Below are 67,309 nucleotides of genomic sequence, written 5' to 3'. Positions count from 1 at the left end.
TATGTGGAGTGATCTTTAGTTTCGTCGGCATTAATGCTTGGCAAATCATATAAATCAACTAAGCTACGTTCGAGCCGCTATTGATGCGGAAACATCGGTGGAGCTACTTCTGTGTCTGACCTCATTAAATGAGAAATACCAAACGAGTTCTAAATGTTTCCGACCATGAGGACAGAAGGAAAGCTCTCGCACTCCACCACCCTTGGTCCCCCATTCAAAACAGTGATGTCATGAACGGAAACCTTCACCCAACAAAGGCAACGTAGCATGAAAAAAGAAGCCATGAAGGCTAATGAAGTTACTATGCACAGTTTCACGCATCATGCAAATTTTCATTAAAATGATAAGAGATCTATCAAAACATTTGCAACTTGTATGCTTGTTTAACCATTCAAATATGCCTTCCTCCTTGGTCAAACTATATCAACCATAATTTATTTATTTTTTTATTGTTGCTATCTTATAAGTCACAACTTATATTATAATATAGGTAGGAGAGCATTATTAGTCCCACATTGGTTGTAAATCAAGAAGAACTCTGACTTATATGGGATGGAATTTTTTTTTCCATATGAGGTACTTTTTAAAAAGCAAAATTGTGAGACACCGTATTATAGTGACAGAAATTGAAGTGGACAATACTTTATAATGTGGGAGCAAAGACCGTCCCACCTGAACTATGAGTTTTACTGCAACAATCTTTGGTCCATTAGCTTTGATTTATGGAGCTGGCATGACCAAGATGAACAGAATAAATGGTCTGACCTAGTTCAATGAGTGAAGACCATCAAGGTCAAGCGGTTAAAAAAATAAAGGATAAATTATAGAAACACCCTCTCTACTTTAGCTCAATTTCACTTACACCCCTTATACTTTAAAAAGTGTCAAACTAGCTCTTCTAGTTATCGATATATTTCGATGTAATCCAGCCATCTATCTTCATTAATAAAATTTTTTAAAATGATAAAAATATCCATCTCTTTCCTCCTCTATGGTCGATGTCCCTCTTTCTTCCTGTTGGTGCAAAAAATCCGCCTGCGTCGGAGAAGCTGGAGTCGAGGGAGTCGCGGTCGCCACCGGAACCTACAAAAGAAGTCTAAACCGGAGGTGGGGTTGCTCCGGCAAGACCCTCCGACGCTCAAGTCAGTTCTCTGCCTCAACAAGAATGGAGTGCTCGAACGAAAATTTTAGCAGAGTTTTGAGATAGAATTTTGAGCTTAGAGAATAACGTATCTAGGGTTCCCCTTTTATAGACGGGGGGAGCAAAGGATTGATAGCGACTGTTTATGATCGCCTCGTCGTGGGCCGTACGGAGCCAGGAGGAATTTATCATGAAGAGTAATGGGGTGGAGTTGTGGCTGTCACCGTGGCTCGCCACGTGGAATCAGTTGCGGAGAGTGGAGCGGCATCCGTTGTCGCGACTCGCCAGAGAGTGATGGAACTGCACAGGATCCATCGCAGGAAGTGGAGCAGAATCGTGGCCGTTACTGCGGCCTGCCAGGGAGTGATGGAGCCGCGTAGGATCCGCCGCAGGGAGTGGAGCAGAGTCGTGGCCGTTACTGCGGCCTACCAGGGAGTGATGGAGCCGCGTAGGATCTGCCGCAGGGAGTGGAGCAGAGTCGTGGCCGTTACTGCGGGCCTGCCAGAGGGTCCAGACTTGTCGGTCGAAGTTCGGTAGAAGTCTGATTTCTGCAGAAGCCCGGATGGGATCATTGTCGAGGAATCTCGGTCGAGGCCTTCAGCAGGAGTTCAGGGCGGAAGTCTAGCTCCTGTGGGAGCCCGGACAAAGCCTACCTGTAGCTGGAGTTGGAGGCGAAGTCCGGCTCCCGTATGAGCTCGGATGAAGTCTTCCTGCAGTCGAAGTTGGAGACGGAGTCCGGCTCCCGTAGGAATCCGAACAAGGTCTGCCTGTAGTTGGAGTCGGAGATGAAGTCCGCTCCCCGTAGGAGTCCGGACGAAGTCTTCCTGCAGTCCGAAGTTGGAGACGGAGTCCGGCTCCCGTAGGAGTCCAGACTAAGCCTACCTGTGATTGAAGTTGTGGGCGGAGTCCGGCTCCCGTAGGAGTCCGGACGAGGTCTGCCTGTAGTTGGAGTCGGAGACGAAGTCCAGCTCCCATAGGAGTCCAGACGAAGTCTTCCTGCTGCTGAAGTCGGGACGGAGTCCGGCTCCCGTAGGAGTCCCGGACGAAGCCTTCCTGCAGTCAAAGTTGGAGACGGAGTCCGGCTCCCGTAGGAGTCGGACTAAGCCTACCTATGATTGAAGTTGTGGACGGAGTCCGGCTCCCGTAGGAGACCGGACGAGGTCTGCCTGTAGTTGGAGTCGGAGACGAAGTCCGGCTCCCGTAGGAGTCCGGACGAAGTCTTACCGCTGCTGAAGTCGGGGACAGAGTCCAGCTCCCGTAGGAGTCCGGACGAAGCCTTCCTGTAGTTGGAGCCGGAAATGAAGTCCGGCTCCTGTAGGAGTCGAACGAAGTCTTCCCGCTGCTGAAGTCAGGGATGGAGTCCGGCTCCCGTAGGAGTCCGGACGAAGCCTTCCTGTAGTTGGAGTCGGAGACGAAGTCCGGCTCCCGTAGGAGCCCGGACGAAGTCTTCCTGTAGTTGGAGTCGGAGTCGGGGACGGAGTCCGGCTCCCGTAGGAGTCCGGACGAGGTCTTCCTACCGCTGAAGTCGGGGACGGAGTCCGGCTCCCGTAGGAGTCCGGACGAGGTCTTCCTGCTGCTGAAGTCGGGGATGGAGTCCGGCTCCCGTAGGAGTCCCGGACGAGATCTTCCTGCTGCTGAAGTCGGGGATGGAGTCCGGCTCCCATAGGAGTCCAGACGAAGCCTTCCTGTAGTTGGAGTCGGAGACGAAGTCCGGCTCCCATAGGAGTCCGGACGAAGTCTTCCTGTAGTTGGAGTCGGAGTCGGGGACAGAGTCTGGCTCCCGTAGGAGTCCGGACGAGATCTTCCTGCCGCTGAAGTCGGGGACGGAGTCTGGCTCCCGTAGGAGTCCGGACTAGGTCTTCCTGCTGCTGAAGTCGGGGACGGAGTCCAGCTCCCGTAGGAGTCCAGACGAGGTCTTCCTGCTGCAGAAGTCGGGGACAGAGTCCGGCTCCCGTAGGAGTCCGGACGAGGTCTTCCTGCTGCTAAAGTCGGGGATGGAGTCTGGCTCCCGTAGGAGTCCGGACGAAGCCTTCCTGTAGTTGGAGTCGGAGACGAAGTCCGGCTCTCCGTAGGAGTCCGGACGAAGTCTCCCTGCCACCGTGGTCGGACGCCGTAGAATCCCCGAGGGGTCACTCCTGACACGAATTTCGACTGGGGTTTTACCCCCAACACCAGTCCCCCTACTTCCGAGTTCGAGTTTCGATCGAAGAAGTACAGAAAATTTTCACAGCCGAAGTCGTTTCTTGAATTCTGCACGACCGCCCCAAAATCTTGGCATTTAATGCGCATGTGCTGGAGCTTTTTTTTGATTAGGGCGATCCGAAGAGTCTTTCGGAACTCCCCAGGGCGTGATCCTAGCGTCACGCATAATGGTATGCGAACGGTCAGCCCTATGCTGCGGTGAGTGGGGACACATGGCGAGCACTGGTTGTCTAGGGATATCTGCCACCATAACTGCGCCAGGCCCGTTGCTTATTTAAACCCCCGTCTTTCCTCAGGGGCTTCACTTCGCCTGAGGGTCGATACCTTTCTTCCGCTGAGAGTTTACCACTCAGCCACTCCATCGGTGCCCTTTTTGACTCCGAGCGCCCTTCGCACCAGTCTTTGCCATCCCCGCGGCTCCCCCCGTTTTCAGTCCCCCGAGCTCTCCGAGGGGTTCTCCCACCGGGCCCCCGCCCGGAGGCCAATCTTGAGAGGATGCCATGGACCAAGAGGAGTGTGAGGAGGAAAACAGCGCCTGCGAGTTCTCCGGCTGTCAATCTGCCACTGAGGATTTCCGTCGCCTTAAAGGGGGCTCGAGGGAGAATTCCTTCAACAACAGGGGTTTAATAACGGGGACAACCGGTGAGGGCGTTCCCCCGAGAATTTCGGAGTAGCTGAACGGGGCGACACCGGTCAAGGAGGCAGAGTTGTTGTCACAAGCTGTGGCGGAATTCTTGATGTCGTCGGGGCCGAAGGACCAGAAGCGGTCGGTGCCAACGGTGGGGCAGTAGAATTTGTTGCGGGGACGGTGGAAGTAGCGCATGCCGACCTTGCCGGAGTACCTAGGACGGTGGTTGTCGTGGAGCACACGGTGGTGGCACATGCCTCCGGCTCATCGCGGCCTCCGGGGTACCTCCGATTCTTCTTGATGCAGGTCGTCGTCGCCGCTGCCGTTGCCTTTGCTGGCCCCTGAATTCTATCCCATCCTTTTCCCCCTAGGATTGGAGTTTCGGCGATGGAGCGGAACGAGGCGGGGGGCGAGAGCTGAGAGGTTTATCACACGCACTGAAAAATACTGCTGAGAAGGACGAAACCGGGAAGAGAAGTCGACAGCTTGAAGTGGTCTCCGATGTATTCCTTTCGAGTCTTGTAGTAATGTCTTCTTTTTTGGCCCTCCGGGTCTTGTAACGTACATCTTGTTAATCGAAAAATAAGAAGGAGATTTTGTTACTTCATCCGCACTTTACGTCGAATTGCTGCCTATCGAACTTCTTTCCTTTACCATTGTTATTGTTGTATTCCTTCTCTTCTTTCTTCTTTCTTTTTTTTTTTTTTGACATCAGTCTGGAGGTTACTGGTTGTTGCCACGTCAGCTCGCCTTTTCAGTTATCCTTCTTCTTCAGTCTTAATTGCTCTATAATGCATATTTAATAAATAATATGAGAAAAATTTTCTGCTACCTCTTTTACTCATGTGTTGAATTGTCGCTTGCCGAGCTTCTTTCGGCCTTTGCATCGTTCGGAGGTACCCGATTGCCGTCGCATCAACCTGTCCTTTCGTCCATGGCCGCAGATTTGCTGGAGCCGCTCGGGTTTGGCCCCCCCTAGGGCTCGAAGCTCGAGGTCTGAGCTTCTCGTCACCCTGAGGAAGTCGTCTTATCTCGGACTCATTGAGAGAAAGCTGGGTTTTGAAAGAACCCCAATCCTGCTGAGACAGGTTCTCTGATCTTTGATCTGTTTGTTTTCCATTCATCGCTGACGTAGTCCATCGCTTTCCTTTTTAACTCCTCTCCCCTTTCCCCTTTTTCTTTTTCGAGTGGGATTTTTTCCCTCTGCTCTTGGTGGGGTTGCGGGAGTCGGCTCCCGTAGGAGTCCGGGCAGAGTCTTCCTGCAATGGAGTTGGGGCGAAGTCCGGCTCCCGTAGGAGTCCGAGAAGTCTTCTTGCGAAGGGGCCGCTGGGAAAGGTCCCCTTTTTCTCATCTGTCTTGAATGACATGTCCTTAATTGGTGTCGGAGACGAGGTTACTTCCCTATTTCTGTCGTAACAGGTTTCAGCTCTGGTTAGGACGAGGTTCTCCTCCTGTCCTAACGCGCTGTAGGGGCACATATGGGCGCTGCTGGGCCTTTCCCCCATCCGGTCTAGGTGTAACGGGCCTTCGACTTTGCTCATTTAGGACGAGGTTCTCCTCCTGTTCCTAACATGCGTGGGGCACATATGGCATTGCAGGGCCTTCCCCCATCCGGTCTAAGAGAACGGGCCTCGACTTTGCTCAAGTAGGGCGAGGTTCTCCTCTTCCCTAACAGAGGCTTGGGGCACATAGGGTGTGCTGGCCTCTCCCCCATCCGTCTAAAGAGAACTGGGCCTTCGACTTTGCTCAAGTTAGGGCGAGGTTCTCTCCTGTCCCTACAGGGCTGTGGGGGACAGGGTTGCGGCCTCCCCCCATCCGGTTAAGGAGAACGGGCCTTGACTTTGCTCAATTAGGGGAGTTCTCCTCCTGTCCCAACAGGGCTGTGGGGCATATGGGCGTTGCGGCCTCTCCCCCATCCGGTCTAAGAGAACCGGGCCTTCGACTTTGTCGAGATGAAGTTCTCCTCCCACTTCCGACACGGTTTTTTTGACTGTCCTGTCGATATAGGCTTGTGCCAAGAGGAGACATGTAGATATGCAACTTTATTTAAAATAAAGTTATCGGTAATATATTGTAAGTTTTTCGAGCTCCATGGTCGCGGGAGGTCTCTCCTCCGAGCTCCTTGAGGTAATAAGTTTCGGGCCGGACTACTTCTTTGACTTCATACGGACCTTCCCAGTTTGGGGGCGAGCTTCCCTCGATCCTGAGGTTGCGAGACAGCGGCTCGTCGAAGCACTAGATCTCTGCTCTAAAGATTTATTCTTGACCCAGAATTGTAATAGCGGGCGACTTTCTGTCTGTAGCTGCATCCGAACTTGAGCTACCTCCGCTTTTCTTCCAGTAAGTCAGAGGTTGGCTTTAAGACCTTGCGAATTGTGATGTTCGTTGAATGCCACGACTCGCGCGATGGGAGTTTAAGCTCAATTGGGATAACAGCCTCCGTTCGAAGGCTAAGCAAAGGGGTCTCCCCGTGGGCAGTCTTTGGGTAGTTCGATACGCCACAGCACTGATAAAGTTCGTCTGCCCAAGTTCCTTCGCCTTTTCGAGCCTTGTCTTGATCCTTGCAGCAGGGTTCTGTTGGTCACTTCAGTTTGCCGTTCGCTGAGGATGGCTACTGATGTGAAGTTATGGGAGATGTTTAGATCTTCACAGAATTCGACGAATCTTGCTCCCCGAACTGCGCCATTATCAGTGATTAGGGTTCTTGGCAGACCGAACCTGTAACGATTGACTTCCAGATGAAATCTTGACTTTAGTTCTGTGATTTTGTCAGTGGTTCGGCTTCGACCCACTTGGTGAAGTAGTCAATTGCTACAGGAGAAACTTCCTCTGCCCGATGCCACGGGAAAGGGTCCAAGGATGTCCATCCCCCATTGCGCAAAAGGCCATGGGCACTCAAGGGTGTAAGCTCGGTGGCGGGCTGTCTCTGGATGTTGGCATATCTCTGACATCGGTCACACTTTCTGACGTATTCAATCGAGTCATGATGCATCGTCGGCAGTAATATCCTTGGTGGAGCAACTTGTGGGATAAAGATCTAGCCCCAGATGGCTTCCGCAGATTCCTTCATGCACCTCCACAAGGCGTAGTCAGCTTCCGAAGGCCGGAGATATTTTAAAAGGGGCAAAGAGTATGATCTCTTGTACAACTTGCCTCATAAAGGATGTATCGGGAGGCTTGATTTCTGAGCTTCCGAGCTTCTTTTGCATCCTGGGGGAGAACCCGTCTCTGAGATATGTTATCAGTGGGTCGATCCAGCTGGGCTCGTGGTCAATTTCCATCACGGGCCGCGATTCTTCCGTACTCGGCACTTTAGAACTTCAAAGAGAACACCCTTGGGCAATTCGGCCGGAGCCAGCGTTGCCAGCTTGGAGAGAAGGTCGGCCCTGGTATTTTCCATCCTCGAATCTGCTGATGTTGAAGCTACTGAAGGCGGGGACGAGCTCCTTTACCTTTTCAAGATACTTAGCCATGCTGTCCTCCCGTGCTTCGTAGTTTCTGTTGACTTGTCCCACTACTAGTTGGGAGTCGCTATGGACTTGGAGCCGATCTACTCCCAGCTCTTTGGCGATCTTCAGTCCTGCGATCAGAGCTTCATATTCTGCTCCATTGTTTGTTGCGGGAAACTCGAAGGCAGAGCGTACTCCGCGACGATTCCCTCTGGACTGATCAAGATCAGGCCCGCTGCCTGACATGTTGGAAGACCCGTCCACGTAGAGGGCCCAAAAGCAACCAGAGGGATCTGCTTCTTCTTTGGGGGAGTTCGGTCGGGACTCCAGGCCGTCAATTTCACCTGTTCAGGTTCGGCCTCCTCGGGATAGTACACTCCACTATGAAATCTGCCAATATTGGCCTTCACTGCTGGCCTGGGTTGATAGTTGATGTCGAATTCTGTGAGCTCGATCGCCATTTGCCATCCTCCCGGAGGCATCCGCCGGTGTAGAATCGCCTTGATCGGTTGGTCGGTGAGCAGCGTTACGGTGTGCCTTGAAAGTAGGGTCGGAGCCTCCGGGACTGCAATCAACAGGGCGTAAGTCAGTTTTTCTAATTTAGTATATCTGGTCTCGACGTCTCTAACGTGCGACTGACGTAGTAGATCGGCCGTTGGACTTTTGCTTCTTCCTTGACAAGGACTGCGCGAGAGCCATGGAGAGACCACAGGTATAAAAATAGTTCCTCTCCAGGCTCTGGCTTCGCCAACAGCGGAGGTGAGCCGAGGTAGCTCCTTAGTTCTTCGAACGCCTGTTGGCACTCAGGGGTCCAACAGAAGTTCTTCGGCCGCTTGAGGGTTTGGAAGAAGGGTAAGCACCATTCGGCCGACCTCGCGACGAAGCGATTCAGGGCTGCTACCCTCCCTGTAAGGCGCTGAACCTCTTTTATCGATTTCGGAGCGGCCATCCCTGGATGGCGTGAATTTTCTCTGGTTGGCTTCGATTCCACATTCCGATACCATAAAGCCCAGGAACTTCCCGAGGTCACTTCGAAAGCACATTTAGTGGGTTCAGCTTCATCTTATATTTTCGGAGGGCGCCGAAGGTCTCCTCGAGGTCGGCGACGTGGTTCATGGAAGATTTGCTTTTCACGAGCATGTCGTCCACGTAGACCTCCATATTGCGGCCGATCTGCTCCTTGAAGATTTTGTTCACCAGCGTTGGTAGGTTGCACCTGCATTTTTGAGGTCGAAAGGCATGACCCTGTAACAGTAAAGCCACGGTTAGTAATGAAAGCAGTCTTTTCTTCATCTTCGAGCCATCCTGATTTGATTATAGCCGGAGAATGCATCCATAAAGGTGAGGAGCTCATGGCCCGAGGTCGCATCCACCAGTTGATCAATTCTGGACAGAGGTAGCTGTCCTTTGGGCAGGCTTTATTCAGCTTTTTGAAGTCTATGCACATCCTCCACTTGCTCGTTTGCCTTTTTGACTAGGACAACGTTGGAAATCCAGTCAGGATAATTGACTTTCCTAATGAATCCGGCTTTCAGGAGTTTGTCCACTTCCTCGGCTATCGCTTTCTGCCTCTCTGGTGCATGACCTCGATTTTCTTTCGTCGGTCGATGCTTGGGATCGACGGTCAGGCGGTGCTCCATGACTTCGTGTCAATCCCCGGCATGTCTGCTGGAACCCAAGCGAAAACGTCCGCATTCTTTCGTAGAAAATCGATGAGATGCATCGCACCTCTTCCCCTAGGTTGGAGCCGATCTTCACCACATGCTCCGCATTCCGTCGTTCAAAGGGATCGAAACCAGATCTTCGATTGGGCCGCCCCTCTCCTCAGTGAGGTCGTCGGGGCATCCAGCCCATCAACTGGACAGGGGTCGATTGGTCGCTTCTTGCAAGGCTATGTTGTAGCAGTGTCTGGCCAGGGCTTGGTCTCCCTGACCTCTCCGATCCCTGGTTGGTAGGGAATTTCAACTTCAAATGGTAGGTTGACACGACGCTCGGAGAGCATTGAGGCCAGGCTGGCCGAGGATCGCGTTGTAGGCTGACGGCGCCTTCACACCAGGAAATTTACCAGAGCCTGGATTGTCTTGGATATCGACCGCAGCTACAGTCAAAGTTATCACTCCCTCACCGGGACAGTGTCGCGGTAAATCCCACAAAGGGGAGCTAATCGGCCTCAAATGGCCGTCAAGGATGGACATTCTTGAGAAGGCATCGTAGAATAAAATATCGGCCGAACTTTCATTGTCGACAAGAATGCGGCGGACGTCGTAATTAGCTATGTTCAAGGAAACTACAACCGGTCGTTATGAGGAAATTGAACTCCCTGAGCATCTTCTTCGGTGAAAGTTATGGATTCCTCGATCTTTTGCACTTGGGAAGTCCGCCAATACGCCGGTCGCTCCCGCGGGATTCTTCCGAGATGGCTTGGCGAAATCCTCGGAGGCCGATTGTCCGACCGCTCCATGCCGGCGGCCGTTGCGGAGGATGTGGGGCCTGAAAATTGGAGGAGAGGCCGGAGCCTGAGAACTGGCCGCGGAGGCCGTGGGTCACCGTGTGGATGCTTCGTGAGAAGGCATCGGGCGGGATCTAGTGGGGAAGGAGGAGGAGACGTCGGAAAAGATGACCGGAGGCGGTCCCGTTGAGCGCTCTTTAAGAACAAGGGTACTGCGAAGACACAGCCTTCCTCTAGCGCCAATCATGTTGGTGCAAAAATCCACCTGCGTCGGAGAAGCTAGAGTCGAGGGAGTCGTGGTCGCCGTCGGGACCTGCAAAAGAAGTCTAAATCGGAGGTGGGGTTGCTCCGGCAAGACCTCCGCACTCAAGTCAGTTCTCTGCTCAACAAGAATGGAGTGCTCGAACAAAAATTTTAGCAGAGTTTTGGATAGAATTTGAGCTTAGAGAATAACGTATCTGGGGTTCCCCTTTTATAGACGGGGGAGCAAAGGATTGATAGCGACTGTTATGATCGCCTCGTCGTGGGCCGTACGGGGTCAGGAGAATTTATCATAAGAGTAATGGGGTGGAGTCGTGGCTGTCACCATGGCTCGCCACGTGGAATCAGTTGCGGGGAGTGGAGCAGCGTCGTTGTCGCGACTCGCCAGAGAGTGGTGAAACTGCACAGGATCCATTGCAGGAAGTGGAGCAGAATCGTGGCCGTTACTGCGGCCTGCCAGGGAGTTATGGAGCCGCGTAGGATCCGCGCAGGGAGTGAGCAGAGTCGTGGCCGTTACTGCGGCCTGCCAGGGAGTGATGGAGCCACGTAGATCCGCCGCAGGGAGTAGAGCAGAGTCGTGGCCATTACTGCGGCTTGCCAGAGGGTCCAGACTTGTCGGCCGAAGTTCGGTAGAAGTCTGATTTCCGCAGAAGCCCAGATGGGGATCATTTATCGAGAATCTCGGCCGAGGCCTTCAGCAGGAGTTCAGGACGGAAGTCCGGCTCCCGTGGGAGCCCGGACAAAGCCTACTGTAGCTGGAGTTGGAGGCGAAGTCCGGCTCCCGTATGAGCTCGGACGAAGTCTTCCTGCAGTCGAAGTTAGAGACAGAGTCCGACTCCCGTAGGAGTCCGGACGAGGTCTGCCTGTAGTTGGAGTCGGAGACAAAGTCGGCTCCCGTAGGAGTCTGGACGAAGTCTTCTTGCAGTCGAAGTTGGAGACGGAATCCGGCTCCCGTAGGAGTCCGGACTAAGCCTACCTGTGATTGAAGTTGTGGGCGGAGTCTGGCTCCCGTAGGAGTCCGGACGAGGTCTGCCTGTAGTTGGAGTCGGAGACGAAGTCCGGCTCCCGTAGGAGTCCGGACGAAGTCTTCCCACTGCTGAAGTCGGGGATGGAGTCTGGCTCCCGTAGGAATCCAGACGAAGCCTTCCTGCAGTTGAAGTTGGAGACGGAGTCCGGCTCCCATAGGAGTCCGGACTAAGCCTACCTGTGATTGAAGTTGTGGGCGGAGTCCGGCTCCCGTAGGAGTCCGGACGAGGTCTGCCTGTAGTTGGAGTCGGAGACGAAGTCCGGCTCCCGTAGGAGTCCGGACGAAGTTTCCCGCTGCTGAAGTCGAGGATGGAGTCCGGCTCCCGTAGGAGTCCGAACGAAGCCTTCCTGTAGTTGGAGCCGGAGATGAAGTCCGGCTCCCGTAGGAGTCTGGACGAAGTCTTCCCGCTGCTGAAGTTGGGGACGGAGTCCGGCTCCCATAGGAGTCCGGATGAAGCCTTCCTGTAGTTGGAGTCGGAGACGAAGTCCGGCTCCCGTAGTAGCCTAGACGAAGTCTTCCTGTAGTTGGAGTCGGAGTCGAGGACGGAGTCTGGCTCCCGTAGGAGTCCGGACGAGGTCTTCCTGCCGCTGAAGTCGGGGACGGAGTCCGGCTCCCGTAGGAGTCCGGACGAGGTCTTCCTGCTGCTGAAGTCGGGGACGGAGTCCGGCTCCCGTAGGAGTCCGGACGACGCCTTCCTGTAGTTGGAGTCGGAGACGAAGTCCGGCTCCCGTAGGAGTCCGGACGAAGTCTTCCTATAGTTGGAGTCGGAGTCGGGGACGGAGTCTGGCTCCCGTAGGAGTCTGGACGATGTTTCCTGCGCTGAAGTCAGGGACGGAGTCCGGCTCCTGTAGGAGTCCGGACGAGGTCTTCCTGCTGCTGAAGTCAGGGACGGAGTCTGGCTCCCGTAGGAGTCCGGATGAGGTCTTCCTGCGCTGAAGTCGGGGATGGAGTCCGGCTCCCGTAGGAGTTCGGACGAGGTCTTCCTGCTGCTGAAGTCGGGGACGGAGTCCGGCTCCCGTAGGAGTCCGGACGAGGTCTTCCTACTACTGAAGTCAGGGACGGAGTCCGGCTCCCGTAGGAGTCCGGACGAAGCCTTCTTGTAGTTGGAGTCGGAGACGAAGTTTGGCTCTCGTAGGAGTCCGGACGAAGTTCCCTGCCGCCGTGGGTTGGACGCCGGTAGAATCCCCGAGGGGTCACTCCTGACACGAACTTCGGCTGGGGGGGTTTTACCCCCGACACTTCCTATTCCTTCTTTCTCTCTTTTCTCTTCCTCCCTTTCCTTTTCACCCATTTCTCCTCCTCTCTTTCTTCCTCTTTCTCTCTCATCTCCTTTCTCCACCCATTCTCCTCCCTTTTCTCCATCCATTCTCCTCTCTTTTCTTCTTCCCTTCCTTCTCATCCACTTCTCTTCCGCATCATTTTCCTCCAAGCTGCCCATAAACCATTCTACACGATGGCCTCCTCTACCTTCATCCATTCTTGTCTTTTCCATCTTCTTCCTTCCCATCCTTTTCTCCTCCCTTCCTCCTCCTCCATCCTATTTCTTGCCGACAACCCTTCTCCCCTCCTCTCCTTCCTTCTCATTCTCTTTGTCTTCATCTTATTTCTCCTCTAAACCAACCCATAAGCTTTATCCCTTTAGATGGCCCTCTCTACATTATCCTTTCTCAGCGGCAAAAATTTCTTTCCCCGTTCTTTTCTCTTCATTTATTTTTTCTTGTCCATAATAGCTCCTCCACCTCCTTACTTTCTTTTTTATCCATTTCACCTTCTCATCCTTCTTTTTCTCCAAACCGCCTATAAACCATGCTCTTCATAGCAGCTTTTTCCACCTCCATCCCTTTCCATTGGTAATCCATTTTTTCTCCTCTTTTTCCTCTCCATCTTCTTCTTCTTCTTTTCTTTTCTATTCTATTCCTTATCTTTGTTCCTCCTTCAAATCCATCTATGAACAAGGAATATTTATGTTCAATGAAAAAAATATCTAACATCATTTATTGATAAAATGAATGATTAAATTATATTAAAATATATCATTAATTAAAATAATTAATTTGATATTTTTTAAATATAAAAATAAAAATAAAAATGGGTTAAAATTATAGAGATGCTCCGGTAATTTATCCGGAAAATAAAAGCTGCTTGGAAAGCCGTCCAACTCATCCACGTCGCCATCCTTCCCTCGTCACGTCCCCCGCGCTGAGCAACCCCTGTCCTCCTTCACCACTCGTAAACCTGAGCCACACGCTTCAACAGTCGTGCCTACCGGCAGATCCTCCATGTACTTCTACATCAAACGGCCAAAGTAGGACAAGCATGTTAAACAAAGACTTCTCGGGCGCACTGGAGCACAAACCGCACTCTAAAGCCGTTTCGTCCGTAAAGAAATCCATTTCTCGTCTTCTTGTACTCCCAGGCTCTACTCTCTCTCATGCTCTCTTTCTCTGGGCTCAAAGAGATGAAAGAGTTGAGATCTCCGCTCTCCGCCTCGCTGGATCGCGGCGACGGATCTCAGGCCGGTGACCGGCGGCTCCCCCGGCTGAACCGATCCATCCGCTTCGCCGCCGACTGCCCACGCTCCCCCTCCCGCCCCTCCTCCTCCGCCGTGCCCTTCTCCTGGGAGCAGCGCCCGGGGATCCCCAAATTCCATGGTAACCCTAAGTCTCGTCCAACCGATCCCCTCCTCCCCTCCCGCCCCCCTCCGATCCTCCTCCTCCGAGAGCTTCCGGAAGAAGCGATCCCACGCCCGGCCCGCCGCCGACCCATTCGCGGCGGCCCTCGCGGAGTGCGCCAAGGAGCCCCCGCTGCCGTCCGATGGAGCGGCCGAGATGGGGATGAGCAGGAAGGGCGCGGACCGGCGGCGGGGAGCTGCGGCGGCGGCGGTCTGGTCGATCTCCGACCGGTTCGGCATCCTCGGCTTGGTCGGGTCGTGCAAGAGTGGGAGGGGTTCCGTTGCAGACTCCACGGTTTGCGTCCCCCGGTCCAGCCTCCGGAACGGCAACGCCTACAGGCTCTTGAACCGTCGGGCGGCCTGACCGAGCTACCCGGTCCAAAGAAAGGTTGCTGGTTGCATACTTAATACTATATAATAAATCCAGTTAATGGATATATTTGTCTACGTTTGTGACAGTAATGATGGTTATTTGCTTTAGTTTCTTCCCTCCGTACGATTAGAAAAATTAAGTTGGACACGAGCCCTGAGTTGGCCCTCCACAATCGGCAATGCGGAATTATGAAGTGGGATTGGAATCATTAGGTGGCTATTATTACTAGGTTGGCTTTATTTTCTCCATTTTGTTGGTAAAGTTATCACCTCCTCCATCTACTCCTGAGTCGGTGGTATCTACCACCCATGGGCCAGTGATTACTGCTGTAGATGATAACACATAAGAGGGAGAGAGTAATATCAATTTAATGCACTTTTTGATGAATTAGGTAGTTGTAATTCATCAAGCTTGTTTTCTAAAATTGATAATAAGTATATGTTGTTGCGATTTCTTGACTACGGGATCGGCGTGGTTGAAGTGGATGGCGATGGCAGAATGATAGTGATTGGATCTGCAAAAAAAAATTTCTAGTCGAAGTTAGTTCCGATGAGAATCTTCTGACAGTAACTCACAAAAAGATAAAAAAAGAATGCAAGAGAGAGATTGTATATCTAGAGATTCTCTGTTAACTTCTATTATAGGTAGAGAAAAAAATCGTGAGGAAGCAGGAGTGCAAGGGATTATCTCGGTCTTCTCGGATGCATCATTCGTTGCATTCCTGATATGATTTTTCAAGATTTGTTGGTTATCCATTATCTTATTTACTTCATTGTCAGCTATTTTCGGTTGCAGTAGAATTTAAAAACTCGTTGGGGAGCTCGAGGTCTAATCTTTTCAAACATAGGGAGCCTTCTAAATACATGGAGCTCAGCCCACTAAATCTCTCAGGTTGGCAGAGGTTAGGTCGGCAGAAATTGCGTCTACCGAAGATGGATTGGCAAGAGATGTGAGTCAACAGCAGTCGAGGCTTGTTCAAATCCTCGGCTTGGATGTAGATGAAATTTTCTATCCATAACAGTATGCATATTTCCAGTACAATATAGCAAAGATCACAGACTATCCTCGTAGAGCTTGAACATATAACATGACGGGTTTAATCATCGAGCAAGATTCGGTGTATCTATAGTGTTGTAGAGATGGCCGCCATCACGAGATGGACAGCTGTCAAATAACTCAATCAATGGTGCATGCTGTATGATAGATGGTGCATGTTTTACAGAGTCTTGTGAATCAGTTTGCATGCAGTAGAGTGGCCGGTACAAGCTGGGCGTGAGGTAGAATTTTCTGGACGCATGCAAGGTCGGTGAGGGTTGGTGGGAGTGGGTCCAATGTACTTTTGTTTGGACTCGTGCAATGGTCTCTGGCCCTCCAAAAGAAACAAATCTCTATCAAAAAAAAAAAAAATTGAAATCACGGAAATCACGAGTAACTTACACCGTGGAGAGAGAAAATATACTGTAGATGAAGTGCGTCAAAGGTAAAGCTTATGTCCAATGATGCATGGGGAACGTATGATTGCATCCTTGGGGCACATCAGAACTACAAAGATACTCATCCCAAGTTCGTATCCCGACACAATCTACTCCTATAATCATGATCGACACGGTGAAGGGGGGACGATACTTATGGTTGCAGTGCGGATGTAATGTAGCATGAATTGTATGCTGTTTGTGTTCATACCGGCAGCGACGAGGCATGGTAGATCAATCACGAAAAAATATTCATTGCAATGATGATGTTATATCAAATTTATAATAAATTAATAAAAAATTTATATTTTATTGATTGTCATATATTATATTGATTTTTATAGATAATATCCCATACTATCTCTGTATATTTCATCCATTTCTAATTTTTCATTGGTTTATTACAACGGTGACATGGTATCACCATTGGAACGAATATTTTCTCACCAATCACGCAGATGGCTCTTGCATACAGACACTTATGTCACTGAAGCTTGCTCTTCGGGTGGACTTTTTACCATACTTTGTCTTTAATACAGAAAAAATTTTCTAATTAAAATATTTTTTTAAAAAAATTAATTTTTAGAAACATAATATTTGAAAAAATAATTTCAGTATGTTTGATACATTTTAGAGTATCTTATATTTGATTGAGCATCTATTTTAATGAAAAAATTATATAAAATACCTATTATATCTTTAATAAAATAAAATTCGAGTCTATTTTATTTATGACTTTAAAGATATTTTTGAAAAAAAATCTCTTAATTTTCTTCTTATGAGAAAACCAAAGACCTATATTCTATATGAGTTTTTCTTTTCCATGAAATACAGGAAGTTTGTCGATAGGAATACCATTTTTCAATCTCTAACTCTTTAAAAACTCTCATCAATTAAGAGGAGTTTTTTTATTTTCTTGTTGATTGTACTTTCTCCTTTCCTATTCCCTTCAACTAAAAGAATCTTTGGAGCCCACAAATTTACTTGGAAGGGTATCCCCCGTGCAAGTGTATCATGGGGGACCACTCATAGATTGGGGCCTTCCATCAAAGTATGCATGACCAATTTGTGAGATTGCCTCCAAGCAGTCTATTCCATGCTGCGCATTTTACCTTTTCTATTTGAGAAAGTCTTTGTGCATCATGTGTGATGTAATAAAATTGATGTAGAGTACGCCACCAAATTATATTGGACCATGTAGCATACTTAATAATGAGACCACCATCTAATACCGCTCAACTTTTTTTTCTCTAATTTTTAATAATAAAAATACTCTTCTCTCCACAGAAAAAAAAGAACAATATTATTACTTTCTGATGACTTGCACGATTTTTTGTGAATATATATGACATTTTGAACAATATATATAACTTCTTGTGTCTTTATGATATTCTAAATAATATATATAATTTTTTTGTTGACTTCTTATGAATATATATGATATTTTGAATAATATATATAATTTTTTTGTGAATATATATGATATCCTGAATAATATATATGACTTTCTAACATCTTATATGACTTCTTGTGAATATATATGACATCCTAAATAATATATATGACTGTGAATATATATGACATCTGAATAATATATATGATATCTTAAATAATATATATGATTTTTAATATCTTATATGACTTCCTATTAATATATATAATATCTTGAATAACATATATAGCTTCTTGATGTCTTATTTGACTTTCTATCAATATATATGATATTTTGAACAATATATATATGTCTTTCTGATACCTTATATGACTTTCAGTTAGTTATAATAATTAATAAAAACTTATATATGACTTTCAGTTAGTTATAATAACTAATAAAAAGTTATATAAGGTATCACGAAGTCATATATATTATTCAAGATGTCATATATATTGATAGGAAGTTACATATATTATTTTGTATGTCATATATTGATAGGAAGTCATATAAGGCATTAGAAAATCATATATATTGTTCAGGATATCATATATATTCACAGTAAGTCATATATATTATTCAGAATATCATATATTTTCACAGAAAGTTATATAAAATATTAGAAAGTCATATATATTATTCAGGATATCATATATATTTATAGAAAGTTATATATATTGTTAAAGATGTCATATATATTTACAGAAAGTCATATAAGGCATTAGAAAATTATATATATTGTTTAGAATATCATAAAGATATAGAAAATTATATATATTATTCAAGATATTATATATATTCACAGAAAGTTATATAAAATATCAGAATGTAAAAATACTATTATTTTTTTGTTCTACGGAATGAAAAATATTTTTATCACAAAAAATCTGACGGAAAAAAAGTTGAGCAGCATTTAATGTCTATCCATTATTAATTATACTACATAGTTTTATATGATTCGATGGTATGTTCTATGTTAATTTTGCTGCACTGCACATGGTGCACAAAGAATTACTCTTTCGTATTTTAACCGTCTATTATTAGATGGGCCTTTCTAAAGAACCATGCGCCATGAAACATGGGAACATCGTTATTGTATTGATAGTGAAGATTCCTTGATCCGTATGGCCCATTATTTGTAAGAGCAGCTAACAGTTGTCCAGTAACACAGTTTCTACCTTATTGCTTTTAGAGACAGAAAAAGAGATCCACCAAAATTACATCTAGGTTCCAATACCAGGGAAGCACCATCCAAGGTTCGAATTTAAAACTTTTGATTAATAGACTTCTGATTAATAAGCAGAGAGATATGACTACGGAGACACGTCTCAATTTATAATATTTTAGTGTGAAACTTAACCTTTTTTTTTTTTGCACAAAAGATGATAACTAAAAAAATAAAATGAATTTCTTTCACAAAATTTAAATTGCATATCACTTGTCCAACTATTATTTGATGAGATATCTATATTTAGTAATATGTTAGGACTATATACTGTTTCTTTTCTTCTTTTTTTTTTGGATTAAATCTGGTTCATTCTCCTTCAAATAGGGTTTTCCATGCCTCTAATTTGGGAGCTTATGCTCTTGGTTCACATGTGAGAATTTTGTGCAAAATAGAGGAGCAAAGGATCCCAAAGGAGACATCTTCCGGCCAATCTTTTTCGGTCAAAGAACAATGCGATCATAAAGACTTTACAAGTCAATTTGGTCTGTAATTAGACATCCAACAATGCCCAACTAATTCCTACTTTGAAGTTCTAATTATACTGGATATAGAGTACAATTAATTGATCAAATAACCTACTTTGTTTTTAGTTAGCTATCTTGCTTGAGGGTATCTCTTAATTAAGGATTCTTAATGTTAGTCTAATCAGGGGCACGAATGATCAACAAATAAAAGACGTTTGTGTCGCTAATTTTAAATTTTTGGATTTTTCATGCATATACCCTTATAAATACAGATTACTATATATTTATTCCTACAAAACAATATTTACCTATATCTTTGAAATATTTATGTAAAAATATAATTCTTTGTAATACAAATTAAATGTTAAAATTTTTAGAGGTGGTAATGCAAATATTGTTAGCTAAAAATTTAATAAGAGTATTGTTGCAAAAAGTAAGTGTTACTGAGAGTCTTCAATTCTCGGTGTGGCTGGGCTCGGTCTCATATCGAAATGGAGGTTGGCCACCTACCGATGTGGAGAAAGTGTTCGCTAGAAGTGGAATGCTCTTTCTTTATGAAAATTTGTGAAAAAATCTATTTATCAGAAATTTTTCAATGGGAGACTTTCTGATACTTAAGTCAGCTAGAGCTTCAGCAAACATAAGGGTAGAGAATAGAGAAAATGACAGAGTTTGGGCTTTACTTTTTGTGGGGTATGAATTACTTATCTAAGCATCTCCTTTGCCTCCTTTATATAGAGGAGGAGTAGTTGTGCGTGACAATTGAGTTTGGTAACAGCTCCAGAAAATCTATTCCTATTAGAGATAGCAGGATGCTTGTTATGTGCATTAGATATAGGTGAGAGTTAGGCACATTTATCCATGAGAATTATGTTCCACAGTAAAGCCCGTATGCACGTGTTCAAAGAAAACAACCTCGAGATCTTTGGATATATGATCAACTTCAGTCATTTATCGAGTAAATCAGTTATCATCACTCTCCGAGATCAATCAATTGATATCGTTGATTGAGCTAGTTCTTCACTACGGCACCATACTTTGTCTAGGCGGATCCGAATCTCCATTGTTGGATAACCTATCACGCAAATCGCAAACTATCCAAACCTATCATTCATCTACTTGCATAGATCTCAAAGCTACTTGTTGATCATCCAATGGTGGATTTATATAAGAAACCTTCTTTTGCATAAAAAATACCACACATTCCCTTTGGAGAATGCCTTCGGATTGATATTTTCTTGACACTTTGGCATAACGAATGCTAGAAATTTTGGGAGAGCAAAAATAGATCAGATCCAAGAACTTGAACTGCATTCAAGTTCAAGATTTTTTAGCTGTCCTAGGTATAAATCAATTTTTCCTGATTTGAATTTTAATCGCCAAATACAAATTAAAGTTTTGATATCATTCAAGTCCAAAGCCGATCGGGAACTAGCCCTTGGGCCTAAAATATAATCATTGTTAGTTAGAATTCAGTTCCTACTTGTTTAAAATTTGACATTTTCTATCCCTAAGCCTGCCCATGATCAACTTTACTCGAGTCGTGTGGAAAGAGCTGCTTTTGGATTACAATATTTTAGATTAGATCAAGTTTGGGTCAAGAATTTTTTCCTAATAATTAAACATCTTTTAATACTACTTAATTTATCTTGTTAATAGATTGTAATTGCAAAAAATTAGATTAAAACTAAACAAATTAGATTCAATACATAAACAATCGATTCCCACAATATAGATGAGGCTAGAGGTCAAATAAATCATACCAAATCATAACTATTGACCTGTGGCTATGATAAGTTGAGTGGCATTGGTTGGATTAGATATAAGTCAAGAGTTTTTATATCGTTGCCCTAATGTTACCTAAGTCCGACCCTACAGGCACTTATAGTTAGAACCATCGGTCATCGTCTCCTTAAGCTATAAGCATTTTATTTTACTATTATTATAATATTTAGATTGAATCAAGTATCAGGCGCGTGTTGTATCATCAGTTACAGTAATCCATTAAACTATTTGATCACAACCATCCCCGAGTACTTCCAAAGACTTCTAAGTTAGCAAGTAAGCGTCCTCTCATGGTCACGTGCAAGGCACGTGCCAAATGGTAGTTCCAGAGAAGTCCTCCCAATCGCGAGGCGACCAAAGTATAAAGAGAGGCAGCGATAGCCGACAGGGCTCGGAGTCAGCGAGCGAGAGAGGCCTTTGGATCGAGGGACGAGAGTGAGAGAGAGAGAGAGAGAGAGAGAGAGAGAGATGGGGAAGACGCCTGTGCGGATGAAGGCGGTGGTGTACGCGCTGTCGCCGTTCCAGCAGAAGGTGATGCCGGGGCTGTGGAAAGATCTCCCCGGGAAGATCCACCAAAAGGTTTCCGAGAACTGGTTCAGCGCCACCCTCTTACTGGCTCCCCTCGTCGGCACCTACTCGTATGCCCTCTCTTTCTTCCTCTTCTTCTTTTTTCCGATTAATCGCTGATCTGTTCCTTTATCCGATAATTGATTTCTCGAGATTAGCCTTCGGTGGCGTCCATAGAGATCTCTTTTTGTTTAATCATTAAATCAATCAGTGTCGTATTTGCTTTGCTGTTTTGTTTTCATCTAGCTAGTTTATAGATTCGAGCGCTTCAGATTTCGCGGTATCTATGCCTGTTTCGGGAATTTTTTGTTTTTGAAGAACAGATTGATCGATATTAGAGATGTTTTCTGTATAGGATTTTTCTTTTCAGATCACGTCAATGTTGATCCGCGAGGTTTCCCCTGTATAGAGTGAAGAATCAAATTAAAATTCTAAATCAAACCCTAAGTACAGGTCTCTCCTACTTTGAACAGAATTATCCTGGTCTGTTATTTCATAGTGTATAGCCTCTAAGGTTTCTTGTTCCTCAAGCATATATAGGATTTTCATATGCCAAATGTTATTGTTGTGGTGTAGAGTGGACATCTTTGGTCCTACATCGGTTATGAGTTTATAAGGATTAGAACCTTCTCTCCCATGCGAGGTATTTTTTAAAAGGCAAAACCGTGAGGCTCTAAATGATCAAGACTCGCTGAAGTCTGACGCCCACTGAAGCTTCAAGATGATCATGAGTCAAAGTGGATAATATCTCATGTATGCGGGTGTGGAGTTAATCCAACCATCCGAGCCATTCGACCCTTTGACCCATGACTGCAACAAAGGCGCCATCTATGGGAACACCTTTTGCTTGCACATACTTTCTCTTAGCTGGTGGGCTGTGTTGTGATGTAGAGAGGGCATGTTTAATCCCACATCGGTTATGAGTTAAGGAGTATGGCTTATATGGATTGGAATCTTTTTTTCTACATGAGGCATTTTTTAAAGGACAAAATCGTGAGGCTCTAAATGATCAAGGGCCATTGAAGCCTAAGATCCACTGAAGCCTAATGATGGTTGTTGGGTATAAAATACCCACAGCCGGAACCCACGGCGGAACCGACATCAGCACAGCTCCGCCCGGACTCCTACGGGAGCCGGGCTCCACCGCCGACATCAGCACAGCTCCGCCCGGACTCCTACGGGAGCCGGGCTCCACCGCCGCCGTCAGCGCTGCTCCGCCCGGACTCCTACGGGAGCCGAGCTCCAGCGACATCAGCAAGCGCTGCTCCGCCCGGACTCCTACGGGAGCCGGGCTCCGCCGCCGACATCAAAACAGCTCCGCCCGGACTCCTACGGGAGCCGGGCTCCGCTCTCAATATCAATTGCTGGTAAGCTCAGTCCGGACTCCTACGAGAGCCGGACTTCACCCTTGACTTTGTTTGCAGCGCAGCTCCGCCCGGACTCCTACGGGAGCCGGGCTCCACCGACGACATCAGCAAGTGCAGCTCCGCCCGGACTCCTACGGGAGCCGGGCTCCACCGCCATCAGCGCAGCTCCGCCCGGACTCCTACGGGAGCCGGGCTCCACCGCCATCAGCAAGCGCTGCTCCGCCCGGACTCCTACAGGAGCCGGGCTCCGCCGCCGACATCAAAACAGCTCCGCCCGGACTCCTACGGGAGCCGGGCTCCATTCTCAATATCAATTGCTGGTAAGCTCAGTCCGGACTCCTACGAGAGCCGGACTTCACCCTTGACTTTGTTTGCAGAGCAGCTCCGCCCGGACTCCTACGGGAGCCGGGCTCCACCGACGACATCAGCAAGTGCAGCTCCGCCCGGACTCCTACGGGAGCCGGGCCCCACCGCCATCAGCGCAGCTCCGCCCGGACTCCTACGGGAGCCGGACTCCGCCGCCGACATCAGAACAGCTCCGCCCGGACTCCTACGGGAGCCGAGCTCCGCTCACGACGGCTCCGACCATTGCCGAGCTTCAATCGACAGATCCACGCCCCCTGACAGGCCCTCAAAACGGCCGCGACCCTGCTCCACCTCCTGTGGCGGACTCCACGCAGTATCATCATTCCCTGACAAGCCGCAGCAGCCATAGCCGCCCTGCTCCACTTCCTGTGGCGGACTCCGCACAGCTCCATTATCCCCCTGGCAGGCCACAGTAACGGCCACGAACCTGCCCCACCTCCTGCGACGGATATCATGCGATTCTCCTGACGACGGACGCTGCTCCACCCCTCATAACGGATTCCACGTGGCAAGTCGAGGTGATACCCACATGTCTGCTCCATTATCTTTCGCAATCAATTCCCCTGACCATGGGCGGCCCACTACCAAGCGGTTACAAACGTCGCCATCAGTCCGTTGCCTCCCCGCCTATAAAAGGGGGACTCAGATACGTTATTTCTTAAGCTCATTTTTCTTATCTCAAAACTCTGCTAAATTCTCCGTTCGAGCACTCCATTCTTGTTGAGGCAGAGAACTGACTTGAGCGTCGGAGAGTCTTGCCGGAGCAACCCCACCTCCGGTTTAGACTTCCCTTGCAGGTCCCGGCGGCGACCGCGGCCTCCTCAACTCCAGCTTCTCCGGCGCAGGTGGATTTTTGCACCAACAATGGTCATGAACCAAAGCGGACAATACCTCATGTATGCGGATACGGAGTTAATCCAACCATCTGAGCTATTTGACCCCTTGACTCATGGCCGCAGCAATTATAATTGTCACCATTCAGCTTTTCATCTTTATTCAGGTCAACAATAATATTTTTTGATGTCATGAAAAATTTAGTACAAAGGCATACATGTATAATGTCAATACCCAAACATAGTACACATTTGATTTTGCCAATAATGCATAATAAATCTATGATAATTTAACACAAGATATAGAGTCGAAAATTTACTATGTTTCAATCATCATCCGTTATCTTAATATTCAATTATCATAAACTTAGTTTTTATTATGGCAAAATATCCATTCTAGATGAAAAACATTACAAGTATTCAAGTCATCTAGAACTCCTACTTGAAATAAGTATATACCAAAATTAATAATAAATACAACATATGTGTTCAAATTTAAGGTTGCATGCCAATGAAATTTCATATATGAAAAACAACATCCATCTATTTACGTATCAAATATGCATTACAATAGTAGATAAAATATTACATTTAGAGAATTCAGGTTAGGCATTGAAGTGTATTTGAATTTAAGTTTGTATAGTGTTTCTTTTAGAAAATGATATATACTCTAAGAAAAGAGTAAACATCGTAGCATATGATTCACACCACATGTGCTATGCGACTAATAAGGAAAGTGAGAAAATGGATCCTTGCTTCCTTACAGTGTGAGACTGTTGAGGTTTGATAGCCTCTATTATTATCCTTAAGGACTTTCGATTGTTTCTTGAAATTTTATTTTAGTGTTTATTACTTTAGTGTCTTCAATAGCCATGTGTGATTTGGTTCGACGGGACATGTCTAAAAAAGTAGCTGAATTGAAATGGAAAGATTCGAGTAGGAAAGAAAGACTATATTTTTATTCTACATCCATATTTGTATTAACCGATCGATCAGTTATATCATCCATGAGAGAGAAGAACATAATTATGAATATATGATAGTGAAAAAGGTCAGACATACTCCCTATTGTTAATGGAGGGATCGAAAATATTACGATTGATATAACAAAATTATTCTGGGATATGGCAAGTATGCTGATCTCTTAGCAATGAGCTGTATCCCTAATAGGTATATGATAAATAAGCTCTTGAATACTTATTGGTTGCACGATCTATTTGCCTAATATGAATGGATGAGAGATATGGATAGAGATGAGTCGAGTCCATCATGTGTGAGTGGGAGATGTTGGTGTATGGGACTTAATTTGCCCTTGATGTAATGGCAGTTTTGGGTGGTTACTTTTAGCAACCACCTAACCCCCTTTAAAAGAAAAAATTTGCAAGGGAAGGAAAGATATATTTTGAAGAAAAAACAGAACAAAGAGAACTCTCCTCCTTTTCTATAATTCAAGAGACTCTCTCGATTCCTCTATTGTTTCTCGGAGGTTTTTAGACTGTGAAAAATTAGTGTTTTCACGTTGATTACATTATAGACTAGTCGGTAAAGCAACCAGAGATCCGTTTGGACTAGACACCTATAAGTTAGGGTTTCATTTAGCATTTTAATTTCATTTTTCATTGGTATTAGAACACCAAAGGTCAGGTAGAGTAGCTCGTAATGTTGAGAATCTTTGGTCCTCATTCATAACATATCCTATAAATATAATGTTTTGTTTCTTTTCATTGATTGTCTTGTCATGCTCAATCATGTAAACATTGGGTTCCATGCTCAACATGACTACATTTTAGCTGAGTGGTCAAAGGCATTGGTTTTAGGCTCCGATCCTGGAGGGCGTGGGTTCAAATCCCACGAAGAGCCTTCCCAACGAGGGTTTTCTTCTTTGATTTGATTTTTTTTTTATTAAGTTGGAAGAGCCACCAACTTTTTTTTTTATTCAGTGGGAAGAGTCTTCCCACCGTGGGTTTTCTTCCATGGCCCACCGTCACATGTGATGGGTAGCACAATGGCTGTCTTTTTGAACCTCAGAAAATCTCCAATGTTTTTCAGATTTTATTCATTTTAGATCCTGATTTTCAATCTTTAATATCTCCTTCTACCAATGTCCAAAAATTTCGAATTATATATGGATTTAAAGCTCTTTACATGCTCTTTCCAACCATATAAATTTCGAAATCTGAAACTGAACTGATTTTTAATTATGCCCTTTTAAAGTTATGGTTTCAAAAATTTGAAACATCAATTTCTCTCAGACGGCTTGTTCGATTACTATGAAATTTTGCAAGCATAAACCACACATCATATACTGTTTCCATACAAAAATCCATGTCCTAATTTATAATGTACAATAAGATATGAATTTTTCAATATAGTACAAAAATATGTGCAAACAATCAATTAATCACAAAAATTATTTAATAATCAGTTATTAACATATTAAATCATGCTAGAAAATAACCTAATCTGGCTCTGATACCAATGAAGAATGAAATTAAAATTCTAAATCAAACCCTAACTTACAGATTTTTGGTTGAAACGGATCTCTGGTTGTTTTACCGGCTATTCCATAGTGTGATCAGCATGAAGACACCAATTTTTCACAATCTAAGAGCCTTTGAGAAATAATGGAGTAATGAAGAGTCTCTTGACTTCTAGGAAAGGAGGAGAGTTCTCTTTGTTCTTTTTTTTCTTCAGAATGTATCTTTTTATCCCTTGCAGTTTTTTTTTTTCTTTTTAAAATGGGGTTGAGTGGTTACTTTTAGTAACCACCCAAAACTGCCATTGCATCAGGGGCGGACCAGGTACTATATACCAACATAGAGAACAAGGAAAGAGTTGATATGTTTTGGAAGGCATGTGATGTTGTATTTGTGTGTTAGCGCTTTGGAATAGTTAGAGAATGAGAAATAAATGGTTGCCGGGGCTTAAAATTGGGTTGATCTTTCTATTCTTGAAAGCTGTCTATGTAACTCTTCTGAAGAATGGAAAGATTATTTACTGATAATGAAGCTTTGTCGAACAATATGTACAATTTCCTCTCACATTCAGATATGAGATATGGTTGTTGTTACTGTTTCATTGCTGAATATTTAGGTTGTCACGCGTGTTGAGATTTTGGGAAGAAACATTTCTACTTAATGCTGCAACAATCTCGGACATGGGCAAGGTTGCACGAATGATATCATAAACTAATTTTTTGGATAAAACTAGATGTTTAGATACCTTCAGGTGCTGAATGTAAGCCAACAAACCATGATTGATGAGATCATTGTTTAACTTTTGTCTATTTGATTGCAAGAACTTTTGGCATTATGTTGAGGCATCAGTTAGAAATAGATATAGTTAAAATATCATTGATAATAGGAATATAAATGGAAAATAAAAAGAGATGTCTAAAATAAGGTGATTTCTTTTGCATCACTGATATATTCGACATTATTTTTATTTTCTAAAATTCTTGTTCTAGTAGAATACTTGAGTGGGTAAGGTGGATTGATATAAAAACAATTTATGCAGATAAGTTGAAAGGCTAACCTTGATTGTCAAGATAACAATGAAAATCCTTGAGCATTAGTTGTAGTTTGTGCTTTGTGACTCAATGGTCAAGAGATTGTGTCAAGATGTATTCATGTTTTTTTATCTTCTTGTTGGGGTTGGAGTTGGGACATTGAAGTTTCGAGGAAATGTACATGATATCTGCTCCACTTTAAAGAAAATATTTTCAAATTCAAATATCACTTTAAATTTTTAATAAGTTGGAGACCAATGAATAGACATCTGAAACTCACAGTTCACATAGACAAGCTTTATAGTCGGCCACCATTTCCATTGAGGAAGATATGCAATCTCATATGAGGAAGAGAAATATATTGAGTGTATCCGAGAAGTATCCATAGTCTTTTTCTATATTTTAAAAATAGGATACTTAACATGTGTATCCAACATGTTTTTAAGAAGTATCCAATGTGTACTGTTATTTGATACATTGTTGATATGGATATGATATGCAGTTTAAAATATCCATGATTCCTAATGTGGATTTATTGTTTAACAATATCTTTTGTAGCCTCATAATTCGGACTGTGTTTTCCAGGATATAAATATCAGTGTTTTAAAATGCCGCATGTGCTTATGCGGTCCCACACAACATTGCACTTATATGGTATAGTATGCGGTTATATCGCATATGGACCAAAAAGATAGACAATTTAGCATATGTTGTCTGCTTAAGATCATATTACTACATTTGTGAGCCCACTTAGCATTTTGGAGTTACATATACACCCACTTTTATGGGGGCGCATGTAGGTGAAGTGGGTTCAAGCTGGTGGTAGCTTTGATGTCAGTCTATATGGTAAGCCTGATACGGATATTGATCGCACTAAAACGTTGATTATATTATAGTTATTGCTGTTGGATGTTAGATACTAAGTGTTAGTTGTTATCAGTATTGCTATTATCCATCCATAAAAGTTTACTTTCATTATTGTTATTTTTAGTGTACTTAATATATTTTATTTTTTTAAATATCTAACAAACAGTAATTGCATATGCATCTGCATATGTTGCCAGTTTGCGGTCCTTTGATCACTCGCATACTGCAACTGTTATATCATACTACAAATATTTTTAGTAGCTTGTGGGCTCGTTTGTTTAGCATATCATGGATTATTATGTATATATATAAGGTTTATATGGAAAAAGTAGGCAAAATGGTGTAGTTGGACTAAGAAATAAATTTATGGGGATGATAGGAATTAAAGTGCAAATTTCGCTGGATACATGGTGCATATTACTTTTTTTTATTTTTCATTTATAGATTCTTTAGTAGTTGCTCTGGTAGCGAGTAAGGCTGGGAGCAAGAGGACCCAAGTTATCTCTTTCTGGTTATTTTTGTTCCTAATGTGTTTAGTGAGAGATCTCAGAAGGTGGTGATGGAAAATGCTTCAGCCACTCACACAAGCACTCAGGTGATGTGAGGAAACCCTAGAGTGCCTTCTTGGTCAGAAGCATGACATGTTTGCTGAGGCTACGCCGAAGCCAATGTTCAAGACAATGAGAGGCTTTGAGGCATCCCCCTCTCCAATGTCGATCATTATTTTTTCTATCTCTCTTTTGCTTATTTTTTAGAGTTTTGTAAGCTTTATTTTCCGGGTTATTTGGTCTGTTAGAGTCTCTTATAAATAAAGGGCTAGTCTTAGATGTTCACTGATTCACTGTTTTGTGTTATGCATGGTCTAGAAACATCAACCATATTTTTTGAAGTGGTATTTTGCTGTCCTGTTTGAATCCTGAAGCTAGTTCAGGATGTCCAGTGGTTTATTTTTGCGCACTTTTGTTTAAAAACATATTATCAGAAGTGGTACTTTGATACAATATGGTGAAAGATGTTGAACATGAGACTTGATGTTCGAGGTGATTCTGAAAAGGATGTTGGGACTTGAATGATTAATCTTTTGATGTTCGTATTGTTTTTAATAATGTTTTTTAAATACAAATAATATTTATTTCTAATGCTTTTTTTTTTTTTTTGAACTTTGTCAAGGCAAGATCTATTTGGTATCCAGTGCCGTGGGTGACATGGGTGTTCTATTGCCCTAAGGGTGCTGTTTTACTCTTGACAATCTTGAGGTTGTAATGAGTCATAAATTATAAAGTGGGTTAGATTGGATCAGCTCTTGGGTTGGATTGCATATGATGAGTTATTGAGTTTATTTTTTATGTTGTAAAACTAATTTATAAAAGAAATGTTAAAATATGTGTCAAATACAAAGTAGATGAATGGGGAAAAAAAGCTATACATACAAGAAAGGTGGTTTCCACCATCATAAACTCATTTTTAGCTTTTCTAATGAAATAAACATCATGTTTGGTATTTATACATTACCTATTAATTTAATTATCCTATTAGCTCAATTGTTTTAAGGAAAATGACAATTTTTTTTAAAATTGGTTGCAAAAATATGAAAATCTGCCTTATATTTTCAATTCTATGATCTTGAACAACAGTCTTCTTGATTTTGCTACTCGAGAGTCAAGACTTGTGGATGATAAGTAATTTTGAAATCCATATAGTCAGATAAATTATCAAAATGAAAGTCTGCATGATTTAACATATAAATAGCAGGATCAAGTTGGATCTTATGATTCAAAGGACCGTATCATCGAGATGATATGGTTCTGGATCCTGTCATTCTAGTTGATTCCAATCAAGGAGAAGATCCTTTTGGTTTTATTTCCATTTTAATCTGGATTGCGAGATTTGGATTGTGAATCATATGATTTAACAACAAAGAAATTGATGGACTGTAGTATGAGGATTTGTTGTTGTTGTTGTTGTTGATGATGATGATGATGATGTTAAGCGGTGGTGGTCTTTAGAAGTAAAATGGAATTATTGATGTTTAAGATTGCATGTGAAAGAGCTTCTTTGCTTGGTTTTTGGTAGGATGAGCGAAGGTGGTGATCAGGAGGCTGGATGATCAGTTGTAAGTGCCTGCGAAAAAAAAAGAAAAAGAAAAAAAAATGGGGTTTAACTGAGAATTTTACTGATGATTGCTTTTTGATTGTGTGAACATTGGATGGGTGCTTTATAGATGGAATTGCCTTTTGAGTAGGGTGATGTGATTTCTATTGAGAGCACATGCAGTAGTCTGGAGAGTTACATGATGTTTCTGTTGATGGTTCCATCTAGCACCTTCTTTTTATGCGAGGGTGGTTTTTGGAGGTAACTGTAACTTCATGGAGATTAGGTTGAGGGTTGGAAGTTACAGGCTGTGGTCCCGTCATTAGATATCTTTCAACCTCCTCCTTTTGGGGTTAAATTCTGAATAATGTACTGGCTTTGAGTTCCACCCCTTTCTGATAAACAGAAAGGAAAGAATCAAGTTGGAGTAGACTACACCAATGGCAAGTTTCTTCCACAAAAACTCATGAGCTGATAAAAGACGACTGTGTCCATGCAATATGGTTTTCTGAGGAAGTGTAGTAGTTATAAAAAGTATACCATTCCATGTAAAGTTGCTTCTAATCACAACTGCCCCAAGGCCTGGGTAGCCCGATGCAAGAGCTAAGACTGGAAACATGACTATCCTGCAGCTGTCGTGCCTTGTCTTCCCATATTTGCTGCAATATTTCTTTCTTTCAACTGCTTATTTATATGGTTTTTGCAGATCATATGAAGAAAGCAAGCCGAACATGACAATTATTTTTTTTTATTTTAAAATTGTTATTAATGTATACTAGCTCGATATCAATGTCAGGTTGCCTGTATTCATTTCCATTATTCATTTTTCTTTTTTTGAAATAAAAAATTATTCATTCAGTTCCAGGAGGGTGTTTTTTCTACTTTATTAAAGTCTTGAGCTGGTTAATGACGGTTTTTTTTCTTGGTGCACTAAAATTCTTATCTGGATTGTTATCTGCACATGCAGTTATGTTCAGTATTATCAGGAGAGGGAGAAGCTAGCCCACAGGTACTGAGGTTGAAATACCAAAGGAGTTGTTTAGAGATGTGTTGCGGTATCCTCTAATGTGAAACCTTTTTAAAGTTCTTATCATGCTGCAGACTGTATCATGTTTGCTTTTGAATAATTGACAGTGTGAACTCATTTTTGTTGGTTACGTGGTTGCACTTTTATGATATTAACCAAGGCGTATGGATGATATACCTTGTCATATTATTGGTTGAATTAACTATTTCCACCTACCTACATTTTTGACGGCCATGTCTTTTATCTCGAATGATGAGTGGACACTGAATATTTTGGTAAGGTCCTTGGTTGTTGAGCTTTGCTGGTGTGATCTTTCCTTTATGTTGCAGTGCGTGTTTTGTTGTTTTACTGTGAGTCCAAGGGTTTGTTGGCTTGGTTCAAGGTTGTGTCGTTCTCGTTAATGGACAGGTTCTGTCTTAGTCCCTTCATTCTTGTTTCCTGCGGTCTTGTCATCCACCTTATCTATAGGAGCATTTATTGGCTTTATACATAATTGCAAGCAGATCGGTTTGTTCCTTCAAACATTACTGATTGAAGTATGCTTATAGGGTTCATAAATCCCACGAGTTATTAGCGATTTGTGTCGGTAATGAAGTACTGGTTGTTTGGGCTCTCTTTTGGCAACATGCATATGTGATCCCGTTTTTCTATCTCCAACACCGTGTACCAGTAAACTGATTAGTGGTTTTAAAAGCCCTCATCGCAACGTAAAGCTGATATTTTTGCAGCACCATTTTCAGATCGCTTCCGTTCTGTGTATGCTTTGTGATTTTGAATTCCATCAAGGTGCTGGTGGACGTTAGTGCTAGCGTCATTGCTATTGATCCAAGAGGTGCCCCAACTCTGAGCCAGGCTTCCAGCTGTCGGTGGTTCTTGTTGGCAAAAGAGAAAAAGATCAATGACAGGGTCACAGCTCTGAACCAGAACATCTTGGCAATTAATTTTCTGGTCTATTTCTGCATTAGCGATGTTGTCCGTTGTTCTTGTGGGCCTCGCTGGATGTCTTATTGGTCTGATGACTCTCCCAGGCAAGTTGGAAGGTTGGAAGAAATGAGGCACGTGGAATAAAATGATCGGGGGAGCCAATGACCCGAGCATGCGAGAGCAGTTGGTAGATGGCAATGTAAAGATTCTGAACAATGAGTTTACCAATCTGATGTCTCTTGTTTTTTTTGCCTTACCAGTCAAAATCAATGCAGGTAGAAGATACGGGTTCAAGGAAGTGTCATTTTATTCCGAGTCCAAGAAAGTTTTCTGAAATGGGTTATATTGATGCGCAAAATCAGGCTGCGGGACGGGTAAAAATTCACCCGTTTTTAAATTCTTGCCCGACTAAACCCTATTCGGATCAGCTGTAGCTCAGGTTTCACAATTTGGGCTAGTATGGGCCAAAATATTGTGACGTGCACCTTGAGCTTGCATAAACTTTTGTCATGAGAATAGAGTTCTATTTAGATCAACACGATTCAGATCACATTTTATGGACTTACATAAAGATCATATAAAATGGTTAACCTTGGTTCTGACACTAGTTTTTGATTTATCTTGGACATGAGTAAGTAAGAGTTGTAAAAATTGGATTATTAGGCTGAATCACTCATAGAGAGTCACAAATTACCCTATATAATGGGTCAAATGGGGACAACCCAGGTCATCAGGGTTCACCAGTTGGTGGGTATGGGAAGAAGCGATCGCCCAGGCTGGGAGGGGTTAACATTGTATACATTATTGTCCTAAATTGACCAGACTTGAAGCTGACTCGTTCCGACTCATTGTCGGCAATAAGCCAGGATTCTGGGATTTGATTTAGCACATACTTTTGTAATTTCTTCATCTTCACTGGAGTTCTCTCAAATGCTTCTGGTAGTGACTGCAAATTACAAGCTGAACCACTTTCATCTCGAGTGTTTTTTTCTAATTTGCTTCGTTCCGTAGTGCTCCCTTCTTTCTCTCTTTGCCGTAAAAACCCCGCTTTTGGTACGCTTTTGCTGTAATATTATTGGTTGGGCGACAGGGAGCTATAACCGGTTGCACTCCTATAGCAAACAATTGCGGGAATCAAGCTCCAATCAAATAATTTCCCAGTTCCTGTACTTTAGTATCTTTTTCGATTTTAACATACTGTTCCAATTTTTACAATCGGATATATCTACTTTATAAAGTGCTGCAATATTGACTACTGTTAACTAGCATCCAGTTTTGCCATTAAAGTGCTCCCATTTTCCAGTTCAGATATTGAAAAAAATCCTTTACTTTAGCATCTTTTTCGATTTTAATGTATCACTCTAATTTTTGCAATTGGATATATCTACTTCATAAGGTGTTGCAATATTGGCTGCTATCAACCAGTATCCAATTTTGATGTGAAAGTGCTCTCATGGAAATAATGCGGAAAACAATAACAATAAGATGGAAATGATGTGGAATAGATCAAGTTAAACTGGAAATACAAAAAATCTTCCTATCTGGGTATTTTGAACAGAAATCAAGGCATAAAGACCAACAAGTGGAAGCTTGACAGTGTCCAAAGACATAGCTTAATCTTCACCTTTCAGCAGCCTTCTTGGATTATGTAGGTTTAACGTGACATAAAAAGATATTAATTCAAATGTTTTATTTTTTAAGTTGCATATATTCAATTCAAAAATTAGAATTGGTGATAAAATTATCAGTAATACGGTGCCAGTTATTATCAGTGACATTGTTTTCAAAGAAAACGATGAAGTAGGAATTCACACAAAATATTCCATATCAAAGAAGAGGCACTCATACAATGGATCCTTCATCAGACTTCTTACCGTCCTTATTAGCTTGATATCAAACTCAAACTCCAGCCCCTGGATTTTGTCTGATCACTTACTCTTAGAGAGAATCATCAGGTTGTTTGTGCCATCATATTGCTGATACTTATTCTACCTTGAGGGTCAGGGAGAAAACAAATCTTCCAAGGGAAGTAAAACATTGTGTACATGTTGATCATGAAGGTTGTATTTTTCATAGAAAAACTAGTTTAGTCTGCGAAGAAGAAGAAGGACTCACAAATGCATATGGTGACCCCAAGCAAGATGAACCAAGGGCTCACTTCAATAGTGAGCTGGCCAGCCATGGAAAAATTTGCACTTAGTACAATAAATTGCATCATTGCATATGCAAACCTAGGAATTTGCCCCCAGTAAGCACCACCAGCGAGCCTCCAAATGCAGGAATCAATATTGTAGTTATTGTAAATAATCAAACCTTCCTAATATTTAACACAAGTCCTTTGGTCAGAACTACATAGGAAATTGGCTTATATGGACACAATGGATGATGTTGGAGACGTATAACTTGAATAAAACAACAGCAGGTGATCATGGAGACACATGACTGGAACAACGGAGGCATTAAGCACCTATTAAGCCTAATAGAATATATGGGTTTAAAAATTGGCAGGCAAGTCATCCCGGATTGGGATTGTTTCCCACACACATAGCACGGATGAAAGCAACATATCCCTTCCATCTGAAATATATGGGTTCAAAAAGGCTCGGGAATGATGCCTCTCTTCTTGAGGCCGGAGAGGACATCCTTGGCTCGGGTCATGAGCTTCCTACAAGGTTTTTGGATTTGTTTGTGAGTCCATATAGAAAGATCAAAGTATCTTGTGCCTTGCAAGACATGCTAATCGATGTAATCCGGAGGCAAAGCTGAGGATGAGGGTGCGGGTGGAGTCCGAGAAAAGGGTGGGAGTGGCAGCAGGAGAGAGGCGAGTGAGGAGCAACTGGCAAAGGATTTGAAAGAAGAGGAGAGGAGGAGGTAGAGGGAGCTGAGAGGGGGGAGGTAGAGGAAGGATGAGGTGGAGGGAAGGGTTTGGGTAGAAAGAAGTGCTTTTAGTTCGCAAGTCAGCTTGGTTTATTCTGACTCATGTCCATTTTATTGTTATTTTCTATATTATTTTTAAAAATTTTCGCATGACGTCCATGAGGGTACGTTAACAGCAACATTGGATGCCGACCGGTGATGGACCAATATTACAATATGTTATATAGCATATTTGATTATGAAAATTAGAACGGTATGCTAAAATTTATAAAATATTAAAAAATATAATATTTTTAGTAATTAATTTATTTAAATATCCCACTTTTTCAGAGCATGAGCTAGGTTCACGTCACAGACCAAAAATTTTGGTGAGGAGGTTGGCTGACAATCTAGAAACTCGATGCAGCTGTAGCCTTGCCTCGGGTCTACGGTAATCAAGATGGCGTACCACGATGACTATTAGATAGAATCTTGTTCCTGGATCCTGGCCACCTTTCTATAATTTAATCATCACTGGTTCTCAAAGTGGAGCGGAGGACGAATGAGGTTGGTGGCTGGTCTATTTCAGACATGCGAGCCCCATATTAGAATTTCCATATTAATTGTTGGTAGCCTAACAATAGTCTACAATAGACTTTGCACAAATGAGATCACTAAAATGTTCTAGATTACATAGGTGATATTATGTCTCAACGATTTAAGAATTTACATCAGCATCAGCATCAGCATCAGCACCAGGTTAATTTTAAAGATTCATCAACCAAACAGCTGTAATTTACATCCACAATTCTACTTTTTTTATTTGAAAGAGGAAGAATACAAAGCTAGCCACTCAATGACAATAGCATGCTAGTCAAAAGGATGTTGGCCACCACACAACACATTAGGACAGGACAGAAAGAAAGAAAAGTGGATGCACCTCAAATAATGAAGACCAAAGGAGCTCAATAATGGAAGACAAAGCAATTATACTCAACCACCGCATTCCCAGTCGTCATGTCCAAATTATGGGTCTTGGCCTGGACGTAGCCACGGGCCAAGCGGAACAGCCCGCTGCCGCCGATCACCGGCATCTCCCTTACCGCCGTGAACACCGCGTTGCGGCCCAGAATGGTGATCGTGCTGCCATTGTATTTTCCATCCATGAATGCGAAGTTCATGGCCATCAACAGGCCTAGACCTTCCTGCGAGGCCGACGCGTAGAATCCCTGCGCCCGGCCGACGAGCTTGGAAGCCATCGCGGGGCCTTCCGTCAGTGGGTCGTCGATCACGTTGACCAGGCCGAAGAAGCTGCTTGATGCGTTCGTCGATGCAGCCTTGGCCACCTGCACGGCGGTCGGGTCGGGACCGCTTAATATGTCGTGCCAGAAGAAACGCAGGTGGGTGAGCTTCTCCTGGAGGGGTCTTGGGGCTGGCTTTTGGCTTTGGATGAAGCTGTAGGGTTGTTTGGCCAACATGGTGGTGGTGGTGGTGGTCAGGAGGAGGAGGAGGAGGAGGAGTTTGGCCATCTGGTGTTGGCTGGCTTTTTTTCTGTGAAGTGAAACACAATGGAGAATGAAAACTTGGGGGTGCGGGAGTGTCTCTCGACTTTGGGCTTTTGTACGCGTTGTGTAGAGAATAGTTGGGATGTTGGTGGGGGCTGGTGGGGGACACAAGGGTGAATTAAAAGGGATAGTTCCATGATTCTTTTGTTAATGGGACTGCACTTTAACTTGGATGCTTTTTTTTTTTTTCTTTTCTGCTCGTGGTTGTTGGGTCCTCAAAAGAATGCCATAAGAAGTAGTGGCTCCAATTACATGTTGGCATGTTAATCTTTTTCTCTCTTTTGCGTACATGTGAAGGACCCTGCTAACGTGGCTAAGAAAGAATCCTAACAACATTAATATTTGTGGAAGCACCACCACCCCACTCCACCATAAGCAGGGGCAATAAGTTGATTTGGAAGGACGTTATTTAGTTCGCAGAACGAAGATTTTTTTTTGTTAGGGGGGAAAAGCCCCATTTCGATTTCAATTCTAAAACAGAATAGGAATGATCTCATCTACTTCAAATTAAATCCTTAATTTCTTATATAAATTCAAATTTTTATTTCAATTTTAATTTTAATTCTGATCATTAACCAAATACTTCAAAAGATTTCATCATTCTAATTTCCATTTCAATGCATTTCGATTTCGATTTCAATTTCGATCACGAATCAAGTACTTTCTAAATATATAGATTTTTGCTTGCTTAGTTGATCTCCGTGGTGTATCAAAGTGGTCCCAAAAAAGAGATTTTCCGAGAGACACTTTTTGGGAAAAATTCTAGTTTATGATTTGGTGCAAGCGTGAGAAGACTATCATGATCTATTCTTGCCCTCTTTTTGTTCTTGCCATTGATCGATGTAAGAAAGAAAACCAGTACCGAGACAAAAGTCATGAAGAAGATTTTAGTGGTGAACCACCAGTCTGTCTTGCCAGATGGTAGACAGGGCATACGCCTCCGACACAGACTTTTCCCCAAATGTCCTGGACGCCTGTTCTAGTTTAACTAAACTGTTAATTGCTCCATTCGGAAGCCTAGTGATCCAGACAAGATGGAGAAGGATCAAATCGGGCGGACAGCTCTAGCCCACCAACCACATCTAGAAGAATCTTCCAACTAATTTAGGCTAGAAACTGAAACCGCACTAAGAAAAGAAAAAAAAAAAAGAATTATAGAGCTACCGTGCTTCACTTTTGACTATGGGAATTATGCATCTTGCGTTTCTTAATTATGTGTGATAATTGAGTTTTTAATGGCGAAGACTTGGACCTCGTAAGAAGTTTTTAATCGCAAAGACTGGTACTTACATTCGCTTAAGGCCTCTTGTCCACCACGTTTGCTTAAGGAAAGGATGCCATGTGAAAGCGAGGTGTGGGAGAGCGATCCAAGTCGCCATTTCAGACCTGAGGGGGTTCCTTCCAAGACGTTGGTGGACAAACCGTAGAAAAAATGGCAAGGTGAAAGTAGCTTCTCCGCATAGCCTTGCTTGTGGTTGTGGGGGTCTTCGGTTCGGATCTCAACGTCAAAAAAATGCTCGCCGTGTTGGCGGGGAGCTGGGCTTCCAAGCAACAAACATTTGTACTGCAAATTCCGATGGTTGCCAATGCTAAAATTTACGTGCAATAAATCCGGAAAATCATGTTTAAAATTTAGTATTTGACCAAAGAAGCTGTTAGTAAGCAGTTTCTGATTCGTCGATATTGCTGAGATGATGTACTCATCCGTTAGATTCACCCATATGATGGGAATGAGATATCCTTCTTCAAACTCATTCTTCGAATCGAATATTTTTCAATAGGATTAGGGCTCTATGATCACGTTCAGAAGAGATAGCCACGCTGACACATCTCCGTCTAATCTCTTTTTCTTTTTCTTTTTCTATACCCAAAAACCAAGATGTTTTTTTTTTTTATTTTTTTAATAAAAAAAGTTTTTTGAGGGGGAGGTTGACAAGCTGTCACTTCCCACTCTTCTTCCTCTACAGTCCAAAGACGTAGAAATTTTCTATAGTTTAAGTGAATGGCAATTTCTATTAGTATATATAATGCATATTGTCCATCTTGATATGCCGGCAACATGGCCTCATGTTGCAGAAGTATCCGGTACAAATCTTAGCAAAATGGAGTGAAACATGCACCAAGATCTAGATATTATTGTGCTCCCAACCTTAGTGAAACATTGACATGAATTTGAGATTTTAAGTGTGGCGATGGTGATCAATTATTGAACTTGTTGCAAATCTTTATGCTACTTGATTGGTAAAATAATTGCTTCAGAACATTGAATGGGTAATAATAGAAACTTGTTATTGGCCGTTTCTGCTGAAAAATTATTGAAATTGTTTGTGTTTGCTTTAGAATTTTTGTCTTTAAGAATAGCCACCACTAATTCATGTTGGTAGCAACGGAAGCATAATCGAAGAGTGATCACTCTATTCTCACTACAACAAAAAGAACTTATGATGATGGAATTTTAATAACATTCAGAAAAAAAATATTATTTTGTATACTTTTTAATAATAATTTTAATATATATATATATATATAATATTATAGCACTTTGACAAGAATACTACTAAAAGTTGTCACATAACGATGATATCTTATAATTGCTACAAGAATTTGTATTATATTGTAACAATTCTAAAAATTATGATAGAAAATATATAATATTATGATAGTTATTTATAGATACTAAAATTTATAATTTTATCATGGTATTATGTAAAATAATATTTTCTGGTTAAATAGAATCTAATTAGCAATATTTATCATTCAATTAGAGAATATTGATTGTTTATTTATGAAATAAATTTTACCATTTATATATTATTATATAACTAATAGCTTTTATTATTAATTATTTATGTATTATTTTTATAATAAATTAGTATTGTTGCAAACTAATTTGAATTTTTTGTGATGATAATATTTAATTACTAAATATATTTTTAAACTTTCAAGAAAAAGATATTGTATATATTTAAAAAATTTTAAAATTAATATGATTTCAACTATATATGTTAAGATAGTTTATTAATTAAATAAAAATAATTCTTGATATAAAATCTACTATCAATATTGAATGCACAATATCACAACCAAGTAATGATCTATGATGTAATTATTAAAAAATTTAATAAAAATAGATTTAACTAAGAATTTGGATCTGGTCCAATCTAATTTGTACTAAAAATATATGAAAATTTAAGAATTACTTATATATAAAATATATTATAAGTTTTAAAATATTATATATTAAATACTACTATTTTTTTACTTATAGTATAAATAAAAAAATAAATTATCTATATTAAAAAACTTAAAAAAAATATTTATGATTATAGAAATATATGTTATAAATAATAATATTTCAAATTATTATAAATAAAAAAATAAAGTAATGTATCTTTTTATTTTCTTTCAAAAAGAAGCGGATTGATTTTTGTATGAAAATACTTAATTATTAAAATTAAAAATATCATAATATATTTAAAATAAGTATACTTTATAATATGGATAAGTTTTCAATAAGTATAATAAATCATAATTCTATAATAAAAGTTAATATTATCATGATGGTTAAGTACTAGATAACTATGTAATAGATGTTAGGTTTGATTTTCTATAATATTTAATATTAATTTTTTATTATAAATATAGTATTATTTTTAAAGAATATTTGATTTGATTGTATCTATAGTGATGGTTATAATTACTGCAATAAATTATACTGATAGTTACAAACCATCGTTATAGAATGATTTAAAACTGTTAGCACAGACTTACTTATACCAACATCCATCAAGATCATGATAATAGCTTTTAACAATATCACCTATTGCTACGGTTTACCAACTATCAATATAAATTTTATCAATGATTTTCTATAACTTTTGCCATAGTTTTGACCACTATTATAAACCTTTTTTGTTATAGTATCTATATTTGAGGTAGAAATAAGAAGTGATAAAAAGAAAATACTTGCTAAAATTTTTTATTCAACTCTTGACCATACCAAAATGATAGAGTACAACGGTTTATACAAATATATATATGTATATAATCATTTGAATTTTCTTACCCGAGTTACATATGTCCTAGCAATATTTCTCCATTATTCCTTTCATAAAAGATGAAATTATGATACATTTTACTAGGGGTCCGAGAATTAACCTGAGAATTAACTTAACCATATTTTTTTGGGATTTGACTCCATATATTTATTGCATTTATTATGACATAATTTTCTTACCACACCAAAATATACTTATGAAATTAAGTTTAGGTACCAATACCCCCACCTAAACTTAATTTTTCTTTCATCAATCACTCTAAAAAGAGTCTCGTGCTTATAGAACTGATCTGCCTTGAGAGACTTGATAAAAATATTAACCACCCGATCATAAGATTTGATATGTACAACTTCGATTTTTTTTCCTTCATATATTTTCATATAAAATAAAAGCAGACATCAATATGCTTGCTCTTTTTATGATAGATTGGATTGTTAGCCAAATTAATAGTAGATTTATTATCAATATAAATCTTCATAACTTCATATTAGGGAACTTGAATCTTCTTGAAGAACTTTCCTAGCCAAATAGCATAAGAAATATAAGATGATGCTGCCATATACTCTCAGATGTAGTAAAGGATTCTTTTTGCAGCCTTCTAATGAGTAAATTTTAATTCTTGTATATAACAGCTTACTAGTCCAACTCCATAGGAATATTCATCCTTGTACATATCAAGTATCTTAAGCTTCCAATCAAGCTCTTGTAGAGAGTAGAGTTAACTACTGTTCCTTCATCATACTTAGATAATTTGATGCCGCAATCTATTGGTGTACCAATCAATTTGCAATCTTTTATTTCAAAAGTTTTAAAAACCTTCTTTGCATATGCTCCTTGAGAAGAAAAAAAATGCCTTGATTTGTTTCACTTTTCATCTAAGAAAGTAAGATATGAGGCCAATATCTATCATGTTGAACTCCCAAATTATGGTTTGCTTGAACTCTTCAAATATTTTGAGATTATTCTTTATGAAGATAAGATCATCTACATACAAACAAACAAATAATATATCTCCCATTGTGTTAGTTTTCATGTAGAAAGCATGCTCATAAGGATATTGAATATGGCCATTTTCTTTGAAGTGAATATCAATGTGACTGTTCCATTCTTTAGGTGCTTGTTCCAAGCCATATAGAGCCTTCTTTAACTTCAAGACTTCATCTTCATGCCCTTTTTTTATATACCCCATTCGTTGTTCAATGTACACCTTCTCACTAAAAAAGCCATTTAGAAAAGCTGACTTGATATCCATTTGAAAATTCTGTTAACTATTTTATGTTGATAAAAAAATAATAAATTTAATAATTTTTATTTTGACAATAGGAGCAAATACATCATCATAATCAATTTTGACTTTTTGCTTGTAATCTCTTACCACCAATCTTGCTTTGTACTTCTTTACTTCATTTTTTTACATTCTTCTTTACTTTGAAAACCCACTTCACAATAGTTGCCCCTTTATCTTTTGGAAGAGTTGCTAATTCTCATATATTGTTCTTCTCTATTGCTTTGATTTCCTCATCCATGGCTATTCTCCATTCTTTGTTATGATATGCTTTTTCAAACTCTAAAGATTCATAATCAGAAAGAAGGCAAACAAGTATTAGCTTATCTATTACCTTATAGAGTTCTTTTAATATTTTTATCTTTTATGGCCTTAAGCTTTCTTCTGAAGAGGATGATGATGTTAGAGATCTATGATCAAAGGATGGTGATGGAGGTGGTGAAGACTCTTTAACCTCCATTCTTGCTTTTTCATCTCCATTGACCTCTTTCATATTTATATTCCAATACCTAGTGCCTTCTTCATCAAATTCTACATTCCTACTCATATATAATTTGGAAATATTTGATCAAACAACTTGTAGGCTTTGATCTATCATCATACCCATTAAAGATGTATTTGGCACTCTTATCATCAAGCTTGGTTCTCCTTTGATCTAGTATATGTGCATAGGCTATACTTTCGAACACCTTCAAATGTGAGACATCTGGCTTTCTCCCAGTCTATGCTTCTTGTGGAGTCTTTTTTTCTATGCTTCTTGTGGAGTCTTTTTTTCAATAGGTAGATAGCACAATCCACCACCTCAGCCCATAATTCTTTAGGCAAGTTCTTGCTCTCTAACTTACTTCGGACCATATCAAGAATAGTTTTATTCTTTCTCTTGATGATGCCATTTTCTTGGGGAGAATAAGGAGCTGTCAAGAGACTCTAGAGACCATGGTCTTCACAAAAATCTTCAAAGGCTCTGGATGTGAACTCATCACCTCGATTAGATCTTATGACTTTAATGGAGCAATTACTTTGATTCTCAATATATATTTTCAACTTTTGAAAGCACCAAACATCTTTGACTTTTTCTTTAAAAAGTATACTTATATCTTTTTAGTAAATAAATGAAGGTAAGAAAATAATGGTGCTTATCAAATGAAGAAGGTATGATAGGCCTACACATCAGCATGGATAAGTTCAAGTAGCCTCTTTGCATGATAAGATGCCCCTTTAAAAAGTTCTTCCTTGGATGTTTGCCAAGAACACAATCTTTACAAAATTGCTCCAGATGATCTATATAGAAAAAGTCTTTCACCATCTTTTTACTTGTTAATAACTTGAGGCCACTAAAGTTGAGATGTCCAAATATCAAAAGCCAAAGATAGATAAATCTTTCATGCATGTATTTAAGCACATAGCAACATCATGCTTGATGTTTAGCATAAATATTCTATTTTTTGCCTTCACAATATTTGTAATCAACTTATTTCTTTGATATCTTATCAAAAGACCAAGATTTTTCATATGTATATCATAGCATTTTTTTAAGAGTTGTCCCATATTATTGTTCATATCTAGCACATAATAGATATTGGAGATAAATTGGTGGTTTCCATTCTTGAAGTGAATTAAAATTTTATTCTTTTCTTTAAAGAAAACTTTTGATGAGTCTCCGAAAGTAACTTGGCCATCCACTGTTTCATCTAGCTCCATAAATATGTTTCTTTTTTTATATATATAGTTGCTTGCACCGATGTCTAAGAACCACACATTTTGCTCACTAGAATCATCCTCCTCATGTGCTAGCAAAGAAATGGCTCTTCTTTTTCATCCTTCTTCACAGCCCAATTGGCTTACTTTTTAACTTAATTAGAATCATCACACAAATATTTTAATGCAAAGTGACCAAACTTCTCACAATAGTAACAACAAACTTTAGATGTGCTATACCTTCTAAAGGAATCTCTTCTTCTTTGTTCTCTTTTGGAGTCATCTTCATCATCATAGTTTATATGTCCACCTTGTGCTCAGGTATATCCATGAGCTTCACCTCGACCTTGACCATGATCTCTATCATAGCCTCTATTGCTCCCTTCACCTCTGGTGACCTCCTATCCTTCTTTCAAAGAGAGTTTGCTTTGAATTACATGCACAACTAGGTCATACTTCTTGTGAAGTCTTTGCTCATAAGCTTAGAGAGAACCATGAGTTCATCCATGGTCATTGACTCTAGGTTAAACTTGGCATCTAAAGAGCATAGAATTTTCTCTATTGTCTCATCATATTTTTCTCAATTGATTTACAATAACTAACACTCATGTGAAGTACTTTGAGATGGACTCCAAGTCTTTCATTTATAAGACCTCAAACTCATCTCGCAGTATCTGGAGGTGAACTTTCTTCACCACCTTTGTAGGCATTTTGGAGCATTTTCCATGCTTATTTAGAGGTAGTAGTGGCAGTAATTTTCTCTAATGCGGCTTCATCTAAGCCTTGGTAAGTATTGTAAAGGACCTTCTTGTCATTCTTCCTGGAGTCTCTTAATACCTTCTTTTGATTTGTCATTAGAATGCTCATATCTTAAGGCTCCATAAAGCCTCTATCAACTATTTCCCAAATATCTTATAAGCCAAACAACACTTTCACTTGGATACTCCAATTCTCAAGGTCGTTAGTGAGATGAGGGATTGAAAGACTTCCACTTGTCATTGCCAAATTTTTCTATAGAGCTTTGATACCACTATATTGGTAATAGTGGAAGTGAAATAGAAGAGTAGACCACTTTGTTCTATATTTGAGATGGAAATAAGAGATGATAAAAAAAAAATACTTGCTAATATTTTTTATTTAACTCTTGGCCATACCAAAATGGTAGAATACAAGAATTTATGTAGATACATATAACTCTTCAAATATCCTTACATGAGTTACATATAATCTAGCAATATTTTTTCATTATCCCCTTCATAAAATATGAAGTTATGACACCTTTTACTAGAAACCCAAGAATTAATCCATGAATTAACTTCACCACATTTTTTTGGGACTTGACTCCATATATTTATTTCATTTATTATAACATAATTCTCCTACCATATCAAAATATAATCTATGAAATTAAGTATATAGGTGTTCAACAATTCATACGTGTTCACTTGTTATGATTCATGAATGGGGAAGCATGACTTCCTCTATCATATCAAAAAAAAAAAAAATTATAACTATGTTGAATAATATTTAGAACTTCATTAAGGGACCATCAGTATATCATTAGAACTTTGTGATTACCAACTTTGTTTGAAGATATTACTATTATTTAACTAGAATTTATGCAAATCAGTGACTTTACTATGCTTGTTGGATGCAACTAGATCTCTTGGACTAACTCTTGATAGCTATAAAAATAATAACTGCACTTTTATTTTATAAACTATACTTCATTTTCTTACCTCTTTTGAAGCAAGTCATGATTCATGTAAAATGGTCAAAAGGATGTAACTATGCTTTTCATTATGAAGTGTTACTCCTTTTGCTTTTCATTATGAAGTGTTACTCCATATGCCTCTTTGTACCGGGAGTTATAGAAATTTATTTTTTCAGGCAAATGACTTTCCATTTATAATCAAATAACTACTCTTTCTAGACCTTATCTGGAACTAGGATGGGTTTTCTAGGGATAAACTAGATGGAATAGATTATGCTAGGTTTAGGAGGGATAAATTTTATTCTTGCTTTGAGATAAATGTTTTATCCAAAGTAAGGGTTGCAATTCTTTTATTTTCTAATTGGATGCTGACTAGGGATAACAAGTATTATCTTGATGTTATTTGAGGACACGTGAAGAAAAAGGATAAATTTTTATAAAATTGGATATTATATAATCTATTATATGATATTATATGCATGTGTTTGTGTTATTAGTATAATAATATGATAATATTACATTATTAATATTATATATTGGAGGGCTAAATTAGTTATTTCTCTTCATTATGGCAAAAATAAGCGAAGGATCTTAAACCAACTTAAACTCAGAGGTTTGAAAAACTACCAATATCTAAAATTTAAGCATACTACAATATAGGGGTTTGATGTATTCTCAAGTGTAAATCATCTGATCCGAAGATTTGGTATTTGGTAAGATTTTGAGATAGAGCATGGGTAAATCCCTTTATATATCCTTAATCCAAATAATATCTTAAGGCAACCAAACTAACCAATTGAACTAGTTAACAATCAATCAATTCATTCTTTGGGTTGGACAAAAATCCTAAAATTCTCATAGAGGGAAAACTGGTTTGCTTGAGAATAACCTATTGAACTAATGGTTAAACATTCATCAAAAATAAAACAAACTAATGGTTAAACTTTTAATTGCTTGAATCTTTCTAGATTTGGAAAAATAATTTCTAAAATAATGAGGCCTCTCTATAATGGCTCTACCACTCAATATAGAAGTTGGTTTACATCCTTCTGTTTCTTCGGAGAGCTGCTCTTGATAGAACTATCTTGTACTGTTGCTCTTTATAATAGGGGCTTTAATCAACCTTCTTGTCCATGATGTTTTGCACCTAATGAAGATCGAAACCATTATTTATTTTTCAACAAAAAGTTTGATTAGCATGAAAATCTTATTTGGAAGCTATAGCCTAATAGCTTAGATTGGGATAATGCTGTTAATATTTTCTTTCTTAACTCCCATTAGAAATTTATTGTATTATGTGGCAGATTTGGAAGAACCATAATCAAGAGTTGTTTTACCATATTGATACTGCTCACTCTTAGATTTATGTTAATAGCACACTCTTCTTAGTAAATGAGTATTGCACCCATAAAAAAAATTATCTCAAGTTGATCGAAGGTGGCATCGAGCCTTGGAAGATAGGAAAGGGAAAGAGGTTGGGGTGTAGGGAAGGGGGAGAGAGCATGTTAGGGCCGTGGCCTCTAACCACTCTTCTAAAAGAAAAATCCCTATTAAAAGAGGAAGTTTATTAGCCTTTATCTACTAGGCTCAGAACCCCGCATCACATCCGAGCCAACGCGCTTCAAGCTAAACCCCCCATAAAGGGTCAACCCTTCAAAAATTGTTGCCACATCACCAGCCACATAAATCCTATCATGGGATCAAAGGGTGTGCACTGAAATTGGGCTACACGGGACTCGAACCTGTTAAGACCGTAGCCCCTAACCACTCATCTAAAAGAGAAATCTCTATTAGAAAAGGGGGTTTATTAACCTTTATCCACTATGCTCAGAACTCCGCATCTATACGTGCTGTGGATGGGTCTAAGGGGCTTCTCACCCGAGCCAACCCACTTCAAGCTAGATTGATTTGAGCGACAGGCGGAGCAGTTAGTCTTCCTTTAATCCTCCAACCCGGAGACAAGCCGGCCCCCCCACAAGGAGTTGATCCTCTGAGAATTGTTGCCACATCACCAACCACATAAATCTCACGATGGGACCCCGAAGGGTGGGCGCTGGAATATAGCCAACAGAGCAGGTAGGGGTATACGAGGAAGGATGAGGAGATAGAGGGCCTTGGGGCAAGGTGTTGGATGGAAAGACAAGGGAGTAATGGGGGGGAGAGAGTTGGGAAAGACTGTATGGGAGAGAGAAGAAAAGAGAGAGAGAGAGGAGTTGGGAGGCATGACTAAGAGGGACAAAGGAGAGAGAGAGGAGCAAGAGATGGAGGAGAGAGATATGAGAGAGAGAGGAGTGGAGAGAGATGCAAGACAGAGTCTAATTTGTTTGAAATTTCAGTTATTTATTGATTTTATCATTTTAATTAGAAATATTAATTTATTTAAGATTTTTAACTAGTTTTTTGGTAAAAAATTAGTTTTTTAAAAAAAAAATAAAAGAAAGCATATACAGTGATAGGACTACAAACATAGATAAATATTAGCTCCTTAATTATATTATTTTTGTAGGCATCAGTGAACTAAGAAATTAGGATTATTATGATCCCACCATGAATCTAAAAAGATATACATCTATTTTTAATAGTATACTATATACAATAATATAAAAATAATATGATATTATTATATAATAAAATATTATAATATCATATGATATATTATAATATTATCATAATATTATATAATTATTATAATATAAATATACGATAATATAATATTGTCAAATATTACATATACAATATTATTTTATATAATATCAGAATGTTGTCTTGTAATATTATATTATAATGTATAATATAATATCATAGTAAATATGTAATATGTTACATAATATTACATAATATGTTATATAATATATAATATGTTACCAAATATTTTATTAATATTATTATGTTATTATATTATGATATTACATAAGATAGAGATTTGAAAGTTAAACTTTCATAAAAATCACATTTTTCAGCCACTTATCTCAAGTAATATCCAAATAATTTTTTTTGTTATCTCCTAGTATTCAAACACATAAAATAACTATAATAATACAATGTTTTCCAAATAAAAGCTAAGAACCATATCCATTTATATAGACATCGATTAATAATCAAAGTATAATTTGTTTTTATCCCAAAAAGATCATATCCGTAGCCATAACAGTTCCCTTTTTTCCTTACATTTGCATCATCCTCGGAGTTTGAAGGTCTCATGACTCTCCTTCTCCTTTTTTTTTTTTTGATGGAAAAGGAGGCAGAGATTGCCACTTATGATTCATTTGTTAAAGAAAAAGTATTTATACAAGATTTTACGAGAAAAGGTACTGAGAGGAACTCAATAATTGAGGAAAGGATGAAGGAATCGGAAGCTGCAAGGATGAAATAGGAGAATTAAGTCAATGTTGAGAGTTGCGCAAGGAGTCTTTTCTGTCAAGCTGATGAATAATTTCGACAGTAGATACTCCATAGGAAGATCAAAAATATTTTAACATACCCACCAATCTTCATACCTGATGAAATCTATTTGTTTATAGGGCCTCAGCCATCCATAGAACAGAGTGGCTATGGCAGTGGTGCGAACCTACGGAGAGTTTGCTCTGTTTCTATTTCAGCACCCAAAGAGCTTTTCCGTGCTAGAGCCAGATTATTCAAATACACTCGAACAATCTAGCCTATCAAGAATGCTGCACAGTTGAGATAACCTCCTGGTGGGGTCTGAAGGGATCCAAGATTTCATCTGAATAATGCACTGTTGCTTCAATGAGAAGATGTTCTTAGCTTCAAATCGAAAAATGTATTGATTTCTTTCTTTCCATATGCACCAACAGATCGAGGAGATGAGACTATTCCATATCATGAGAGAGTGCACCCTTGGAAGTTTGTATTGCTGGAGAGTCCCCAGAGAAGTTCAAATGACCCAGGTAGCTGTGGCAAATTTAATTTATCAGAGAAAGAACTCCAAAGTCTAGAGGAGTAAAAGCAGGTTAGGAACACATAGAGCAGTGATCGGATGAAGGAAAATTCCTTCTTTTAAGGTTGTTAGCTGTAAGAAGTCTATTGTTATATGTGAGCCAATTAAAACTTTTTATTTTTTCAGATAGAAGAAGCTTCTAATTTAGTCGTGTAAATTTTGAAATAACTCTCCCATGGTTGAAGAAGAGATATGCACCCCTGACCTTGAAATTGCCCTTGGGGCTCCAAGACCACTCGATCTTATCTTCATCCAATGATTGCCCTTGGCTTCATTTCTTTCCATTGGTTCTTCTATCTCCGCTTCCCAAGATTGCATCGGATCACCTCCCGTTTGCTAACTCTCTCCAATCGGAAGCCCATCAATAAATCATTCAGAATGGAACAATTTTGGATTGATTGTCTGGGATTTAAGGACGTTGATCTTCGACCAAGAACAGATTAAAAACAAACACCTTCGCTTAATGCTATAAGACTATTTTAGGTTCTTCAAAAGAATCCTGTATTTGTGCCAATTGGGATCTCCTATATCCGTATAGGCCCGACCTCTCTACATTGGATCGACCCTTTGAAATGGAGGAAATCAAACAAACTGTTATGAGCCTTGCAAGTGATAAAGGACCCGGTTCTGATGGTTTTTCAGGATTGTTCTACCAAAAAGTATGGGGACATCATCAAAGAAGATCTGTTCCTCCTTTTCAGTGACCTATACTATCAACCGACGGGGCTTGGAAGGATCAACTACTCATTCCTAACTCTTGTGTCGAAGAAAAAAGAATGCAGAAGAAAAAAGTGAAGGATTATCGTCCAATCAGTTTGATTCATCAAGCATCAAAAGTTTTCTCGAAGTTACTTAGTCTACGATCAAACAGACTAAATCCAAACAGACTAAATCCAAGGGCTCACTTCTTAAAATTGACTTTGAGAAAGTATTTGACAGTATGGATTGGAACTTCCTTCTTACATTGCTAAGGAGCAGAGGTTTGGGGTATAGATGGTGCTCTTAGATACAGTCCATTCTTTGCACTTGCAAACTTGCTATCTTTTTTAATGGTGAACCAACAAACTGGATTCATGTGAAGAGAAGCTTGAAGCAAGGAGATCTGCTATCTCCATTTCTATTTAATTTGGTGTCAGATCTTCTTGACAAAATTCTACTCAATGCAGCTCGTAATGATCATATAGAGGAACTTTGGGGAACAACATCAGCACTATCTAATCTATGTCTTCAGTGCACCGATGGCAGCCGATGGCACAATCATCACTCTTAATGCTAAGCATCTGAAAACAATTCTATACTTGTTCGAGCTCCTATCTGGCATGAAGATCAACTTCGACAAAAGTTCTCTATTTGGTTTGGGTCTTACAGATGAAAAAAGCCGTTATTATGCATCCATATTGGGTTGTTCGAAGGCTAATCTCCCAACTAGACATCTTGGATTCTCCCTACGTTTCGGCAAGCCTAAATCTTCTGAATGGAACTTTATTATCGAGAAAGTAGACAACAAGCTAGCTGCATGGAAAAGCGATGCCTTATCTTTAGCCGTTAGGTCCTAGTGAACTCAGTGATTAGCTCTATTCCTACATAGTGGATGTCGTCCTTTACCCTCCCATCCTTGATCTATGGAGAGGGAGCAACCATGCACATGTAGTCACTGCCTTACGAACTGGAACCAAGTGTGCTGGCCAAAACAATATGATGGCCTAGGAGTAATTAATCTCATGATGTTCAATAAAAGCCTGTTGATAAAGCAAATGTGGAATTTTTTCAATGATACCAATCGGCTATGGAGAAGGTTGATTCACAACTTGTAATACTCTACTACTCCGCCTTCAACCACCCCATACAGTCTCCTCAAAAAAAGTTCTGAATCTTGGCGTAACATTGCCAAAACAATGGACCTTTTCTTGACAGGCTCTTCCTTCAAGCTGGGCAATGGCTGACAGACTGCATTTTGGTTCGATAAATGGTATACCAACATATCCCTCAAGGATCTCTTCCCATCCCTCTTCTTTCATACTTCGAGATTGGACATCCCAGTTGCAGATTTCTTGACTTGCACTGACCAATGAACTCTGTTTAAGGATAACATGGCTCCTAGAAGCGAGGAGGAGCTCGAAATTCTATCACACTACTTCTCTTCACTGCATCAGCCTGTTAAAGTCCATTTCTGCTGCTCCCAGGTTGGTTGGTTCATTCTTATTGTGGTGGGGCTTTTATGGCTTCATTCCATCACAAGGCTACAACAACATCTATTTACATTTATGCACTCTACTTCAAATCAGATCTTGTTTCATATACCACATAGGTACTATTTGGTTTTCTCAGCAATAGGTGGAACTTCTTACAGCTTTGCACTAATGGGATTATCCTACCCTATTATTGCTTACTATAATTTATCCTGTGAGGTTCATATATAGCTGCCCTTGCTCTTCTTTGGGTATTCTTTGTCACCTTGCAACTTCCACACAAGCTTCATAGAAATTCAACATGAAATAGCTTCAGAAGTCCTTTCTCTTATTACAATCATAAAATCACTGCTGAAGCGCTTTTCTGCTTCTGGATCCAAGTTATCAACATATCTTCTCCACGGCATTTTCTTCAGATTTGCAATGCTAATTCAGTAGGAGTTGCCTTTTGTTCCCCAGATATACTCCAACTATGGTCTTCTATACTTTGCTGTTTGGATATATTTATATGCTTTACTCCTCATCCAGTTTCTTTTTTTCTTTTTTTGGATACAAAAGAGAGGATGTTTGCACTGATCTAGCATAAATACATCCCAAAAGATTAAAAAACAAAATATTTTGCAAGGCTCGAAGGTAAATTTGATCTGATGTCAGATAGTGGTGGCAAACGGATCGGATCAGTCATAAACGGATCGGATCAGAAAATGATCAATCTAAACCCAATCTGTTTATTAAATGGGTCAAAAATTCAAACATGAATCCGACATGTTTATTAAACAGGTAATTCGATCCGACCCATTTAACCCATTTATTAAATAGGTCAAATTAGATTAAACGGATTAAACGGGTCAAGTTAAATGGGTCAGAAATAGGTTAAACAGGTTTTAAATAGGTTAAACGGATCTTAAATGGGTTAAACAGGTTAAACAGGTCGGATTAAATGAATCAAAAATAGGTTAAACAGGTTAAATGGATTATTTGACTTAACCCAACTTAAATATTAAACGGATTAAACAGGTCAGATATCTAAAACTCATATCCGACTCATTTATTAAATGGGTTAAACGGATCGATCCGCTTATGATCTGAACCCGTTTAGTCTAAACTCAAACCTGTTTATGACGGGTCGAATATGGATCGGGTTGACGGATCGAATCATATTTTGCCAGTCCTAATGTCAGATCCAATGATCTATATGCTCAATCACATAGGAGGCGACCCAGTCAGCAATGCTGTTCATCTTTTGAAAGACATGTTGAACACAAACCACAGCAAAGTCATAGAGATAGGTCCGAATATTCTGAAGGAGCGGATGGACTTCCAACTGCATCATGTTGCTTTGAATCTAGCCTATCACAGTGATGGAGTCTCCCTCAATGATAATCTTCTTTCTCCGTAGCTCCCGTTGGATGCAGATAGCTCCATTCAATCTCTTTTGCACTACAAACTACTCTCTGCCTTTTTTTCAAATATTATCTCTCCTCAAGTTCCACAAAGCTAATGCCGTTGGTTAATAATACTACATTTTTGTGTTAAGCATCATCTTGCATCTTACAGGTTTCTGCTGTCAATCTACTCGTGTTGTGTTATAGACTCCTTTTTGTAGATTCTTTTTTGTTTATGGGCCTCCAAGCTTTGATCTGGCTCAATTTTATTTTATTTTATATATTTATTTATTTATTTTCAGGCTTCGTGTAAACTTTTGCTACATTTTCAGTAATACAGCTATTGCTCTCTCTTTTAACTAAAAAAAAAAAATTTTTAGATAAATTATGTCTCAAGTCTTTAAACAGTATCAGATTTTTTTAAATAGTCCTTATATTATAAAAACCTAAGCTTTAGTCCTCGAACTTTCTGAATCATTTTAATATTATCTTTCTAGTGATTTTCGATGACTTTCTCTCACCGATTTAATTCTTTCACCCTGAGCCAATCCTTATGTGGATAATCAAGCTCGATCGGCGCCTCGTACGAATCGCAAAGCAACTCCAAAAAAAAAAGAAGAACGAAGAAGACTCCTATAAGGAGTCTTTTTCGTCCTTCTGACTGACCCCTTCGGCCGCACCCCCGCTCGTCCTGGTGCACCCTCGCCCCACCCTAGAGCTGTCAATGGGCTAGGTCCTGGTCCGAGACCCACGGGTATTTACCTGACGGGTCTAGATCTGGTACTAGCATTGGACCCATTTATCCAGACCCGATAAACCATAATGTAAATGGATAGGATCTGGATATTTAATACCCAGACCTAATAGACCCATGACCTGATAATATAATATAATATATATATTAAAAATATTTAATATCCCATCCCAGATCCTCTCTCTATCTCTCAATCTCCCTCTCTCCCTCTCTCAGTCTCCCCGAGGACCCCATCGGTGCCTCTCCCTCCCCTCCTCTCCCTCTCCATTGTGAGATCCGCTCGTCGATGGCCGGACCCCAACACCAACACCAGCCCTCGTCTCCCTCCTCCAACTCATTTTTGTTACGCCCAAACTCGCCCCTCCTCGCCATTGGCAATGAGGTCATGGCCACCGCCGACCGCAACCTCATTGCCCATCTCGTCCTCGCCATGCGCTCCCTCTCTGCCGCCTTGGTCGAGGCTGGTTTTCCCGAGATCTGCATCTCCACCCCTCACTCTCTCGACATCCTCTCCACCTCCTAGCCTCCATCCTCCGATCGCTTCCGTCGGGGCTACAATTGCGCCATCTTCATCCTCATATTCGATTTACACCATGGGGCTAAGACCCCCTTCGTCGTGAACACCCATGCTCGCCGGTGGCTGGACCATGGCACTAAGGCTATGAACGGAGAAGATCTGAGCCATCTCTCTCCCGTGAGATCTGTGCTCCCTCCCTCTGCCTCGCATCATCTCCGCCGCCATTCGGATCACTGCTCCCCCTCCGTCGTTGCCTTTCACGGCTCCACCGCTCAATGTCTCCTCCCTCTACCTCACATCGTCTCCGCCGCCATTCGAGCCGCCTGTGATGAGGAGTTTCGGATCTTGAAATCGGATCCGAATATCCGAGATCCATTAGGGTCCAAGCCTAGTACTTCAAGGCCAAATCCATCGGATATTCGGATCTGGGTCTGGTACCAATAACTAAGATCGGATCCAGATCTGGATATCCAGGTTCCAACCCTAATCCGACCTGTTGATAAGTCTACCTCACCGCCTTTGACTGCACCTCCACCCATCTCGGCGCTGGTGGGTTGTGCGCCGGTGCCCCCCCCGACCCCGCCCCCGTGTGCCTCCGTGGTTCCCACCGCCACCCCCCTCCGATGCTTGTGGGTTGTGCATCGCCCCCTCGCCCCACCCCCCATCACCGCCAGTGGGTTCTGCACCCCCTCCCCCCACAGACTTAACAAGATAGGAGGCTTGGAGCGACGGAATAGGGACGGCCGATCTGGAGGTCCTGGAATGCACCGATGGCCAATCATTCACCCTCGGCCTCCACCCCAGCTCCGTATGCGCCTACGGTTCCCATCGCCACCCCCCAGGCCTCCATCTTCAACCGTAGGGGCACACGGGGGCGGGGCAGGGTGGGGTCGGGGGGACGCCAGCGCACAACCAACCAGCATTGGAGCGGGCGAGGGTGCGCTGAGGTGGGGTAGAAGCTCTAGGTGCCGAAGAGGAGGGTTGGAGGGGCGGGCTGATGGGGGGGGCGAGAGCAGAGAGAAGAAGAATAACGAAAAAAAAAAAATCAGCTGCAGTCAACGCCGATGCCACCTATTCAAATGAATGGAGCCACGTAAGCGTTAGTGACTGCTATATAGGTTTTTCGGTGCGAGAAAGTCATCGAAAATGGACGAGGAAATATTAAAACGGTTCAGAAAGTTCGAATATTAAAATTTAAATTTTTATAATTTATGAATGATTTAAAAAAAATTAATATAATTTAAGAATCAGAGATTATTTATTTATTTATTTATTTTCGTCGCTTGTCCGGGGGAAAATGGCCGTTTGTTAGGGACGTTGTTGGAGGATACGATCAAATAGTACTGGATCATCCAACGTCCAAGATTCATCCAAAACTGGCATCCTTTACGTATTAACCAGCCCCGCCTCACCTCTCCTTCTCTCTCCCTATCTCTGTGAGACCACCCATGGCTTCTTTAGCCCTTCCGGCCCACCCTCGGCCCTCCGTCTCCCCAACTCCGCGCTTCAAGACCCCGTCCCTCCGTTCGGCGGCTCCCAGACTTGTCGTCTCAAGCGCGGTGAGTGACCGCCCAGATTTCTAGGGTTTCTTTTGCTTCCTCTTCCGACATCTCTCGAATTCTCGAAATCCGTTCGTCTTATAAATTCTTCCCTTCCTTTTTCTTTTGGTTATTTTCGCGAGCTACTTCTGTGCTTCTATTTAAATACTTTTGTTAGACCTTGTTCTTGCTCGACCGGAAAGCGTAAACGTAATTAACGCAGGACTGGAGCTTAGTATTGGTACAGGAATGGTCGTTAAAAACCATTTAATTTATCTATTCGATGAGGAATTGTTCATTATTATCTACAGTCAGGAGGTCATGGGGTTGCATTTGATCAATAAGACTATGAGTTTTTACAGAAAGCAATCAACTTGGCGGTTAAATTATCAGAAGATTGCTATACTTTGAAGTCCCAAGCTTCTCATGTACCCAATTGACTGGTGTTTTCAAAGACCGCTGCTTTATGGCTAAGTAATACTGACAAATGCAAGTGGTGCTGGTTGTAAGTGTTAGCCAGTGATTTTGTTCATTTAGTTGCTTGTAGGCTTGCTTAAATGGTTAAAGCAGTTTGGTTTCTTTATGTTATTACAGAACTTGAATATATGATTCGGAGCTAAAGGCTTTCTGAATATGATCCAAGTCAGATTAACTTTTAATTTTATTTGATGTCGCTTTCTATAATAGGATTGCATTGACGAAAAATGCACTGTGCATAGGCATGTTTTAGTGTGCTAAAAATAGAGAAAGGATGTTTTATGCCTAACACAAATCAGGAAACCAACTGGATATAAGATATCCGTGCGTATGGGTAATTTCCAGCTCAAAATCTGCTACATTTTTTGAGGCATGACTTGAGCTATACATGCATGTTTGAGGCATATAAGGAGTCGTCTAAAACTGAGCTAGTGGTCTCAGAACTTTATGTTTCACTTTTCAGTTGGTTGGTCATTATGATGCTAAAAGGTAGGCTTTATTCTTCAGTATCAGATTAGAAAAAAATCTCAATCGAATTGAGAAAACTTTTTACTGGTTGTCAGGTTGAACTAAGAATCCTACTTTTTTTTTTAACTAGTTTTCATGTTGAACTAAGAATCCTACTTGGCACAATATTGGTCGAAAGGTTTCTGATAAGTATTCTTTCTGGTTTAGGAGTTGTTATATGGCTTCATATACAAGGGAAACCTTACATACAAAATAATGACGTATTTGCTTTTGATTTAAGAGCAAAATGATTTTCTCATGTTGGATTGCAGAAATTGCTGTGGGTGATTCCTTAACCCCCTCGCCCTTTGTGCTCACATTAATACCTTACCCTCAATCTCTTTGCTGAGCATGGTTCAAGCATTTTGTTGTAGTTCCTTTCATGCTTTTCATTCAGAGGATTTCTCCATTGATAATCACCAATTGCTAAGTACATGCCTCAAAACCATCCTCTTATCGAAGTTATAATGTTTGTTTCTTATGGCGACTGTGTATTGAAAATATTTTATTTAGTGATAGGCTTTATGTTCAATATTCAGTTCAGGTCTTTCATACATTAACTCTGGCATTGAATTGCTGACTTGCATTTGTACAGCAAAATTCAGTTGTTAACTGCCCTTATTTTCAGATTTCATGCTCAACTAACAATATTAACGTGGGATTTAGTTCTTATAATATGCATACTGGATAAATAATGCTAGAAATTTTAAAGAGAAATGTTGCAGGTTGCTGGTGGAACATCACTACGTTGGTTCCAGAAAGAGAAAATCAACCTTTCTAAACATGTGAATGAGAGCTTCCATGAAGAAGGTGATTGGGAAAATTTGGATGCTGATGTGTATCACTGGACAAGGTCATTACGTCCTGTGCAGGTACAGATTAGGTGTGGTTTTGCAGAAGTGATCTATGATGGGATATTTTGGAACATGAAATTCAGTAGTTAATTATGGCTTGGAATTGAATTTTGTAATATTCTGCAATAGCTAAGCATTCAATTTTCTTGATTTTGAACTTTGACACCCTGCAGTGGTATCCTGGTCATATTGCAAAAGCAGAAAAAGAGTTGAAAGAACAAATAAAGTTAATGGATGTTGTCGTAGAAGTTCGTGATGCCAGGATTCCTATGGCTACAAGCCATCCGCAGGTGATGCTCTATATTTGTTTCATGAAAAGCAAACGTGAAGAAATAGTTACTAAATGTGTTTTGTCTGAGCAGATGGATTCCTGGCTTGGCAATCGGAAAAAAATTCTAGTTTTGAATAGAGAAGACATGATATCTGCTGCTGACAGAAATGCATGGGCTAATTTCTTCTCAAGGCAGGGCATAAAAGTTGTTTTTGCCAATGGGCAGCTTGGAATGGTATCTCCCAACCCCAAATACTCGACCAACTTATGGTAGGTTGTTTGGGGTTTCACAGTCATTTGTTAGTTATTTGGTGCCATTGCAGGGTACCATGAAACTCGGAAGGCTTGCAAAGTTATTAGCCACTGGTGTGAATACGAAACGTAGAGCTAAGGGACTCCTACCTCGTCCTGTAATTAATTTTCTGAATCTTCATTGGACATGTTTTCTTATATTTCTTCATGGTTCCAATATTTTTCATGCAGAATGTGCATTTTTGAATGGCTACATGCGCATGTGTGCATGCTTGTGCATTTGAATTAGTGTTCTTATACCATGAATGGTGTTGACAAGCAAAACCTAAAACAAATAAAAAGAATACCACGAGGTACAGATTAGAACATAAAAAATGGTTTCAAGGCTTGCCATATGAACCAAGTACCCGAAGAGAGCATTGGCAATCCACTCCTTGGATAATCCATTTTGTCTTGTTAATTATCTAGACAATATGACCAGATGTTCTTGTCACCTAGACATCCCAACAAAGGCATGCAAAAGGCCAAGTCAGAGTTTTTAGCTGTTCCTATTGCTAGGGTCCTTAGTTTTGAGAGCAACGATTGTGTGCTCATGTGGATTGCTCACCAAAACTATCAGAAGGGACTCATGAAGATGATTACATATTCTGAAACTCATGTTTATATACGAGCAAATGTTGAAGGCCTTTGTCGGTATACTTAACTAATAGGTCTATTACTAATATGTACAGTTATAATAAGCTGTAACCCCTTACATCTAACAATCATTCTAGTTGAATTCACAATATATGTGATACATACATCAACTTTTTATGATTTGTAAACTATAACTATATAAATTTTGAAATTCATGAAAGAAATTATGTCTTGTGGGTTGTCATGCGGTTGTTGGTGATTGTGTTTGAAGAACCCTTGTCATGTCAAGTGCATCAGGGAGTTCTGAGATGGATGTTGGAGAGGAAATGTTATCACGGCAAACAGATGGAATGAAGTATGGATTGGATATGCAATTTATAAGCTAAGTAGAAATATCTTACAGAAAAGTCACTTTCTTTTTGGTAAGGAAGATATAATTTTAAAGTAGCACTATTTTTAATTGGATGATAAGCCTTTTATGTCTTTGTTTGTCCGCATCTATAGATGGTTTTCTTTTATGAGGAATCACTAAGTGTTGAGTTCTTTACGATGATAAATGGTAGAGACATTTGGTAGGGCTTTTGAGAAATATTATGGAATTGTAGGATCACAAATATCTAGCTTGAAGACTTCCTAATTCCTATAATGCTTATATTCCTTTAGTTAGGAACAGTCAATGACTGCATGCTCTGGAGCTCTTTGGTGTATTTTAAGTCAAATATTTAGTTTTCGCCTGTGATGATGAGATGGAGGCCATGGTTCCTCCCTTCCCTGCACTACACTTTTCCTTTTATCTAATTCTTTTCTTTCTTTCTTTCTTTCTTTATTTATTTTTTTTGTGGTTTGGCTTCACTCAGTGAGATTCTATTTATTGGGCAGTGTAATGAAAAAATTATCAGGTAATCATTATCATAACTGTGAGCTTATAAAAAGAAGCAATCATTGTTGATTGCTTTGTTGTGTGGCAAGAGGTTATGGTTGATAATTTTTGAAATATGATATCACATATTCTTTTGAGGATCAAGCCTCCTCATTCAACTATTTCATTGATAGTATCAAGGGGAGGATCAAAGATTGGTAAAGTTGAGATGCCTATAGTTGCTTCTACCAGCTACAAAACTTTGTCAGCATCACAAGTCTATATTGAATTCTGTGTTTAGATAGCCAGCTGTCTATATCATATTTATTCTGTGGTTTTTTTTGGGCAATAACTGAGTCATTGTTTCATTAAGTACAGTGAAAATTAATAGTCAAGTCTGGAATATCTTCCCTTTTTTTTTTGACACTTCAATTTAATCAGTCAACACTGTTTTAAAAGCCTGCAAGCTGCAAACAGGTGGAGAAACCTAAAAAATAGTTGTCATCCAACAAATGAGATAGAACATCTTAAATAAGATTTACTAAATCACTGGTAAGCATCAACTTAACAAATCTATAAATTGGTCTTACCTGTTATACTCAAACATAATGCAAGATGTTAAGGTGGGTGCATAGGAGGGTAATCTATGTAGCCAAGGCAGCTATCTATTAAAGCTGTTGGCTGTCATCGATGATGAGTTTTTGGTAGTAGTTGTTATACATGTTGAAGTTTTCCAGTACATCATTATTCTTACCATGAAAAACCCTATCAGCAACACTGTCTCTTTTCTTTCTCAGCATGCCAAATAATATTTTCATCTAGCTTGATGGTTGAAGTGGTCATTTTATATCCATTAAATGGGTTGAACTATAATTGTTATTATAGAAGAACCACTCACTTTTCTCTAAATAATACATTATATCAGCATTCAGAAAGAAATAGTTCAGATTTGTAAGATTCTATTAGTCCTCAACCATCCAAAATAGTTTTTGGTGTTTTTTGCCCCTTTGTGAATGCAGTAATGATATATTCATGGAAATTGTAAGACATTTTACCTAAAATTTTGTATTTCAATTCAGGAATGGATGATATGTTCTGGACAGCAATTATGTGAATGCTTTTTTTATTCTGCTACAGGTCTGGATATATGAAATGTCTTATTAATAATGTATTCGTTGAAACTGTGACAGTTTCACCACAAATTTTAGAATTGCAGCTGCTCTGTCAATGCTATTATCTATATTCCATTTTTCTATTCTGTTACAGGTCCGAGCTGGAATAGTTGGATATCCAAATGTAGGAAAATCTTCTCTAATTAACCGTTTATTGAGGCGGCGAATGTGTCCAGCAGCTCCTAGGCCAGGAGTCACAAGAGAACTGAAGTAAGTTCCTCTTAGAACCTTGTTCTTTTCTCTCTTAGAGAAGTAAGCATTATTATCATAAAATTCCACCATGTATAAACCAATTTCCATTATGTTCTTTTGTAAATCTTTAATGTTTAACTTCATGGAAAATAAATTGTAAGCTTTTGGTTCAGTACTATTGCTCTCACGTATCTTTGAACAGATGGGTCCGTTTTGGGAAAGATTTAGAGTTGTTGGACTCCCCCGGCATATTACCAATGCGAATAAGTGATCAGGCAGCTGCAATCAAGCTTGCAATATGTGATGACATTGGGGAGAGATCATACGATGCTCCTGATGTGGCTGCCATTCTTGTACAAATGTTGACAAGGCTTCCAGCAGTAGGTTGGTTTCTCAACTTAACAAGCTACAATTTAAGTACTCTCCAAAATCCCATAAGTGCCTCTCTGCACATGCACACATAATAGAGACACAATCCTGTGTGCAGAATTTAACTCCAAATTCTATCTGTGAAAAGTATATAGTGGGCCATCAGTGTTGAGAACCCACACTTTTCATGGACCACAATGTCTAATTGCCTGAATTTAGTATCAGATGCTCAGGAGGTCATTTACCTATGCCTTGAGTCACACTAAAGTTGATGGTACGAGGAAAGCTAGGTGCTCAATTGTATTGTAGGGAAATTAAGTTACTAGTCTGTATTTGTTGGTCATGATCTTTTGGACCAATTAAGAGGTGATGTTATGATCAACACCTTTTGAACTCGAGGTGGATCAAAATTGAGATTGTAGGAGGGCAGAACGAAGGGAAGAAATTAGGGGGTGTTTTCTATATAAGTCTGCATTAGTTTTTGATGATCTCATTATTCAACAGGTGACGAAAAATATCTGCATGGAACCAAGATGACGAAAAATATTGTCTTACCATTATTTGCAATAAAAGAACCAAGATGCCGAAAAATATCTGCATGGAACTTTTAGTCTTCCATCAACATTTCCATAAAATTTGCTTCTATGTGCTATGCTTTGTTTTTTAAATTAGATTAGTTTTCTAGTTTCTTGTATCAAGAAATTCTTCCACAGCCTTTTGTACTTCAAGATCAGCATATACCAAAAATAGACTTGGGCAGACCCTAAATAACCTGTTTTGACACATGCCACCAGAGATGGTGGTCAAACTAGTTGTATTCTGGAAGCTCCATTGCACCATCAGAAATGGATGACATGAAACATTACATAAACATGTCCTCAAAATCTGATTAGTCTCTTTCAAAGCTTTGGTTTCAGTCATGCATAGGCATGATTTTTTTTTTGATACAATGTGGGGTCCTTGGACCCCAGAGAAATGGAATAGAGAACAAAAGAAACCCGAAGAACAGGAAAATAACTAAAGCCTTGGAAAACCGGTACCCTAAACATCTGCCAAAACCAAATCTCTAGTTTGCTGTGGTGGAGCTGCTACAGAGTCAAAATCAGCAAACCCATTCAGTCCAAAACTTGCAGGAGAGTCAGCTGGCTGTTTTACTTGTCTGTAAACATGAGAGGTAGAAAAAAATCTCTAGGCATGTTTTTTATTATTGCTGCAATATTTGCCAGGCATTGATGCTCATATTCACTTGAGGTCAACAAGAAGGTCCTGAGTGGAGTTGCCATTAGGAAGTGGTGATAAGTAGTCCTCATTTACTACAGTATGATGCCAAGTGATTGCCATGCTTAATCTGCACTCTCAGTTCTAATCTTTGTTTCTAAAAGCAAAATGCTGGGGAAATTCTTTGTTTTTTTGTCATTAAGCTTTTGTTTCCTTTTCTATCAATGATTCAATTCTCGTAGGTCTTCAAGTTTTCACCAAGTTTAATACAAGTTGCAACTTAATCTTACCAAAAGCTCATTACTTTTGATTGTATCTAATATTGAAATGAAGTTTCACAAGTTCTGAACTTAGCTTCTCTTGGTGATAAAATAATAAGTGCCAATTAGACTTTTTAGGTTAACCTGATCATTCATGCTTATGTGTTCTACATTTAGAACTCCCTAGCCATGTCAATAAAAAGAATCAAGCATGTTGCACCTATGCATGTATAGTGGAGTACGAGGTAGAGATGTCCTCTTTGTAGAGAAACAATGAGGGTTGGACTACAACATAGGTAGAATTCTTCCTAGTATGTTCTATATCATTGTTCATATACCAACAAATGTCCATGCAATGATGCAAGTATTGTTTTTGGAACAAAATCTATGTTTCTATTTATAAATTATGATAGTCGCGTTGTCTATGTATTATTTTGTTCAATTCAAACAGTTCTGACTTGTTATTGTCAAATACTTGGAGACTGACTGGTATACTATAGCAATTCTCTTGATCCACACAATCCTCTGAGATACTTCATTGAGAATAGATCAGCCACTTGTATAATTTTTATAATTTTATGTTTATGTTTTGTAATTTTATGTTCCATTTCTATCATTTAACCAGAAGCAAAATGCTACTATTTTATCTCATCGTATGAAGTTGCCAATTGGATTCACTGGTTTTCTACAGGCTTAGATACTCTCTGCAAGCGCTATAGAATTGATTCAGATGGTCACTGTGGTAAAATGTATGCTTCCCTTTGCTGCATGATTTATCTATGCACACTTGGTGCTTCCAGTAAATGTTGAGTAGTCTTCTGCGCATTAATAATTGATTGCAGATTTCTAGAGAAACTTGCCCTTCATTTGTTTAATGGAGATGTTAGTCAGGCTGCTGTCCGTGTCTTGAGTGACTTTAGGAAAGGGAAATTTGGTTGGATTGCACTAGAGAGGCCTCCTAGGTGAAGCTGTTGAAGTTGGACGTTTCGCCATTCTTAATCGAGCAGCCTCCAGTGCCAGAAGGCCCAGAACAATGCAGGGAAGGTGAGGTTGGATCGTCTGGGGTGGACGCAGCTCCTGGACTACCAAGAAAGATCGAATTGGCTGAACATAGTAATGATGTTCAAACAAGTTGCCGGTGTGTTCTTCTCAGGGAAAGGAAAAAAAAAAAGGCAAAGAGCAGCTTGTACATGATTGTTAAAAATGTTTAGAGTATCTGAACAAAATCTTTGTATTTATAGTCAAATCATCCATCATTAAAGAGGAACCATGTTTATCTTAGCAAACAGGGATTTTAGCATGATTAGTATAAAGGCTAGAGATATAGCTTGAGATAGTAATGCTATTGCTAATGCTGATTTGATGGTTAGTGTATATATTGTTGGCGAACATTTTTATAGACAGTCAACCATCTCTAATGCTTTAGATGATTGGTAGGATCCTCAATTTATTAATTTTAGTTTTCTCAACCTTCAGTAAAAGGTTAAAGAACCTATTGAAGATTAAGGCTGGGTGTGAAGGACATCCAACTACCATATTCAAGAAATGTGCAATGGCTGAGATTTTCCACCTGTTCAGTTGTTTAGCCTTCTCATGTGCCCAAATGTCTAAGGTGCAAACAACTGGGAAATTGGAGGGTGCTTTTCTTGTGACCTCTTGATGTAGCCTCCTCAATCCCCAAGTATGCCTGCACGAAGGACATGGTCCCTGCATGGGAGCTAGCGGTGCACGAAGTCGGAGGGTTTCAGGAACTTGGGCAGACAAAACATGTTTAATAGGTAAATGTAGTATAAAGTTGGTGGCTAACATTTCCCTTTGGAAACTGTGACATGTCTCACTAGCATGATGTTCATTGGAGTAGAGGGATTGCAACAGCATGGAAGAGCATAAGATTAGCTTTCTTTTAGTATGGGAGAACAATAATCTTTGCAACTAGCAACTTCAAAATGGTCTTCCACTCTTCTTCCTCTGTTTGACAAAATTATTGATGCTTTGACATTTATGGTAGAATACAACTACGCATAGACAACCATATAAAGCTTTGATTATTAGAAAATTATCGCAAGAGAGCAACGCTGCACCACCTCTTTCTTTCCATACGATGAAACCACCACCCTTTTTAATACAATCAACCATGATCACCTTCCTACCATACAAAAATCCCACTCGCAGCTCATACTTATCTCCTATGTTGCCACTTGCTGGGAACTTGCATCTTGTAAAACAAAATTTTATTGCAGGGACACTGAGAGCACAGGCACTAAAACCAGGATCGCTTCCCCAGTCCCTGTTTCATCTTTTACTAATGAATCATAGATTTCTAAGATCATCCACTCTACCGATGACATCTATTAAAAGCTGTACGAATCTCGTCCATTATGGAATTGTGGATATCACAATTGCTATATATTGCATGCAGAAACTTAGTATAGTAGCCCATATCAATCTCCAAAGATTATGGGATCTGGTTGTCATATTCGCATGTAGTATATTTACCAAATTATGGAATTTTGCTATTGTATTATACTATATCAGGTCCCTAGTATCTTTATCATAATAAACTTTTATTCTCTAGTATCTTTTCCATAATCATGAGATTTTATTATTTGTATTTTATAGTATTTGATTCCTAGAGTCAAAACTTATATATAGAGCACGTTAGTGCTATGAATGTGACAAGCATATCAAATCTCATTTCTAATACAAGTTTTTTGTGATATCATAGCAGACTTTTCCTTGATCAATCAACCCCTCTTTCTTATTCTCCTATCATCCTCTCGATGTTTAATTTTCTTGGCCCTTTATTGTTCATCTAACAATCATGGCCTATTCTACTGTTATTTTTTATCCTAGTGTTGATGTAACATCTCCATTCCTTTTCCATCACTTGGATAACCCAGGCATGGTCCTAATCTCTCATGTCCTTATTGGTGACAATTATCTTTTATAGAGGTGTGTCATGAAGACTGCTTTCTTAGCTAAGAATAAAATTGGCTTTATTGATGACTCGCTTAAGAAGCCTAAAAAAAGTTAACAACACGATGTATGGCAGCATTGCAATACCACGGCTTTTTCTTGGATTTGAAATGCAGTCCACGAAAATCTTGTGAGCAGCATAGTCTATTTTGAAGCTACAAAGGATGCATGGGAAAATTTAGAGTGCTTTTCTCATGGTAAAGCTGCTCAATCTTATCATATCAAGCCTAATATATCAATACGTGTTCAAGATCCAATTTTTAGTTGCTTCTTATTTTACTACACTTAAAGCATATTGGGATGAAATCAATGATTTATTGTGGTGCAAAGAAAGAGTTGGACTATATCTTCTAAGATGAATGGGTGTTTTAGCGACTCCTTTTCAAATATTCAGAGCGAGATATTCGTCATGGAGCCTTTATCTATAGTAAGTATTTTTTTTTTTTTCTGATTTTACAAGAGAAAAAATATGAAGCACTGCAAGTCAAACTGATGCTGACTATTTCAGGCACTGCCATGGTTGCTTATATTTTAATAGGCATGGTTCTAGTCATTCTGATAATCAATGAGGTCATGGCACGAAATTGTGGCGGTCAAGGATGCCTACATTATGATCACTGCAATACTACTTGGCTACCTGAACTACCCCGAAGGAACCAAAAGTTCTATCCTTTTGCAAATCATGCTGCCAACAATGAAAGTCCTCTAGGGCCCATCTATTGCACCTCAAGCTTATGTCAGAGCAGTATGCCCTATTATTATCCATATTAAATACTGATAAGACCACCACTTTTATCAACATAATAGATATTCCATTCAACTCACAGCCGCATGGGTAATTGACATAGATGCTTTTGACGACATAGTCTCTGAACCCTAATCTTTTTTAATCACTCAAATCTTTATCAATTTTTTCAATTCATTAGACTACCCATTGGAGGTATAGTTCAAGCAAAGCAAAAATGGACTATATAGTTATCATCATCTTTGGAGTTGTTGCGATCAATTCTTATTGTGTCTGTTGCCGGTGAAGAGCACCTGCAAAATGAAATCCACACTGACAAATTGTGTCCAACGGAGACCTCCGATGCTTAAGTCAATGGGAAGTGATGAACAGCAGATAAGTATTTAGAGTGGCAGAGTATCAGTCCAGAATTCCATACCAAATGCTGTTCATTTACCTCTTTTTATAGATGAGTAGTTGGTAACCGTTTGTAATGGTTGGACACGTGGATCCCGCTTATCTCAACATTTTTGATCGTGAGATGGGTGATTATACCTGCTATTGGTCATTTCTGACATTAACTTTCTGCACTGGCAGTTTCTGATAAACCGACTATATGTCGGTAATCAAAGTATGTCGATCATATGTCGGTAGTTGTGGAAGTCCGAATGAGCATCGGTCGGTAACTCTTATATGCCTATGATCATTGATCTGAGATCAGTCGAGTTGTCATAGTTGGAGTTTTTGATGGCTGAGGATAGCTGACTGTTGGTCGGTAAGCCGATTGATAGTCGGTATTTTGTGCTTATGAAGCCGATTGAGAGTCAGGAATCAGAAGGTCAGCTGAATTGTCCCAACAATTGCCCCCCACTCCAAAATTCAAGGTAGTCTGA

At 40.3% G+C, this 67,309-nt stretch overlaps 4 protein-coding genes across 4 annotated transcripts; 3 read left to right on the top strand and 1 right to left on the bottom strand.

Moving 5' to 3' along the window:
* The first annotated feature begins 13,805 nt into the window (after positions 1-13,805).
* Positions 13,806-14,606, top strand: LOC140855619 (uncharacterized). Its single transcript, XM_073251778.1, has one exon. It carries the CDS (start codon positions 13,806-13,808, stop codon positions 14,190-14,192), a length of 387 nt encoding a protein of 128 aa, XP_073107879.1. The 3' UTR covers positions 14,193-14,606.
* Positions 14,607-20,968: 6,362 nt separating this feature from the next.
* LOC140853835 (cytochrome b-c1 complex subunit 8-like) lies at positions 20,969-31,406 on the top strand. The gene is made up of 2 exons (XM_073248937.1): positions 20,969-21,220; positions 31,149-31,406. The coding sequence occupies exons 1-2, from the start codon at positions 21,051-21,053 to the stop codon at positions 31,195-31,197; spliced, it is 219 nt and encodes a 72-aa protein (XP_073105038.1). The 5' UTR covers positions 20,969-21,050; the 3' UTR covers positions 31,198-31,406.
* A 4,413-nt stretch (positions 31,407-35,819) lies between these two features.
* LOC140854705 (dirigent protein 22-like) lies at positions 35,820-36,590 on the bottom strand. Its single transcript, XM_073250754.1, has one exon. It carries the CDS (start codon positions 36,515-36,517, stop codon positions 35,954-35,956), a length of 564 nt encoding a protein of 187 aa, XP_073106855.1. The 5' UTR covers positions 36,518-36,590; the 3' UTR covers positions 35,820-35,953.
* Positions 36,591-55,506: 18,916 nt separating this feature from the next.
* Positions 55,507-63,862, top strand: LOC105036719 (DAR GTPase 3, chloroplastic). Its single transcript, XM_010912461.4, has 9 exons — positions 55,507-55,670; positions 57,359-57,505; positions 57,661-57,777; positions 57,850-57,993; positions 58,082-58,168; positions 60,772-60,887; positions 61,072-61,253; positions 63,408-63,465; positions 63,559-63,862. Exons 1-9 carry the CDS (start codon positions 55,560-55,562, stop codon positions 63,680-63,682), a joined length of 1,086 nt encoding a protein of 361 aa, XP_010910763.2. The 5' UTR covers positions 55,507-55,559; the 3' UTR covers positions 63,683-63,862.
* The last annotated feature ends 3,447 nt before the right edge of the window (positions 63,863-67,309 follow it).

Source organism: Elaeis guineensis, chromosome 1 (assembly GCF_000442705.2).
Source record: "Elaeis guineensis isolate ETL-2024a chromosome 1, EG11, whole genome shotgun sequence".
NCBI classification, from domain to species: Eukaryota; Viridiplantae; Streptophyta; class Magnoliopsida; order Arecales; family Arecaceae; genus Elaeis; species Elaeis guineensis.
Note: the sequence above shows the minus strand (reverse complement) of the source record. Positions and strands in the feature narration are given on the sequence as shown.

Excerpts from the sequence above, each read along its gene's own strand:
- LOC140853835 (XM_073248937.1), top strand. The coding sequence starts at position 21,051 with ATGGGGAAGACGCCTGTGCGGATGAAGGCGGTGGTGTACGCGCTGTCG. Across the intron at positions 21,221-31,148 it reads CCCCTCGTCGGCACCTACTC|TTATGTTCAGTATTATCAGG; the intron begins GTATGCCCTCTC and ends CTGCACATGCAG.
- LOC140854705 (XM_073250754.1), bottom strand. The coding sequence starts at position 36,517 with ATGGCCAAACTCCTCCTCCTCCTCCTCCTCCTGACCACCACCACCACC.
- LOC105036719 (XM_010912461.4), top strand. The coding sequence starts at position 55,560 with ATGGCTTCTTTAGCCCTTCCGGCCCACCCTCGGCCCTCCGTCTCCCCA. Across the intron at positions 55,671-57,358 it reads GACTTGTCGTCTCAAGCGCG|GTTGCTGGTGGAACATCACT; the intron begins GTGAGTGACCGC and ends GAAATGTTGCAG. Across the intron at positions 61,254-63,407 it reads GACAAGGCTTCCAGCAGTAG|GCTTAGATACTCTCTGCAAG; the intron begins GTTGGTTTCTCA and ends GGTTTTCTACAG.
- LOC140855619 (XM_073251778.1), top strand. The coding sequence starts at position 13,806 with ATGGTAACCCTAAGTCTCGTCCAACCGATCCCCTCCTCCCCTCCCGCC.